This window comes from Rhea pennata, chromosome 5 (genome assembly GCF_028389875.1).
Source record: "Rhea pennata isolate bPtePen1 chromosome 5, bPtePen1.pri, whole genome shotgun sequence".
In the NCBI taxonomy this organism is placed as follows: Eukaryota; Metazoa; Chordata; class Aves; order Rheiformes; family Rheidae; genus Rhea; species Rhea pennata.
In genome coordinates, this window is record NC_084667.1 from 43,448,318 (window position 1) to 43,519,798 (window position 71,481).

Genomic DNA, 71,481 nt, shown 5'->3' on the forward strand with positions numbered 1-71,481 from the left:
TTACTGCATGGTGTTGCTGCCGACGTGGACTATGTGGGCAAAGGAAGTGACACAGGTGAGTGACTGTTGTTGTGGGACGGGAAAATCCTGCAAAGGAGCACTGCTGGCGGTGCTTAGATGACTCTGACCCTGCCGGTTCCATGCAGAGTGAGCCACCGAAGCAGCAGCTTGGGCCGTGTCTCCCCAGAGAAGCCCCCTCTGGGAAGCCCTGGCAGTTCCGGGAGTGCATATTCACTCTAATGCAGGGCCTTTGTCTTTCAGGAGCTGCTAGGGCTGTCCGCAGCAGAACTGGAGTCCCTGCGGTAAGAGGCAGTTCCACCGGTTCCGTGGAGCAGCGTCAACCGACCTCACGCTCTTTGCACTCACTTGCATAAGGGCCAGGGCTCACGTCTTCCCCTTGTGTCTTTGCCTTTTGCTAAACCTGGCAGTGCACGGAGGCACTTGCAAAGCGGGGAAAGAAAAGGGGGCCCAAGCCCACGTGTCTCTTCTCCTCCCTGAGCTTGCAGGCTCCCAGCAGGGGCTGGGCAGCTCTCTGACAGGATCTGCTTTCCCGTTTTCCACAGGAACTCGCTTGCTCTGCTGGGGGAGCAAGCCCAGGAGATGCAGCTTCTGACGGAGCAAGTGGCTCACCTGAGCGTGGAGATGGGCAATGTGAAGAAGGTGATCCTGCACTTGGTGGAAGAAGGCTTGGATGAGCAGGACCCCCGGAAGGCGCTTCCTGGGCTGGTTGATGGGGTTTTCTTGCTCACCCCAGGCACCCATTGCTTCCCAGGAGCATGCTGGTTAAGCATGTAAAGCCCCCTTCTCCAGGGCACCTTTAGCCAGGCCACTTTAGGCAATGGAGGACTCCTGACAGCCTTCTCTAGGCACGCCTGTGCCTCTGGTAGCTCTAGCCTGACCCCTGAAGCAGTGACGAGACACAGGAACACTCACGGGAGCAGCCGGCGCTGGCAGAGCCTCAGCCTGACCTAGAGAGCTGAGGGGTGGAGACGAGGGTGTGGGGAGTCCGACCCCATGTCTGCCCTACACCTGTGGGCAAGGATGCTGTTCACGAGTCCTTGCTTTTCACATCAGGAAGCACTGAGCCTTGCCACTCCTTGGACTAGGCTTCTCGTCCATTTTCTGGCACACACTCGCAGTACTAGGATGCAGTAGTCACGCTGAACTGCCCGCTGATGCGGTCATTTCTCGTGTTCGTTCATGTCTTTCCCAGGATGTTCAGCAAGCGAAGCAGGCGATGGCTCAGACAAGTTGGGAAGACCACATGCAGGTGTCTGACTGGGCTCTGAAAAGCTCAGGTAAGCACACAGGAAGTCGAGTCTCCTTGCCTTGTGCTTGTGTATAGACCCAAAAGGAGGCTGCTCAGCAAAGCGGAGGGAGATGAAACGACATCTTGGGGTTCAAAAGCAAGTTTGTGGCAGAGCGGCTCCCTTGGATTCACTCCCAGGCCTGGGATCAGGCCCCTCACTGGTACCTCTGGCGCTGCCCCTACAAACGTTTTGGTGCTCACAGAAGAGCTCTTTTCCTCTCCACTGAGTGTACATTAAGGTTATCTGGAGCCACAGAGCTTGAGTTGAGAGGCCCTTGTGCCTGTGGTGCCGGCAACAGGAGTGGTGAGGGCCTTCGGCGTCGGCCACTGGACTAGCTGCACTCAGCTGCTCTCTCCTCATTTCAGGTGCCGCTATCGACAGGCAGAGAACCTCCAAGAGCTATGAGTGGGAAGATAATTGGCCCTGCAGAGTGTTTTGGTTCCTTTCTGCAGCAAACCCTCCAGATACAATTTTGCAGGTATCGTAGCAGAAATCATCAGTTTGCTGGTTTCATTGCTTCCTGCCAGGTCGGGGACAAATACCAGGGCATCTCCCCTCTGTCCTTTGGTCTTGCTCAAGCCCACAGCATTGAGCCGGTACCTGAAACCTAAGGTCTAATATAGGGCTTGGGCTTGCTACGGAGCAGTGGTTCCCCTTAGGAGGGGCACTGTTCTGGAGTGAACAGAACTGAACTGAACGGTATCCTCCTGCCAGAAGCCCTGGTCACAGCTGGGTGAAGGAGTTTCTGCTTAGCGCCCTCATTTGCCCACCCCGTCCCTGATAGCCCTTTCCATTCTTCGATGGGGTGGGAGGCGTCGGGGAGCAGGCGTGGGGAGCCGCAGAGCTGCTGGGTGGAGCTGCATCTGTAGAACCCTGACTCAGACTCAGACGTGGGGTGGCAGATTTCATGCTTTCCCGGTCAAAAGTTTCCTCTTTTCAGGAATACCGAGAGTGCCCTTTATCAGGCAGGGAAGAAGGCTCGTGCTTCTGCCCATTTCCTCACACGCTATTCATTTGTCGGCTGGAATACAGCCCACAGACAAACAGGCGCCTGTGGTGCTGTCTACATGGGTAGTGGTGCTGGCTGTGCCACTCCCTCACTACTCTTTGCTGCTGCCTTTTGCTTGCAGCCGGACGTTTCCCCGGGACACTGCTGGCCTTTCCAAGGGTCTCAGGGCCAGGTGGTCATTAGGTTGCCTGCACGAATCCGACCAACTGCTGTCACCGTGCAGCACATCTTCAAGGCAGTCTCTCCATCCGGGAGCACCAGCAGCGCCCCCAGAGATTTCGCTGTGTCTGTAAGTCTTTGCCGGGCACTTCTGGCTTGGCTCTGGCCAGGGGAAAAGCCCTAATGTGGACCTGCTTGTCTTTGTGTATCCTTGGAGAGCTGTGCCTGGCCTCTGCTGAGCCCTGCAGTGGCCTAAGGGGCTATTTCCAGGGGCGGGGTGGCTTTATCCCCATTAAGACTTGTTTTGGCCAAGCATTTCAAGGCTCTTGACCAAAACTCAGGCAGCAGACTCTGCTTCACCAGAGCCCGCACCCAACCGCTGCCCGCACCGCACCAGGGGCTGGAGGCGTAACAGGTCGGCATGCGGCGTGCATGGCTCCTCTTTGCCAAGTCAAGTCTGACCTGCTCCCCTTGTGCTCTGTCTCTGAGGGAGTGGGTGCGGAAGGAGAAGAGGAAACTCTCCTGGGCACCTTCATGTATGACGTGGACAAAGAGGCCATCCAGACCTTCCCGCTGAAGGTACAGGAAGTGCAAGTGGGCAAGATGCCTGGGAGGAAAGGAGGTTTGCCCGCAAATCCGTGGCAGAAAGACTGTGGACGGTTTCTCCCTGGGCAGAGGGGCCAGTGGCAGCACCATCGGTCCCGGCAACAGGGCAGACAACACCCTCTCTTCCCAGGATGTCTTTCTCTGCCCGCACTCCCGCTCCTGCTGGCGAGGCAGCTGGAGCAGACAGTGGGCCTTTGGTGGGGTTGCGCACCGGGCTGCCCTGCGTGCAGGAGCACCTGCCTGGCCTCCCTGTTAGCATGGAGAAAGCAGAGGAAGGAAGGGGCTGAGGGAAGGGGGACGCGGGCCCAGCCAAGGCAGGCGGTGGCAGCGAGGACACCAGGTGCCTTCCCCCACAGCACGAGTTTCCCCATGTCCCCGGCCTTCCCGGCAGACCTGATAGCAGCGAGCCTCCGATGTCCACAGCTGCTCTCACCCCCTTTTGGGAGCTTGCTCCTTCCCAGAAGCAGTAGGGCTGGCACAGGCCGATACCTACTGGTCGTACTGTCGCTCTTTACGGTCCAGTGATGCTGCTGCTTTTTCTCTTATTTTCTTTACAGAACAAGCTTCCCGGGGCCTTTCAGTTTATAAAACTTCTCATACAGAGCAACTGGGGAAACCCAGAGTACACCTGCATTTATCGAGTGCAGGTTCATGGGAAGGCGGCAAACCAGAACTAACGCCGTTAGCCAGAGGACAGGGCGAGAGCTTCTCGGTCTAAGAACGAAAAAAAAGGAAGGCAAGAAGAGAAGAGATGCGGCAGTTCACTTTGGTGCGGATCAATGTCATTTCACAGATGCTCTCAAAACCAGCCCATTTCTTGCCTTCACGCAGTTCCTCAGCCTTCCCACTTTCCCTCCACTGCACAGATGTTTTCCTAATAAAGCAAAAGGAGACAATGCTTGCATAGCCGTTCTTTTTCTCTAATCCTGGAGCACGAGAGGCACCACCCACCTCAGCCCAGGAAGGAGTCAGAGCCTCGTAGAGGTTGGAGTGAGAGATCCGCACACCCCTGACCCCTTCCAAGCAGGAGTCACGGTGAGTCTGCTTTACACCTGCAGAAGCAACTGATTTGAAAGGACCCTGACAGGGCAATGTCAAGGGTCCTTTCTCTGTCAAGGGCAGAAGCAGGCTTGCTCACTCACTCATCTTGCAGCATCTCTGTGCCGTACGTCGCAGGGTTTTTTCAGGATCTCCTCCCCATTTCTGCTCCGACACGCCCTAGCTGCTCACTTTTACCTCAGATACCTCTTTACTTAATGTATGCACTCACACGTAATAGAAGCTTTTATAGAAATACGTGTATATGCGTATTTATATCAGTGTATAAAGAGGTAAAAACTTATTTTATATATTCAAACCTACACTACTATATGTATATTTAGATATGTGCCTATGCACAGCACAAATATACACATTTATAAGGATAAATAAATTAAGACTATGTATCCTCAAAAGCCTAGGTTTAAAATGGATAAAACACTCTTTAATAAGAGGTAATGGAATGAGTAATGAAAGTCTAAATGTGAATAGAAAGTAACGAAAAAAAAGTAGAAAGCAGCTTTGGGGCCTCCCACTTCTCAAGGCTGCAGAACAAGCCCTAACGCAGCTGGGGTGGGGGGGATCTGGCAGAAGGCGTAGGGCTGGCACCAAAAGGGTGAGGAGCACAGAGCAGTTGGAATGTGCATGGCTGCTACGGGCCCCTCTTTGGGTACCACCAAGGGGCCCCTTGTGCAAACCCTGTCAGACACAAAACAGAGACCAGTTCTGCGAGCTGAACCAAAAGGCCCCTGCATCCAAGCCCATCCCAACGGAGCAACCATGCAGTATTACTGCGGCAGACTTTGGGCTTTCCTCGGTGCTTTGAGGCACAGGCAACACTGTCTGCAGAAATGGAAAACCAGAACAAAATGCCAGCTTCAGAAGAACATCTGCATGGGACGACAAGAAAAAGCCCCGAAGAGATTCCCCCAAAAGACCGCGTGAACCAGAAGAGCCAGCCAAGGGGCTGTGAATTGCAAACTGTTATTTCAAGGTGAGTTTCACATGGAGAGGGCAGTTGGTCTTAGGAAGCTGCCTTTGCCCACCGGTGTGGGGGATCTTACAGCTCCCTGTAGGACCGTTACTGGGGTGCAGGCTGCTGCTATAGGTGTTTCCTTGTTCTTAGGCCAATGCTGCAAAGAAGAGGCAGGCCAAGCATGCCACGAAAACTGGCCTGTTAGAGCACAGAGGCAGAGCAGGAAGAACCATGGGGATGTGGCAGAGCACAAAGAGCATGACTATTATTCATTTCAGGGGAGTAGCAGGCAGGATGGAGGTGCTAAACGGGCTGATGACGGTGCCATGACAGAAGCTGTCAGAAGTCAGGAAGGTGGTCATACAAGTGACCACCTAACATGGGCAGACTCGACTACTCCAAACCAGTGCTCCTGCCTCAGCTGCAGGCTATTCTCCTACCAGCTGGAGTCACTCGCCCAGGTATTTGATGAACAGGAAAGTCCCTGTTTTTACCTGAGTTTATTATTAACACTTTCATCACGGATGCCAATAAGTTGATGCCAACATATGCCAACAAATGATTACGAGAGTATGGTCATGGCCTCCTGCTGTGGAAACTCCACCAGTCCTCATGTAACCTCTTTTTCCCTGGGATCCCCCCTTGCTTTTTGCAGTCTGTCACACTGCTGAGAAGGGAAATGGCTAACTCTTGAGGAATACTCATCTCAGTGAGGAATATCTGTTTCTGGCATTGGTTTGGAAACCTTTCTTGACATCAAAACCTGCACAGGTTTGGTGAGAGTGCTGAAAATGGGGGCTATTCTGAGTTTGTCTAGCCAAAGGAAAAGCACTGTGGGGTGGACAGAGGACCTCCACAACATCTGTAAATATTTCCGTAGAAAGGAAATCAGGCCTCAGTGCCTCTTCCATCTCCTACCTACTTCCATGTGCTTTCCAAGAATTTGACATTTTTCAATCACTGACGGATGCAAGCATGTTAAGTGAGCAAACTCATGGGCAATTTGTAGCCCTGAGTTTTCCTGAATGTTCTGACACTGATCTTGCGGGGAGCGGCAGGGACTATCAGATGGAGAGCAGTTTTGCAGAAAAGGACCTGGGGGTCCTGGTGGACACCTAGTCAAGCATAAACCAGCACTGTGCCCTTGTGCCAAAGAAGGCCACCAGCCTCCTGGGCTGCATTAGGAAAAGCGTTGTCAGCTCACGGACGGAGATGATCCTTCCCCTCTACTCAGTAGTGGGGAGGCCACATCTGGAGTGCTGAGGCCGCTTCCGGGCTCCCCAGTGCAGGAGGAACGTGGACATACCGGAGCGAGCCCAGCAAACGGCTTGTGGTACTTTGAGCAAATACTGCACCACTCTGTGCTGCTTCAGGTGCCTCCTGGACATAAGCTTTCTTTCACAACGGGTAGGCCTTTTGAAGAACACCCCTGCCCCCTACCTGACTCGTATCTACAGAAGCAAAATACTCATTGGTCTCTCTCTTTGCCCAGTCAAAAAATCTTGACACCTAGTTCCTCTTGAGTGACAAATGCTATGTTGGATCCCTTATTACTGGATTGCCAGAACACCACCTCACCACGGCATATTATCTATCTCCTTTTACACACTCAGCTGCAGCCCCTCTCTCCTGACGTGTAAAAGGTGAAATGTCCTCGCAACTGTCTTGACAGCTATAACAGCAGTTCAGAGCTCTGGTTCATGTTCAGAGACTTCCCTGAATATGGGGACAGCCGTGGTTCCATTTGGTTGCCTAAGCATAGGCCTCTTTAAGCAACCTGGGACATCATACTAGACCTGAGACACGCACGTAGGGCTGGCAGATGTGACTCCAAACACAGGTGGATTGCTAAAGCGTGCCTAGGGGTGAGCCGACTGCATGTGGGCAGCAGAACTGAGCACCCAGACGGTTTCAAGCTTCACCATCTAAAGCTCAAAGTGTGAGGGTGACTGAGCACTGGAACAGGGGTCCCAGAGCGGTTACGGCATCCCCATGCTTGGAGAGAGCCACAAGCTGCCTGGACACAGTCTTGGGCAGCCTGCTCTAGGTGACCCTGCCAGAGCAGGGCAGGGGCTGTACTAGATCATCTCCAGAGGTGCTTTCCAACCTCCACCCTTCTGTGATTCTGTGTTCCCCACACACCAGGCTCCTACGAGGCCCTGTCAGGTTGTGACTCCCCACCTATACCCACAGACACACACTGCACACACACCCCCCCCTCCAGAGTCCGGAGGGGCACTGGGCGGCTCTCTTCCACCATATCCAGATACCAGGGTCTCAGAGGATCCTCGCATGCTCTCCCCCACCCAGACCCACATACCAGGCTTCTGGGGTGCCCTCTGGGACTGTATCCCCTCCATACCCAGATGCCGGCGTGTCCTGGGGCCTACGTTCCTCCCTAGCCACGGGCCCAGGACCCCCGACACTGCTGGGCCGTAGCGGGGAAAGGGTGACTCCAGCGGCCAGGGCAAAGGGAAGGCGCGGGTGGCAGCTGAGGTATGAGCGGGGTAAGACTAGGTACACAGTGGCCACCAAAGTCACGCCTGGTGCCCTTGGGAGCGTCAAGCAAGAGCTGGCTGAGGGAGGGAGGCCTAGTGCCACCTGGAGCACTGCCCCCAAATACCACCCTGCCCCAAGGGTGTGAGGGCCCCACTGCCCCTCCTGCCTCTCCAGTGTGACTGGATGGCTGCAGCCCCGCGTGGACACAGCCCGGCTGGAGCCTGCACCAGCAGCCCTCGCATTGCCCTGCGCGCTCCCTGCGGCTGGCAGAGGTGGCCCTGCCCCGGGCAGGCAGGACACATGTGGCCGACATTCTGGAGGCCCTGCGCCCCCCAGGACACCTCGCTGGGACACCAGTCCACGCTGTGCTGCCCAGTGCCTGCAGTGTGTCTGGTGCCCCCGTGCAGGGACCCTCCAGGCCCCCAGGACACTAGAAAAGAAGGAACAAACGCACTCCTAGGCAATAATGTGCTGCCCGAGGGGAGCCTGCCGCGTGTCCCCAGGACCCCCCAAGCCCCAGTGTGACCTCACAGCCACCACCACACCCCAGGGCGGGGCCTGCTGTGAGGTCGAGGCTGGCCTCCTCTCGCAGCGGGAAGGAGCCTGTGGCGGCCTCGCAGCTCTCTGCTCCCGAGGGTTGGGTCGGTGCCTTGCCTTGTGCTGGCCAGACTCCTGGGCCTGAAGGGCACGAGCTGAGCTGAGAGCTTGGCCTTCCCCCAAAATGGCAAGGGGGAGAGCTCCCCGCAGAAGGAGGAGAGAGCCATCGACAGTCTCCTCCAGCAGCTGCGCTGCCAGCAACATGGCGGAGGACGCCGCGGGGCCCAGCTCGCGCCTGGAGAATCGGTATGAGGCCGGTTTCCTCTCCCTGGGTGTCTGGCTGCGTTGGCAGCGCAGATGCAGTTTTGGAGGGGGCGGAGGGGCAGCACAACACCTCGCGGATGTATCTGGGCAGCAGGCTCTGGCAGGGGAGCCATACAAGGCTCCTGCTCTTCCCGTTGTGTGGGAAAACACCCCCAGAAAAGATCCCTGGGCTCTCCAGGGAAAGCACCCCTCCTCCCTTAGCAAAAGAGAAAGTAAGCACACAAGAAAGACTGCCAGAAAGCTGTTTACCCTTGCAAGATCTGGGTTACTTCCCTGGATTACGCAAACTCCTTTTCCAAAGGTGCTCTTGGAGCACTTGCTTCCCGGAAGAGCTGTCTGCCATGTGGAATAGGGCTGGCAGAGACCGTGTGCCTTTTGGGAGTTGGTCTGTCAGCTTTCTGCCAGCAGCAGCCGACTTCCAAACTTGCTTCTCTGCAGCCTGTGCAGGAAAATCCACCTGGCAAGGGGTTTGCCCCCGACTTGGAGCATTCATAACAACGAGGCTCCCTCTTTTTCAGGCAAGAGATGGCCCTGCGCAAGAGGAGGCTCTTGAAAATCCTCCTCTTCTTGATCCCAGTCACTCTTGGTGAATTCTCATGAGCAGACCCCTGTCAGCAGTAGCACGGAGGGGCTGGATGCCAACTCTCAGGGTGAGGGAGAGGTACTAGGGTGCTTTCCAATTTCCCGTTTCAGGAGTTCAGGGTGCTGCCAAGATGCTCTTTGCCAGTGGAGCCCACCCTGCCTAAGAGTTGATATCAATGCACACAGCCTTAGGAAGTGGACCAAGCAGGATCCTCTTGGACAGAGGGAGGTCCCGCCTATTTTGCAGCTTGCCCTTTTGGGCGAGCTCTATGGAAACTCTCATGGCCCAAGTGCTTCCCGAGAATGTCCAAATCACAGGAAGACTGGTGGTCTCCCCGCCAGGCGGATGGAGAGAGAGACAGAGACAGAGGGAGAGGGAGAGGGAGAGGGAGAGAGAGAGAATGCTTTGTAATTGTGAGGGGGAGGCTAGAGAGAGCCCTTCTCTCTTCTGGAAATGAGTTGCAGGTGGCGAGCCCATCTCTTGGATGGGCACAGCTCTGCATTGCTCCTCACTCTGCTGCTCCAGTATCCCAACCCTGCTCAGAGGTGTGTTGTGCTGTGGGAAGCAGGGGCAAGGACAGGCAGCCAGGGTCAGGCTTAGGCATCACTCTGGAAGCAGAACCCAGCTGATCTGGGGCTTCTCAGAAGAGCAGTGCCGGTGGTGTGACGGAGAAGTAGCTCTCAGAGGGGCCTCGGAGCCTAGACGTTTTTTTGTGCTCACGGGAGCAGTAAGGGGAAATGGGGAGGAGCTCTGGGGACCAAGCATGCCTGGAAATGAGAGCTGTGTAGAGCTGTGAGGCCTGGGGTAAGGGCTCGCAGCTGGAGTAGCGTCCTCTCTCTGCACCAGGCCCCCCTGTCCTCAGCTAAGCTGTTGCCATCCCGGTCTGAGAGGAGACAATGGAGACAACGTGACCACAGGGATCTTTAGAAATGCTAGTAAAATAACTCTCTGTTGGTGATGTGAATTACAGCTGGTGTTTACTGCATGGTGTTGCTGCCGACGTGGACTATGTGGGCAAAGGAAGTGACACAGGTGAGTGACTGTTGTTGTGGGACGGGAAAATCCTGCAAAGGAGCACTGCTGGCAGTGCTTGGATGACTCTGACCCTGCCGGTTCCATGCAGAGTGAGCCACCGAAGCAGCAGCTTGGGCCGTGTCTCCCCAGAGAAGCCCCCTCTGGGAAGCCCTGGCAGTTCCGGGAGTGCATATTCACTCTAATGCAGGGCCTTTGTCTTTCAGGAGCTGCTAGGGCTGTCCGCAGCAGAACTGGAGTCCCTGCGGTAAGAGGCAGTTCCACCGGTTCCGTGGAGCAGCGTCAACCGACCTCACGCTCTTTGCACTCACTTGCATAAGGGCCAGGGCTCACGTCTTCCCCTTGTGTCTTTGCCTTTTGCTAAACCTGGCAGTGCACGGAGGCACTTGCAAAGCGGGGAAAGAAAAGGGGGCCCAAGCCCACGTGTCTCTTCTCCTCCCTGAGCTTGCAGGCTCCCAGCAGGGGCTGGGCAGCTCTCTGACAGGATCTGCTTTCCCGTTTTCCACAGGAACTCGCTTGCTCTGCTGGGGGAGCAAGCCCAGGAGATGCAGCTTCTGACGGAGCAAGTGGCTCACCTGAGCGTGGAGATGGGCAATGTGAAGAAGGTGATCCTGCACTTGGTGGAAGAAGGCTTGGATGAGCAGGACCCCCGGAAGGCGCTTCCTGGGCTGGTTGATGGGGTTTTCTTGCTCACCCCAGGCACCCATTGCTTCCCAGGAGCATGCTGGTTAAGCATGTAAAGCCCCCTTCTCCAGGGCACCTTTAGCCAGGCCGCTTTAGGCAATGGAGGACTCCTGACAGCCTTCTCTAGGCACGCCTGTGCCTCTGGTAGCTCTGGTAGCCCTGAAGCAGTGACGAGACACAGGAACACTCACGGGAGCAGCCGGCGCTGGCAGAGCCTCAGCCTGACCTGGAGAGCTGGGGGGTGGAGACGAGGAGTCCGACCCCATGTCTGCCCTACACCTGTGGGCAAGGATGCTGTTCACGAGTCCTTGCTTTTCACATCAGGAAGCACTGAGCCTTGCCGCTCCTTGGACTAGGCTTCTCGTCCATTTTCCGGCACACACTCGCAGTACTAGGATGCAGTAGTCACGCTGAACTGCCCGCTGATGCGGTCATTTCTCGTGTTCGTTCATGTCTTTCCAGGATGTTCAGCAAGCGAAGCAGGCGATGTCTCAGACAAGTTGGGAAGACCACATGCAGGTGTCTGACTGGGCTCTGAAAAGCTCAGGTAAGCACACAGGAAGTCGAGTCTCCTTGCCTTGTGCTTGTGTATAGACCCAAAAGGAGGCTGCTCAGCAAAGCGGAGGGAGATGAAACGACATCTTGGGGTTCAAAAGCAAGTCTGTGGCAGAGCGGCTCCCTTGGATTCACTCCCAGGCCTGGGATCAGGCCCCTCGCTGGTACCTCTGGCGCTGCCCCTACAAACGTTTTGGTGCTCACAGAAGAGGTCTTTTCCTCTCCACTGAGTGTACATTAAGGTTATCTGGAGCCACAGAGCTTGAGTTGAGAGGCCCTTGTGCCTGTGGTGCCGGCAACAGGAGTGGTGAGGGCCTTCGGCGTCGGCCACTGGACTAGCTGCACTCAGCTGCTCTCTCCTCATTTCAGGTGCCGCTATCGACAGGCAGAGAACCTCCAAGAGCTATGAGTGGGAAGATAATTGGCCCTGCAGAGTGTTTTGCTTCCTTTCTGCAGCAAACCCTCCAGATACAATTTTGCAGGTATCGTAGCAGAAATCATCAGTTTGCTGGTTTCATTGCTTCCTGCCAGGTCGGGGACAAATACCAGGGCATCTCCCCTCTGTCCTTTGGTCTTGCTCAAGCCCACAGCATTGAGCCGGTACCTGAAACCTAAGGTCTAATATAGGGCTTGGGCTTGCTACAGAGCAGTGGTTCCCCTTAGGAGGGGCACTGTTCTGGAGTGAACAGAACTGAACTGAACGGTATCCTCCTGCCAGAAGCCCTGGTCACAGCTGGGTGAAGGAGTTTCTGCTTAGCGCCCTCATTTGCCCACCCCGTCCCTGATAGCCCTTTCCATTCTTCGATGGGGTGGGAGGCGTCGGGGAGCAGGCGTGGGGAGCCGCAGAGCTGCTGGGTGGAGCTGCATCTGTAGAACCCTGACTCAGACTCAGACGTGGGGTGGCAGATTTCATGCTTTCCCGGTCAAAAGTTTCCTCTTTTCAGGAATACCGAGAGTGCCCTTTATCAGGCAGGGAAGAAGGCTCGTGCTTCTGCCCATTTCCTCACACGCTATTCATTTGTCGGCTGGAATACAGCCCACAGACAAACAGGCGCCTGTGGTGCTGTCTACATGGGTAGTGGTGCTGGCTGTGCCACTCCCTCACTACTCTTTGCTGCTGCCTTTTGCTTGCAGCCGGACGTTTCCCCGGGACACTGCTGGCCTTTCCAAGGGTCTCAGGGCCAGGTGGTCATTAGGTTGCCTGCACGAATCCGACCAACTGCTGTCACCGTGCAGCACATCTTCAAGGCAGTCTCTCCATCCGGGAGCACCAGCAGCGCCCCCAGAGATTTCGCTGTGTCTGTAAGTCTTTGCCGGGCACTTCTGGCTTGGCTCTGGCCAGGGGAAAAGCCCTAACGTGGACCTGCTTGTCTTTGTGTATCCTTGGAGAGCTGTGCCTGGCCTCTGCTGAGCCCTGCAGTGGCCTAAGGGGCTATTTCCAGGGGCGGGGTGGCTTTATCCCCATTAAGACTTGTTTTGGCCAAGCATTTCAAGGCTCTTGACCAAAACTCAGGCAGCAGACTCTGCTTCACCAGAGCCCGCACCCAACCACTGCCCGCACCGCACCAGGGGCTGGAGGCGTAACAGGTCGGCATGCGGCGTGCATGGCTCCTCTTTGCCAAGTCAAGTCTGACCTGCTCCCCTTGTGCTCTGTCTCTGAGGGAGTGGGTGCGGAAGGAGAAGAGGAAACTCTCCTGGGCACCTTCATGTATGACGTGGACAAAGAGGCCATCCAGACCTTCCCGCTGAAGGTACAGGAAGTGCAAGTGGGCAAGATGCCTGGGAGGAAAGGAGGTTTGCCCGCAAATCCGTGGCAGAAAGACTGTGGACGGTTTCTCCCTGGGCAGAGGGGCCAGTGGCAGCGCCATCGGTCCCGGCAACAGGGCAGACAACACCCTCTCTTCCCAGGATGTCTTTCTCTGCCCGCACTCCCGCTCCTGCTGGCGAGGCAGCTGGAGCAGACAGTGGGCCTTTGGTGGGGTTGCGCACCGGGCTGCCCTGCGTGCAGGAGCACCTGCCTGGCCTCCCTGTTAGCATGGAGAAAGCAGAGGAAGGAAGGGGCTGAGGGAAGGGGGACGCGGGCCCAGCCAAGGCAGGCGGTGGCAGCGAGGACACCAGGTGCCTTCCCCCACAGCACAAGTTTCCCCATGTCCCCGGCCTTCCCGGCAGACCTGATAGCAGCGAGCCTCCGATGTCCACAGCTGCTCTCACCCCCTTTTGGGAGCTTGCTCCTTCCCAGAAGCAGTAGGGCTGGCACAGGCCGATACCTACTGGTCGTACTGTCGCTCTTTACGGTCCAGTGATGCTGCTGCTTTTTCTCTTATTTTCTTTACAGAACAAGCTTCCCGGGGCCTTTCAGTTTATAAAACTTCTCATACAGAGCAACTGGGGAAACCCAGAGTACACCTGCATTTATCGAGTGCAGGTTCATGGGAAGGCGGCAAACCAGAACTAACGCCGTTAGCCAGAGGACAGGGCGAGAGCTTCTCGGTCTAAGAACGAAAAAAAAGGAAGGCAAGAAGAGAAGAGATGCGGCAGTTCACTTTGGTGCGGATCAATGTCATTTCACAGATGCTCTCAAAACCAGCCCATTTCTTGCCTTCACGCAGTTCCTCAGCCTTCCCACTTTCCCTCCACTGCACAGATGTTTTCCTAATAAAGCAAAAGGAGACAATGCTTGCATAGCCGTTCTTTTTCTCTAATCCTGGAGCACGAGAGGCACCACCCACCTCAGCCCAGGAAGGAGTCAGAGCCTCGTAGAGGTTGGGGTGAGAGATCCGCACACCCCTGACCCCTTCCAAGCAGGAGTCACGGTGAGTCTGCTTTACACCTGCAGAAGCAACTGATTTGAAAGGACCCTGACAGGGCAATGTCAAGGGTCCTTTCTCTGTCAAGGGCAGAAGCAGGCTTGCTCACTCACTCATCTTGCAGCATCTCTGTGCCGTACGTCGCAGGGTTTTTTCAGGATCTCCTCCCCATTTCTGCTCCGACACGCCCTAGCTGCTCACTTTTACCTCAGATACCTCTTTACTTAATGTATGCACTCACACGTAATAGAAGCTTTTATAGAAATACGTGTATATGCGTATTTATATCAGTGTATAAAGAGGTAAAAACTTATTTTATATATTCAAACCTACACTACTATATGTATATTTAGATATGTGCCTATGCACAGCACAAATATACACATTTATAAGGATAAATAAATTAAGACTATGTATCCTCAAAAGCCTAGGTTTAAAATGGATAAAACACTCTTTAATAAGAGGTAATGGAATGAGTAATGAAAGTCTAAATGTGAATAGAAAGTAACGAAAAAAAAGTAGAAAGCAGCTTTGGGGCCTCCCACTTCTCAAGGCTGCAGAACAAGCCCTAATGCAGCTGGGGTGGGGGGGATCTGGCAGAAGGCATAGGGCTGGCACCAAAAGGGTGAGGAGCACAGAGCAGTTGGAATGTGCATGGCTGCTACGGGCCCCTCTTTGGGTACCACCAAGGGGCCCCTTGTGCAAACCCTGTCAGACACAAAACAGAGACCAGTTCTGCGAGCTGAACCAAAAGGCCCCTGCATCCAAGCCCATCCCAACGGAGCAACCATGCAGTATTACTGCGGCAGACTTTGGGCTTTCCTCGGTGCTTTGAGGCACAGGCAACACTGTCTGCAGAAATGGAAAACCAGAACAAAATGCCAGCTTCAGAAGAACATCTGCATGGGACGACAAGAAAAAGCCCCGAAGAGATTCCCCCAAAAGACCGCGTGAACCAGAAGAGCCAGCCAAGGGGCTGTGAATTGCAAACTGTTATTTCAAGGTGAGTTTCACATGGAGAGGGCAGTTGGTCTTAGGAAGCTGCCTTTGCCCACCGGTGTGGGGGATCTTACAGCTCCCTGTAGGACCGTTACTGGGGTGCAGGCTGCTGCTATAGGTGTTTGCTTGTTCTTAGGCCAATGCTGCAAAGAAGAGGCAGGCCAAGCATGCCACAAAAACTGGCCTGTTAGACCACAGAGGCAGAGCAGGAAGAACCATGGGGATGTGGCAGAACTGGAAAATGGGAATATGAGTGCTGGCTCTGGTGATGATGCTGTTCCTGTTTTTCATAGGATAGTGAAGCAAAGCTGAGTTTCAAAGATGGCCGTTAGTTAATAAAACTAAGCCAGCTTTTCAGGGGTTGCAACAGCGAGTAAATTGTTTTAACACTCATAGACTATGATGGTTATTTTTTGTTTGGTGTAACTCCAAGGGCACTGCTTGGAAAAGAGTTCATTGTTCTTTTGCTTCTGGGACCTTGGCTATAGGTTAGTGAAAGAGAAAAAAGAAAACTTTTTCAATGAATTCTGCTAATTAGGAAAGCTAAACAAACTTTATGTCTGCAAACTGCAAACATCTTTTTTGCAAGAGATTATGGGGATCACAAAGACACTAAGCACAAACTGCTTTTCTGAATCAGATGGGCCAGTGAACATTTCTCCAAGCAGGGTGTGAGACGACCCTCTGGAAACAGTTTCCAGGTAACTGCAGCTCCCTGCAAAACAAGAGGCTTTTGTACATAATATGGATGTCTCCCAGTGTTGGCCAACAACTGCACTGCCAAGTCCTGAGGGGGGCTTTTGAAAGGCCAACTTTATCTGCCAATCCTCCCCTAAAAATGCAACAGAGATAGTGGAGGAGGCAGCAGACCATCTTGTGGCTTCCATGAAGCAGGTAAGGCAGTGGGAATGGCCAATCCAGAGACTCAGGGCTAGGCAATATGGAGAAGAATACCAATATGTAAATTTAGATCAATTTTCACTACATGAAGCTTATGTAACATTTGTTTGGGACATAGAGCAAGTTTTTGACCATTTACACAGGCTGCTTGAACCTAGTGATTATGCCCAGCTCCCTTCTGAAGCTGCCGGTATGCATGACTCTCTATATTCTCCCACTATTACTTTAAGCAATATGAATGCTGAGAAAGTTTTAGGATGGCTCAATACTCTCCAGCAAAGTCAGTGAGTGCTGTCTTGATCAGACTTTCTGCCTGGCTATCATTATTGTAAAAACTGTTGGGACTGGGGTACGCAGATCTATCCCCCATTCCAAAACTACGTCCAAAAGACAAAAATCAGCCCTATTTAACTGATCTAAATACTAGTGACAACTGTCTCTGTTTTGCTTGGAGTCTCATAGCACTTACACCAGTGATCTAACAGATGCAGAATTGCTAAGCTGAGCAGAAGAGCTGCATGACAAACTGGGGTCCTCTGTGCACAAGGAGGTCACACTGAGTGACATCTCCTTATCTGAGGATATGCTACATGTTAATATATGCATCATTCTCCTATCCAAGGGGAATGTAGGTTGGGGAATTTTTAAGCTGAACGATAGATTTAATTATCCCAAGACCTGTTTCCTTCCTTTACGAAATGAACAGTACTATAGTATTAAGGATGTCAGGAAGGATATTCAGGGTGAGAAGCTTTTGTGAGCTTTGTCATACATTCTATAACCATGGCCATAACTGTAAATATTATTGCCAGCTCTGCTTGTCTTATGACTATACAGCTAACAAGGACAGACAGCAGACAAGGATAAGGTGCCCTAGCTGCAGGGAGCTGTGCAGGTCTGGGGAATGTTTACAGAGGAACAATGCCCTATTAAAAAACAAATTGATTGTTTGGCTATGATGAAACCAAGTATCCAAAGCAGTACGTATAATGGCTGCTAGTGGACAGTGAATTAATTTTTTGATGTTTTGAATGTGCTTAGATTTTTTTAGGATATTAATTGGTTGAAGGCTGGCACTTCTTGGTCCTTTCGTGAAGCTATTCTACCTCCTGAAGCCACCTGTAAGCTGGAGAGCATCATGCTCTTTCTTTTGATAAGTAGGACATAGACTCAGTAAATTAGCTGTAGACAGCCTTTCAAACAATCTCTGGAACAAATTGTCTCACTACAAGGACATCGGGTCCACACTGACTAAAATACCTTTAATTGTTTCAGGTAAAATAAGACAGGTAAAGAAGGGTGAACTAAGCAACGCTGAAAGATTGGCCTCCTTTGGAAAGGAAAGGTGCAAGAATCTCCCTCACCACTTTTCTTAGGTGTCTGCAGACTGACTTGTCTTGGGTACTAGCTCTAGAAAGAGATTTTTGTCTATGATTCTGGAGAAGACATAGGTGATTAAATCTCTTGGAGAATTCTTTTAATTTCCAGATATGAACTGAGATAAATGTTGCAACATACTACTGTGTAGTAGAAAAAACAAAACAACATATGTAACACTCAGAAGATGGGCTTTTTCTTGTGGAAAATATGTGAGAAGAGCAATCTCCTTCATTCCTCTGTTCTTTCATTCCTCCCTGCCCTGCCCTCCAAATAAATTGAATTATGAAATATGAAGCAAGAATCTCTCACTACATTTCCACAAGTAGCAGTGATTCCTACTGAGACTTCAATCTAACAGGGGCATGTCAAAGCTTGGCAGTAACAGTTGTGCTTATTAACAACGTTTTGATTGCTTGCTTATAATCATAGAGAATGAAGCAAACATGACAACTCCTGGAATAAGCTCTGAGTAATATCACACATCTTTTTCCCTTTGACATGAAGACTACATTTGGCTAGGCTATAAAGGAAAAAAGATTAGAGCAGGACACATTCTGTAATTGTTGTTCATTTTGATTATCGCTGAAGCAAAGTAAAGAAATTTGTCAACATCTGTTACTAGGCTTTTAACATGGAAATTAATACAAGAAACATTCAGTTCTCTTAGTGGTACACTAATTCATAAAAATATAGGAGAACTAAGATTTGAAATGTATTTACATCTGCATGAATTCAATGTGATTACTTCAGGTAGCTACTCAGTCTGAAATATCTGTTCGCCTTGATTGATACAACTTTCCTGAAACTTCAGTTGGTCTGCATTATTTTTGTTGCACTAGAGACAAAGGAATTAGGTACTCAGATTATGCTAAGAGAATTTTATGTATTAAATTAGGTGAGTCAAATTCTAAGGTGACACTAACCAACGCAGTTCCTTTGAAGACCACCTCCAGAGGTCAGTTCATCCCATCCTAACATAGGCAGACTCGACTACTCCAAACCAGTGCTCATGCCTCAGCTGCAGGCTATTCTCCTACTAGCTAGAGTCACTCATCCAGTTATCTGATAAACATGTAAGTCCCTATTTTTACTTGAGTTTATTGTATTATTAACGTTTTTATAGAAAAGTAAAAATGTTCATTGCAGTCTCTACACTCTGAGACAGACACAGAAACAAGCATGCATTGTTTATAAATAAAAAGCCCCTGGAGTTCAAACAGTCAAAGCAAAACAGATCCAGTTTTTACATAGAGATTCAGTTTTCCCTTCTTCAACTTTTTGTTAGTAATTAAACGTCCAGATGTGGTAATGGAGGAATAACCCCAATAAGAAGAGACTGAGGAAGAGATTGAGGAAGAAGCATATGGGGATGTGAAGCTCAGAGCGAATCCTTATCAACACAGTCATTCCAAGCTTTCCCACTAGAGTGAGAATGCAGATCACCTTAAAGAGGGGGGTCTGAAGCTCTGGGTAATCTGAGAATGCTAGGAAAATGAAATCTAGCACTATGGTACTGATTTTCTTTGCCATTTGTTACAGTTTGTTTTGCCTCCTATGAGAGTAGAGGGGAAAAAAAGGGGGAGGGAGTAGTCCCATTGCCATTAATTCAGAGACAAAAAATACTGAGGGTCAATATCTCACCGAATTTCTGTCTTCTGGTACAAATAGGGACTTACTGAGGAGCAGCTTAAGGTGGCTCCAGGAATATACTTGCTTTCATGTTAGACTATCCAGTAGAATTCTTCCACTTTCTCGTTTTCAGTCTACACTATAATATTGAAATTGTAATAAAGTAGAGACAGGGATATAATGAGAAAATGGTTGCTAATACTGGAGCATGAGGACATAAAGAAGTTCTGAAACAGCATGTCCATGCAAATAAACAGTTAGATGTATACATGATGAGTGTAGACATAAAAAAATATGCTAATAGTACATTAAGTTACAAAATAGGACTAGATTAAGTATAATTGCAATGCATAAGGCAAGATGAGATCATGTTGGGATTATAGAAACAGGTCTTTCAAATAACTTCTTCTATTCCATGTATTTACATGTATGTGATAGAGCACTGCTACAAATTTTTTGTTTTAATCTTTCCTTCTGCTACTTACAAATAAATTTTGGCTAAATCCCTACTTCAAAGTCAGGTTCTAACTGCTATAAAAATTATCAGATTTGCTTACAGTCAATGGAGTTTTACAACCATGCATTATCTGGGAATTTGACCCTTAAATCTCTCACATTGTAACTGCATTTTTCTCCCTTTTTTTTAGACTTCCTTGTTCCAAAACCAACACAGCCATACTGCTTAATTTGGAGAATAATAGAAATTACTCTGGCTGAGCTTCATGTCCAATTTCTTTGCAATTATCTGTGAGATCATATGCGAACAAATGTGACCTGGAAATAGGTCAAAATACATGCCCATTCTGTTTCTCATTTAGTCAGAGGCATAACGCTGGCAGCCTAGGGACATGTGTAACAGATCACACATTAATTCATGTAATTAACCATGTTAGAGTGTTTAATTTATCCCTTCTCAGTGCACTCTCTCTCATGTTAGGTAGGAAAAGCACACTAGGTCTCCCCTGACCATGGAAGTAAGCCAGACATGCTTATGGTCAAAGCAACAATGTGTTTGTTGTCCTGCTCCAAGATGCATTGATCAGGTATAGGGCTGTTTGATAGGTACCCCTGTAAAGCACTAATAACATTATTCCTTTTTTTCCCTCCCTAGGTTTTCCCTTTTACCACACTCATCCTCTCCCAGATAAACAGCCCACCTTTGTTCACCCTTTCCCTATTGACCTTAATTTCCTAACTTTATACCTTTGTTTGGTATCTGTGATTACCCTGGTAATTTTTGACTTGGTCAGCAACTTCTATTATGCCAGTAGGCTGTTTTTGTTCTTTTTAAAGTTTCACCTATCTGTGGTTTCTCATGCTGCTATTTAGTTATCATAACCACAAAACACAATTAGCCACCTGTATATACATTGTTTCTGTTTTGTTATCTACAACAGCTTATAAATTCTGATGTTGTTACCCTGTAAGTGTAACTACATTATAGTTGGCTACCTATATATGTACCCCAACAAATATTTAGGCTGCATCAGGTAATAGTGTATACTTAATTGAGGGCACAGCCAATACAGATTCATTAGGAAGCCAGAAGTTTAAATCGTCTTGTGGAACGGCCAACTTCCAATCTATCTGCACATATTATCAAAGCCCTTATAAATGGTCAGTCTTTTTTTCTGTTCTTCATGTTCTACTGAGAGCTCATTTTCGGGGACATACCAACCTATCTGCAGCCTGTAGCCAAGGAAAATGGTCAGTGGAAACACACCAACTTCTACTAGGTGGAATCTTGGTCACAGTATGCTTCAATCAATTTGAATCATCTTGAATTTTCTGGTCTAGTTCAGGCAAATCATCTAGGCACTAGTAGAAGAAGAGCTGAGCATCTGCAGAAAGTAATTATACTCTCTGAGACATCAGTTTTGGGGTTCTCAACATTATCCCAGAGACATACCTATTTGTTTCCTCTCACTAAAAGCCTAATGACCTTAGCTTTAAACATCTCTCTTCTTGGTGAATCTTGTTTTTCATTAGAAATTATTTGAGACTATTCCTACAGCCCAAGGTCTCCTGTAGGTCTGCCCTTTAGACAAATTACTGCAAAGCTGTATGCAGAATGTTGTTCTACTGCACCATGGTAAAGAAAGATTGTGAAGGACTTTCAAAGACTGATTTTGGAGCTAGAAATTCCTGTTCTTTTCCTTCTAGGTCCACTGGATATCATGATCTAATGATGTCAGTTATCATGACGTTGTCTCAGAAATTGAGAGTCCTCTGGTTTATATGTCCAGTTGAGTTGTTGATATTCTCTTTTGCTCACTGAAAAGACGTAGGTACTTTGACAATGGGAGTCAGCACACGTGTTTTAGATTCTGCTTTGAGCTGAGCTGTTGAAAAGAACAGCAACTATCATGAACTCAGGTAGCTCTAGGAGATATATTGTTCCTCCTACTCCATTAGGCTCTATAATGTCAACCATTGCACTGGTTAAGAAACGAACTGGGACACTGCCCTTCTCAAGGCATCCTTCACCTCTTTATTCCTGAGGCTGCAGACCAAGGGGTTCAGAATTGGGGTCAGGAGTGTATAAAACACTGAAACAATTTTTTCCTGTTGAAATGAGTACCTGGAACTGGGCTGCATGTAAATAAAGCTTAGGGATCCATAAAGCAAAGTGACAGTTATCAGGTGAGAAACACAGGTGGAGAAGGCTTTGTGCTTGCCTTTACTGGTCTGAATCTGCAAGATGGTGGAAAAAATATATAAATAGGAGATGAGGATTGTGAGGATGGTGACCCCAGCAATAGTTCCAGAAAAAGTGAACAATAAGACCTCAGCGGTTTGGGTATCAGAGCAGGCAAGCTTCAGAAGTGGGGGGAAGTCACAGAAATAGTGGTGGATAATATTGGGCCCGCAGAAAGACAAGCTCACCAAAGAGCTTGTGTGCACCAGGGAATTCACAAAACCCCCTATAAATGACCCAGCAGACAGGAAGATGCAAACCTTCCTGGACATGGCCACCATATACAGCAGAGGCTTGCAGATGGCCACAAACCAGTCATAGGCCATGACAGCCAGCAGGAGGCATTCTGATCCTACAAAAGCAGCAAAGAATGAAAACTGGGCAAAGCACTGAGCATGGGACACTGCTTTACTCTTGGACAGGAAGCTCACCAAAGTCTTTGGAGTAATAGATGATGAGTAGCACAAATCTATGAGGGACAGATTGCTGAGGAAGAAGTACATGGGTGTGTGCAGTTGGGTATTGATTTTGATTATCAGGATCAACCCAATATTGCCCAGCAGTGTGAGAATATAGATTCCCAGGAACACTACAAAGAAGGCCATCTGCCACTCCAGATGATCTGTCAGCCCCAGAAGGATGAACTCGGTCACCACTGTGTGATTGTTCCCATTCATTTATTTCAACTTTGAAGTACTTCTTTCCTGCCAAGATAAGAGCGACAAGACACACAATATTAACATTTTAAATGGTTGGACAGCACGAATTCAACTGACTAGGGGGAAAAGTACCAAATAAACACAGTCAGTAGTATTTCACATTCCTTAACTTCCAGTAAGGAGCATGGATGTCTCTTTTGGAAGCCTAGGCTTCTAGAGGTGAGTCCCTCTAGAGGGCATTTACAGTAATTAAGTGAAGAGAATTTGACATTTAATACTCTGAATCTGCACCATCACTGGAGGAACTACCTCTTTCTGTTCAGTAGATACAGAGCCTAGGCGCTAAGAAAAGGCCCTCATGTCTCCAGTTATTGAATGTCTTTGTTCCTCAGACTGATAAAACTTCTTATGTGTAGCCCATAACTGGATCTCTGCATGAGCAGTATTCACTACTAGTAAGGTTTAAATCCAAACTTAAGAAGAAGCAAAAATTTTCAATATATTTTAAAAATTCCTATGTAACCTTATCCCATAGATTTGTGAAACACATTGATGTTTGCCTTCTCTTCTTATTTGGGATTTACTCCTAGCTTTGCTGTCTTAATGTTAGACATCTAGACTAGTAGCCAGAAGATTGGGTTGCTTGCCTGGGCAGAGGAGAGAGACAAGAACCTCAGAAGTAAAACTCATTTTACTGCAAGACTGGATTCTGAAAGAGCAGGGATGAAAAGTTCATTTCTATAGAGAGATCTGGAGAACAAACTTAGATTACACTTCTCATGAAGTGAATGAAATTAGGGGAGAAGATTCCTTCTCTGGACTTTTTGATATTTTCAATCTGAAATTGGCAATCTTTGTTAAGAAGACGAAAAAGATATTCATTTGAAAATGAAGAAGAATTTTCTTAGGGGGATCTAAAGTGATCAGTAACAAAAAAAAAATCTATAATCCCATTAATCTGCCCAATTGAAAAGAAACATTTTAAGGCACTCCACTGGCCAATTAAAAACATTGATGTTCATAACAAATGAAGACAAAAAAACAAACCAATATCAAACAACAAATCAAATAAACAAAAAACAACAAAAAACAACACACACACATACACAAAAAAAAAACTCAGAGTGCCATAACCTGTCAGTATGAGCTATATAACACTGAAATGCACTTTCATTTCAGCACAGGAACTGTCCCAAGGTTTTTCAAGTCACCAGTTTCCCATGGCCTTTTCAACACGTATTCAGCATCACATCCAAGAATGAAATAAGAAAAAAAATGACAAAAGTAATAAAGAGTCAAGACTCGTGAAAAGACCTGTCTTATTTACAGTCGAAACTCTACTAAAATACTTTATACTCACCTGAAATATGAAGTACAGCTTTCCCAATCACATACATACTACAGAGCCCATCTCAGCTCTGTTTATCCTGGAAGGGACTGTACATGAGCTTGAGAAAGTGTGGATTCCAGATGGAGAGACGGAGAAATGAGACTTCTCATTTCCATACAGGAACTACTGTGTCAACTGAAATTTTCAGACACTGCAGAAAAGAGAGAGAGAGAGAAAAAAAAAAAAACGCAGTGTATTTCATTCTTGACTTCCAAAGCCCCACAGGATCAGTCTGGGTAAATAATGAGAGACTATTTCCATGCTTGGTATAAAGTTTTCAAACAGCTAAAAGCAATACAGAAGTGGTTGGGCAATTGGCCTTTTGAGACACTGATCATTAATATTACAAGTTTTTTTTGTGACTATGGGGAAGACTGCACTGTTGTAATTAAGCTAATTCATTGGTTTTCACTTTTGCTTTATACTTACATAGCTCCATGGAGATCACATACCCTAGAAGTCACAGAGAATTAAGCCTAGTGTACATAAAGGCTGGATAAATGCTTCTTGTTTTCTGTATTGTTTCCTTGTTCTTTTTTTTTTCCACCTTAGTTCACTGAACATCTGGAAGGATCTCTAAATGAGGACACATAGTCTTCAGACTGTAAGGATGGAACCATAGTTTGTTTATTTCAGTGGGATCTTTGCAAGTGCCTCTGGCCCTGACCTTGAAGGGCACTTTCAGGATTTAGTCATCTCATTTGCTTTCGTCATGGACAAAGCCTGAAGCACTGAGGTCTGTACCACAGCCTTCAGTGGAAGATACATGCCAAAAACAACCAAAAGCACAGATTGTTCCATATTGAATAAACATTTGACTGTGGCATCAGAACTGAGAGAAAGGATCCTCTAAGGTTTTTTTTTTTTTAAGTGCTCTAACTGCTCTGCAGTGGTGTCCCAGTTGAAAATATTGACGCAGACATTGGTAGAACAATATGGAAAAAGTTGAGTTAGGATATTGAAAAGCTGGAGGTAGAAATATTTCCATTTTTGCCTTCTCTTTAATTTGTTGCATGGCAGCAACTGGCAGCATCAGAGACAACAAGAAAGAAATCAACTAGATCTTCTCTGAGACCCTACAGCTTAGAAAGCCTGAATCCCCAACAGTACATAAGGAGAAGCAGGCAGAGTCTGTGCCTATCAGACTGGGAAGTGAGGGCTCCCATGGTGGCAAAGGCTGGAAATTTGTGACTTTTGGCACCAAGATGATGCTCCTACTCCACCTGTAAATTTGCAACTACAGAATAACTTCAGTGCCCTCATAGCAGACAAAGGTTTGGCAGCCCTGTCAGATGAAGCTTCTGTGCAAGCTGAGCCTACGCCACACAGGAGCAGCAGGAGAAAGAGGGGTTAGTAGTGGGATACTCTCTGCTGCAGGAAGTTCCCATCTGCTAACCTGACCTGTTATAAAGGGAAGTTTTGTGCTTGCTCAGATTTGTGATAAAGTTGAAAGACCATGCAGGCACCAAAAATACTGTGAGGGAAACCTGGAAAGTATCAAGCATGACTACATGGTTGGGGGCAGTGGTGAAGGGCCTGAGGGCTAGGTGGTATTCTTGATCCTGCCAGTGAGGAGCAAGGGCTTGAAGAGGATTGGATGGGTTATGCAGGTCAAAAATTGTTTGTGCAACAAGGTTTCTATGACCATGAGACCTTCTTTGAGGACTAATGACTACTTGCAAGAGAGGAGATCCACCTGACAAAGTGAGGCAAAAGCTTCTTTGCCAACAGGCTGTCCAACCTGTAAGGAGGTAACTCCAACTGGTAAGAAGGGCTTTAAATTAGGAATGACAGGAGAGGGAGAGAATGACCAGCAATCAAGAACAGCAATATGGGAAAAGCTCTCGTACTCTTTCTGGGAAATCAGCATGCTGAGGTGCCTATTTAAAGAACATGAAGATTAATGTACACAGCATAGGGAGCAAACAAATGAAGTTAGAAGTCTATGTGCAATTACAGGGCTATGATCTCAATGGGATGACAGAGGTGTGGTGGGACAGTTCATACGACTGGAATGCTGACACAGATGAATACAGGCTTTTCAGGAAGGAGAGGCTAGGAGTGTGAGGAGGGGGAGTTTCCCTTTGTGTGAGAGACCAATGGGAATGCATGGAGCTCTGCCTGCAGATGGGTGAAGGGCCAGCTGAGAGCTTATGGGTCAGGAATAATGGATAGACCAACATGAATGGCGCTGTTGTGGGTGTCTGCTACAGACTGCCTGATCAGGAAAAAAGAAGTAGAGGTAGCCTTCTTCAGAGAACTGGAAGTAGCTCCATGTTCACAGGCTCTCCTTCTCATGGGAGACTTTACCCACAGTAATATCTGCGGCAGGGACTATGTAGTAGTGCACAAGTAATCCATGAGGCTTCTGTACTATTTTGATGGCAAATTCCTAACACAGGTGATTAAGGAGCTGATGAGTGGAGGTACTGCGCTGGACCTCAGATTAAAAAACAATGAAAGACTGGCCAAGGATGTGAAGGTTAGGGCAGCCTTAGCAGCAGTGAGCATGAGATGGTGGAGATCAGGATCCTAAGAGGAGGGAATGAGACAAAAAGCAAGATCACAACCCCAGATTTCAGTAAAACAGACTTTAGCCTGTTCAGGGACCTTCTTGGACGAATTACGTGTGGTATAACCATGAAGAGAGGAGAGATCCAGGAAAGCTGGTTGATTTTCAAGGATCATCTTGTCTCTTGTACACATCCAGTCATGATACTCCTACTGAAGAACATCTCCTTATAGTTTATAGACAGTTCCAATAATTTGAGGCGCTTCTTTTCTGGAAGACCACAGAGACACTTTATTTACAAAGCTCCGTAGAAAGTGAAGAGGATAGACAGACTGCTCAGCTGAGAATTCATAAAGACAATGAAAAAATGTATGTCCGTGGAAAAGTGAGTTATTTCCCATATCTGATTGTGGATTTTGGTGGGTTTTTTATTATTTACTAAGAAATAGTGATTAGTAAAGCTGAAAGAATTTACAGAATTTTATATGTAGCTAGTGCTAGTCCAATATCATCTTGGCCTCCTTTCTGTGACCTAAGCCACATCAGATATAGCCATATCATTAAAAAACAGTAACAACAATAAAAAACACGTAATGCAAGAGCTATCACTGGCAATGCTGCAAGTATGCATTTGAATTTGTAAGCTCTGTCTCTTGAAATAAAGAGTTAAAATATTTTCCTATAACCTCACCCCAAAAACATAGACGTGTTATGGGAGCCAAACACTAGCAGACAAATTTCATTTTCTCCTCGAGGAAATTCAAAATATGTCAGAGAGTTGCAGGAATATAGTAAAAACTAAAGAGTAAAGTTGAGAGGGTTTTTTTATTATTTTCCTTATGTCTATTTAGCTTTAATGTCCAAAATTAAGTGAAATGTTTAAGTTACATTTCATTACATGCCATTTTAGGTCTTCATGTTCCTTCAAGATACTAAAAATTATCTGTAAAAGTTTCTCTAATTTTTCATTTACATTTGATTCTTATGCACATATTATTAGTAAAAGTCAAAACATTGGTACAGAACTGATATTTCCCTCTCCTTTCAGCTTTTCTAGGGAATTGATTGTTCTGAAATACAAGTCAGTAAACAGCCTTTTTTCCTTTCCATCACCCTTCTAAGTGCATTTTTCACCTCCTTGTTCCTGAGACTGTAGATCAGTGGATTTAGCATGGGAATGATCAGTGTGTAGCATACTGAAGAGATTTTCTCTTGTTCCAGTGAGTATCTCGAACTGGGCTGTATGTGGCTTAAACTCACAGGCCCATAGAATAGGGTTACAGCTGTCAGATGTGAGGCACAGGTGGAGAAGGCTTTGTGCCTGCCTGTGGAGCTCATTCTCAGGACTGAGAAGATGATGTAGAGATAGGAAATTATGACAATTAGAAGTGTGGAAATAGCTATGATCCCAGAGAGGGTTACAAGCATAATCTCATTGATATAGTCATCAGAGCAAGTAAGTTTCAACAGTGGGTTTGTATCACAGAAGTAATGGTTGATGATATTAGGTCCACAGAATGACAACTTCAGTAAGCCACAAGTATGTATCAATGAATTAAAGAGTCCCCCTAAATATGATCCAGCTACCAGCCAAATGCACACTTTCTTGGGCATAAGTGTGGTGTAAAGTAGTGGGTTGCAAATAGCTACATAACGGTCATAGGCCATGACAGCTAGCAGGAATCCCTCTGTGGTCACAAACACAACAAATGAAAAGTGCTGAACAATACATGCAGAATAAGAAATAGTCTTATTCTTCACTAAGAAGTTTACCAGCATCCTTGGAGCAAAAACTGAAGAATAACAGAGATCCACAATTGACAAGTTAAAGAGGAAGAAGTACATAGGTGTGTGAAGTTGGAGGTCAGTTCTGATCAATCCAATCATTCCAAGATTACCCACAAGAGTGATGACATAGATTAGTAGGATCATTAGAAAAAGTGGGAACTGTAGTTCTAGTTGAGCTGTCAGTCCCAAGAGGATGAAATGGGTCACTGTTGTGTGATTGTTTACTGCCATGCATACATCTGTAACAGTCTACATGCTAAGATGAGATGTGTGATGACTGTATAGATAAGAAAGGAAGACAAGGTTGTTTATGAGTATATTTCATGGAGTAATCCACCATCAAGTAGGGAAAATGCTGGGATTAAGTACCAGGACCTTGTGTTCATTTTGTGGGGCTCAGATTTTTCAAAGCTTCCTCAGATTATATTTTTAACAATTAGACCAGCCTCATGTAGAGATTCTCTGTGCTAGCTGTGAACAAGTCAGCCCCAGAAACAGACAGCTACAGAGCAAGGCCTGAGAGCAGAGCTCGTTGATTATCTTTGGGTACTGCGGTGCACATCTGAGATGATACAGCAACTGAGGCCCAACTGAAAAACTCAGCACTTTGCTTTATTCTGCAACACAAACATTCTAGCTGAATTGGAGTTAGTATGTGGATATTTTTAGGTGATGCTAAGTCTAACATGCAGTTAACACTGTTGGCTTTGGAAACAGTCTAAACAGTGAGCAAGTTCTCTAACTTCTTTCATCTTTTAAGCTAGGTATTTTACTTTATTTACTTGCTGAGGAAAGAATTAACATCACCAGAGTTTATTCATCCAAAGTAGAGGTTTTTCATCTAAACTCATCGACTTCTCTCTCTCTTTAGACTAAGAAAATGCCTGTTTCTACTCAGTTACTAGTAGAGGGAGCCTGAATGGCTCATGTAGTGCTGGGTCTGCAGCTCAGGCAGGATGTGGCGCTCTTCAAAAAGCACTCACATGGCACTCCCTTTTGAAAGGAATGAGTAGCTTAGAAGCCTCTTCCTGAGAAGTCCTGTCTCTTTCAATTAACCATAAAGGCAGCTGAGATGTTTAACTCACTAAATAAGCAATTAATGGAGAAATCTAAAGTTCAAGGCAATCTAACCCACAGAGGATGTACCACATTTGGTCTAATCGTTAGAGTGATCTGACCACCTTGCTAATGCTACAATTCACTATGTGATTTCACACAAAGCAAACAAAAATAGCAGCCAAACTTTTTTGAGCTCCCCAGGTGTAAAGTGAAGACAGTAATATTGCTTTTCCCATTCTGTTCTTTCCTGTCTATTCAGACCCTGAATTATTTAAAACAGTCTATAGGTATGTGCCTATGGTGAACATGGGCACCATCAATACCAAACTGACAGTTCAGTGCTAATATCGTCAAGGACATACCTGGATTTTACAGCTCAGCCGCACTTCACTCTCCAGTCCTTAGCCTCCAAATGCTCTGACACCACAGAAGCCTGGATTTCAGTCTCATTGACAAAGATGCCATCACAACCCCCTCAGTACAGCGATACAAAAATGGCCTTCTTATCTAATGTTCAGCTGGGTCTTTCAGTCTCTTTCATTGATCTTATCTAACTCATGTCTGTGATCTGTAATTTCTCTTTAGTGAAAATATGCGAACAAGTGAAATATATGTAGTTGCTCATCATATTGACATGATAATGAGACGTTTCTGAAGACATCTGAGAAGAGATAAAATAATCCTCTTCCCTCCATAGAAAAGAAGAAATATTGTTTCATGCTTATGGGTAGCACAGAACAACGGCTCATCCCTCAAACTTGAGAGATCATGTCAAGACCTCCTACTAGACCCTTTTGCTAATTCAGCCATTAGGAACTAAAACCTCACTAGCAGCTGAGTCTTCAGCTAATATTTTTCGGATCAAACACAAAGGACATCATTAAAGTGTCCTCATGGGAGCCTTTAAACAGGCAAACAGAAGTTTGGTCTCCCTTAGCAACAAGCTCAAAATGAGTATGTTTACAATTCCTCAGTTACCCAGTTTACAGCAAAATCCTCTTTGCTCACCTCTCTGATTAATTATTTTTCAGACAGAAGTTGACTAATGTTTGGATGACTGAGAGAAATGTATGACTGTTTAACAGCTAGTGATGCAGCTCAACTAATCTTAAGTCCTAGGTCTTAAATTAAATTAAGGTCTTCAACTGATGGAGAATATATTATGATTGCAGGTGAATATTGTACTTGATTGGTTATATGTACTGTTAATGAAAAAACAAACAATAATAAAAATAACAAATACCCTGTTTTCTTGTCTGATCAAATAAAAGAAAAGATGTCCTCCAAATAGAAGATTTAGAATGCTTTGATAATGATTTTTTAATCTAACTGAAAGTCACTTAACCTCTTACATTTAACATATGCATATTTATACCATGGTTAGGACCCTGTAGACAACAGTAGGAAAAAGAGAGAATGTATATTTGTGAAATAAAACATGAGTCTCATACAGGATCATGCTCTTGTTGAGAAGATAGGATGCAAAGTTTAACTGATGGTTTGAGTTATTTTCACATTGTTTCACTGTTTCAAGTTTTGTTGCCTCTATAAAGATCCAGAGCCAGAGGCTCAGTAAAGCGGTTGCAAATATAGACATGTTCAAAGAGTTCTGCAGGACCTTTATTCATATCTAGCACAGAGATCTGTATCACCAGTATTCCCAAGTCCCAAGAAACAATCTTATTGGGAAAAAAGTTATTGTATGAAAGACCAAGAAAAAGCAATGATGTGCTAAAGGCTGAGATAATATTTGCACTGAACGTGGCAAGTGCCCAAGAAAGAGCAAGCTATAACACCAAGAAATAATAATAAAAAAAAAACATTGAAATTGCACGTAAAATCAGTTCAGTAATTTAATTTCTATTTTTTCTTAACCTCTTTTCAGTGATCTGCAGGAGCAAACACTTTCTTCTGCTTGACTATGCATGCAGTTACTAGGCAGAATGTATGAGTAAAAGAGAGAGTGTTTCTAAGAAACTTCAAGTATGGAAATATCCTTTAATATCCGCAGTTCTAAAGGTGGAGAAGCAAACAGCGGCACACACTGTCACGTGTCTGCAAGAGACTCTGATGGATGTGTGCTGAAAACTCAGACTTAAAAGGTACCTAGAAGGGCCATAATGGGGCATACTTGAATGTAAACTTTGTTTTGTTAGAAGACATTGCAGGCAAGAGACAGACATATTTCTCATACCATTTAAAGCTCTCATCAGTTGATAGCATGATACCTACAGTAACATACGCAACAGCTTTAATCCAGTGTCTGTGAATTGAACTTTTTAAGACTCAGTCTGTGATGCTTCCATGAGCCAAAGCATGTTTAATTTTCTCACTGAAGCTCCGAAGTATATTTGAGGAAGAAATCATAACCATGGTCATCAAAGCATGCACACTGAGCAAAATGCTGCTCCATTGTACACACAGGCTTCTGGAGAAGTTCCTCTGGCATTACTATCTATGTCATGTGTTTACAGCAAGGCAAACAACATGCAGTTTTCCCTCTTTTTTATTTTCTTTCCTTGACAACAGCAAAGTCACCTTTCAGCTTGCCTGGTTGCTATATTTCCAGAGCATATGGAAACACTTTGAATGGTACAAGTATGGAGCACGACAAATGGTACTGTCAATATTAACTCTTGCTTTGCCTAGTCCTAGGGCTACAGGTGCTGGTGATAACTCTAATTACAAGGAATCTTTAAAGCCTTGAGGAGAGATTTAAATGCATAAATTTGGGAAGATGGAAGTTCATTTTTTTGTCTAAGCTGGTCTTTCTATAGTCAATAGAAAAAATAGGCAGCTTCAGTGGGAAATTTCACCTAGTCTGTCTTAAACACCTTTCTTGGGAAGGACTACTAAAATTTTGGGGTGTCTATGTCTCGTCATTGGCTAGAGAAAAGGAGTAAGTTTGAGCTAGATATACAACTTTTAAATATTTAAATTAGGCAGATTGTTCCAATATTTGGTGTCCAAAGACTTCAAAGAACGCCTAGGTGATTTAAGATTTCTGTGGTGGAAAGCATTGACTAGGCATTTGCTGAAATAAGGCATTAGTAACAGGACTAATTGTCATATGTTTGCATATTGCACATCCTTTAACTAACAGTCTTCATGACACGTATCTTCAATAAGGTTATGTGAAGGATCTAGTATTTGATAACCCATATCAAAGAGAACAGAGTTATATAGTTATATAAACTATCCACACTTTCCCTGTAGTTACCCACACGCAGTTCTGGAAGGCTTTCAGCATGTAAAGACCTCCTTCTTCAACAGTTTCCTTGCAACATATTTAGTGTCATTGTTTCTCAAGCTGTAGATGAAGGGGTTCAGCATAGGAATGATCAATGTGTAGAAAACAGAAACTATTTTATCAGTGCTCAGTGAATAGCTGGAACTGGAGCAGAAATACATGAATCGAATTGTGCCACGAAATGTGAATACAGCCATGAGGTGGGAGGCACAGGTGGAGAAATATTTTTGCCTGCCCTTGGCAGAGTGGATCTTCCACACAGTGACAATAACGAAAAGGTAAGAACTGATGACAACTGTAGAAGTGATTGTCTCAAATATAGTGCCAAAAATGAAAACAAGGATATTGTTGAGATAGATATCACCACAGGGGAGTTTTAGGAGAGGAGGGAGATCACAGAAAAAGTGATTGATGACATTGGAGCTGCAAAAAGACAATCTCAACAAGCCATGGGTATGAATTAACAAATGTACAATATCTCCCAGATATGACACAGCTATTAACAGTATGCAGATCTTTTTGGTCATAATAACAGTGTACAGCAATAGGTCACAAATGGCCACATAGTGGTCATATGCAATTGAAGCCAGGGGAAACATCTCAGTGGTGGCAAAAACTACAAAGAAGCCATACTGTGTAATGCACCCATTGTATGACACTCCCGTAACATTCTCAAAAAATTGAGCAACATGTTGGGAGTGACAGTGGAAGAGTAGCAGACATCCAAGAAGGACAGATTGCTGAGGAGAAAGTACACAGTGCAGCTGTGGGCCAAACCTAATGACTAAGATCAACCCTGGATTGCCCAGCAAGGTCATTCCATAAATCAGGAAAAAGTCAACAAAGAGTAGAAGCTGCAGGTCTGGTCTATCAGTTAATCCTGTGAAAATTAAACTAGTCACAGTGGTATAATTGTCTTCAGCCATCAGTTTCACTTAATTGCTGCCTATGAGAGAAGAGCTCCGTATCAGTGTAGGAGATGGATCGTTAGCATTCCCCACCACAATCTTAATAATCTTTGATCAGTTCCAGTCCTAGCTTTTTCATCTAAAGAAGATATTTCACTTCTACCTTCCTTTCACTGGTCTCCTTTCTTTTCTTTTCTCTTCCGTAGTCACCTTTCTGTGACACAAGATGAAGTAACCTGTAGTTTTCACAAAGAATTAGAGAGTAAACCCATCAGAGTCCATGGACAGTGTAAATTTCCTTGGACGTGAAGGCACATCAAGAAAACCTCTAGCCTCCTGTCCAGCTCCATGGCAGAGTTCCATTACACCAGTGATATGGAGACTTCACAGCCTCTTTAAGCATGTTTTTTCCCATAACGCAAATGTGAGTTAGTCTTTCAAAACATAATGATTAATGCTTTCTGAACTGACTGGTGCTTTGAGATAACTTTTCTTGGGCATCTTTACCATTTAGGCTTCCCCTGTAAAAAAGGAGTTGACCCTCTGCAGAGGTTGATTCGTTCCTCCTCCTTGATTGAGATTCTAAGATCTTCATCTTAGAGTGAGATTGCTTGTCTGAGGAATATTCTAGCATTGCAAGAGCAGTGTAATTATAGCAGAAACAAATTAATATGACATTTATGTGGTTCTGTTATCTTTCTTTGATTGTTTTTCTCTGTATCTCCAGCATGTGATCTCTGTTTCTCATCTCCATTTATGTATTAGCTGTGTTTATAGTGGTTTACAGCACATCTCTTCTTTGCAGGGCTGTACCGAGAAAAAATTGTTTACAGTCTTGATATCTTCTAATTCTCTTCCTACCAGGGACAAACGGCAGAGGCGAATTCAGTCTGTATTGCATTAAACAGGAAAGTGACTCATCAACAAGAATATCTCCACCAAGACTCACACTGGACAAAGCAGTGACCTGGTAATAGAGAAGTCATACATGATACTCTAATAGAGAGGAGGATGCATACTCTTCTACCTGCTTAAGAATACAGACAACTTGAAATTTTACAATGGAAAGAATGCCTTGAATTGTGTCTAGACACAAGTATGTTGTGATGCTGAAGAATATTCATTTCACTAACTTTGCTGTTTGATCTTCAAGGCAGCCTTAAATAAGACTCTGGTATTAATCTAGTTTGGAGGTAACTAGATGGTCAAAACTGATACAGGGATATGGAATAGCTTAAGTAAGAATTATTGTCAGAGGCCAAAGCTCTAAGAAAGTATTTTCAATTTGTTTCTCCTGAGTGTAAAGCTTTGGCTTATACATGGCTCAGGGCATCCTTTCTTCTTTTAAGAAGAAACAGATTTATGTTATATTTCATGAGAAGAGAAAAAGGTTTGAAATGCTTCTAGAGTCCTGTGGGTTAGAATCAACCCAAATGAGACTACTGGCATGATTTTCACTGATGGTGCTTGTCCTGTGCTTGTTCATAGTAGCTGCATATGAAAAGCAACCAAACAGTTCAACCTAGCAGTTAAGAAAGCACAGAAAGTTCACAATTATACAAGAAAAACCATGTAAAAAGCAGAATCAGACAAATCCCTTTTCTTCTCCTCTATGTTATTTTATCCTCCTTAATGCAGACATCCCTTTTTAACTCATGCTTAATTCAGACACCAGTATAATTTTGCTGAATCAAATAATCAACATGCAACATTCAGTGAATATTTTCTTTTTTTAGCAAAGTAAGTGTAAATCTAGTGTCTACCAGAACAAATAAAACAAGTTATCCTTCTTACTTAAATCTCAACTGTCTCCCTTCATTTTTTATTCTTAATTCCAAAATATATACATTTAGATGGACCTGTGTGTTAATACACAAAAGAAAATCTGAAGCAATTACATATTTAACAGCCCATACACAAAAGAAAAGGCAATTATACTGTGCTTCACATCTTCTGAGGGACAGGAGCTAATCACATCCTGTCATCTTGAAAAGATATGCGATGTCTGTGATGCCTTATGTTGCCTGCTTGAGATGTTTTGTTGGCGTAATGGGTGTCACAAATGATTGCTACCTGTGGAAACAGGATTAGATTAAATGAAGATAACCTGTTGGAGCATTTTCAGTCTTAATCACTTAAACCAATTAGAAAATGTCATCTTTGAAAAAGCAAGGCATAACCACAAAGGTCTGTATACCCAAGCCTCTCTTTGGTTCCTATTTTAAGATGGAATGAAATTAGTCTTTGCAACAACTTCTTAGGTGGGCTCAAAATTGGTCTTCTATGTTTAAGTTGAGTGAGATCTACACCCTATGCCACTGCAAATCCTATTGGTTTCAAAAGTCACTAATTTCAGTGAGATTCAGGCACGTCTGTAGAAATAACCTACATAAATATTTGAGGGAGTTTGAATTCAGCCTTCTTTTCCTCTCAGTTCTGTATTCATAGAAGAGAGGTAGTAGCATTGCGCTGTCCAGGTCCTATAAATCTGGGACATATGAAATCAGTAGTCAGTAGCCAACATGTAATTCAGAATATTTAAATAACTGAGACAAGCAACATATATAGTAATCTGCCACTCCTCCTTCAGTCTGCACAAATCTGTGTGAAGTTATTGTCCTTTGCCTGGGACATTTCACCATCAAGAAACACATTCTTTTCAGTCATTTATCAAGGTCTCTGCATGAGAACAAGAAATAGCATAGAGCCTCTGCTTCAAATTCAAAGATTTGGTCCCACTGAAATGGTCCCACTGAAATGAGGAATAGACTTAAACTTTACATAAGCAGGGCCAGGATTTCCACTATGATCTCTCCTCCTTTGAGGCAAGAGAGACATACATATGTAGAGAGAAAAAGAGACAGGCAGAGCCTCAGAAGTAATTTGTGTGGTTTATTTAGGATCTGACCCTTCCTGTTCTGTAAATATGTAGAGGGAGAAATGCCTCCAGAGAATGCTTGAGAATACCCAAATCTTCTCACTACCCAAATCACACTTGGATGCGCTTTTCCATTGGTGTACAAGAATCTTGGATGCCAGCTTCCCACTGACTAGCCAGACAGTATAGACTAGTCATTCAAGTCACCTCACTGACAATGACCATTTTTATAGATGATTCATCTAAAGTTTCTCAAAAACCTGTAACTCTGCACTGACTGTAGAGAGACTATGACACTTTTTCAGAGTGGCTACCTAATTCTAAATGTCTTGAGTAGGGTTTGTTTTGCTATAGGTCTACAATGTACACATCTGCATTTGAATTAGTGATCCCTACCTTGACTTTCTATACAATGGAGAGAAAAATAGGCACTTCTAAAATGTGATTTGTTTAGTGTATTACATGTCCATATAAGTTACAAATCAATCATGCCCCTAAAAATATTTAGTTTTTCTCGCTTGACTCTAAGGGGACTCCTGGGAGATAAGCTAAGGTGTAGAAGTTTGCTTTTTAGATTTCATACTTGCCAGTGAAAACTTTCTATTAAATTTAAGTGAGACAAATTTCAAAGTGATAACAAAAGTTAGGTAGCATCACTGTCATGGTTACAGACTTTGTTTTAATGTATGTCTCCTTTCATCATCTTCACTTCCTTGGTACAGAGGCTGGTGTTGATCCCATTTGTAGAACAGGGCAAGATGCCTCAACTATCCAGTCGTTGACTTTGAAGCCTGATAGAGTCCTAAGTACCTCTGTTGATTCCTTTGAGAACTTGCAAGTAATGATAGTGAACAACCATCTTTTCAACGTGAAGTGTTTTCATTTAGCATTAACATAAACCAGAGATAAAACACCTTAAATGCCAGAGACCTTGAAATTCTAAGTTTTATCTCATTCTTCATCGCAAGCTAAGAGAAACATGCTTGACACTTCAAAAAGCAGAGGAAAAAAATAATGGCATTCACGCCATCAAAGAAGGAAGTTAAATGCCCTGAAAGTTTGTCTTCTCTTTACTCAGAAGTTAGACATGTGTAATCAAAAATATACACAGATCTTCTCCAGAAGACCTTCAAAGTGGGTTAGCCTCAAGTCCCATAATAGGATCCTTCCCATCAACTGTCATCACCACTTGTTGAAGGGTTAATTCCTACATACATCCATTACAGTGTGTAATCAATAATGTAGCATAATCAAATAAAAAGGGGGATCTCACTTAAGCTTCTGAATCAGTGTTATGAAATAACTCTGAAAATATATGACAGAGCTGTCTGTTAAATCAACTGAATATTTCTCCAGTATACAAGGTTTAATTGTTTTTAAAAAAATACAATGCACTCTTATACAGTAGACATATAAATAGGACTCTTTAGAAGACATTGGTTGAGCACAATCTCACTAAAGGTAAGCATCAAAAATGTAGATGTCTATATCTGGAATAGATTCATTTTGTAGGCATGCAGAGAAATATGTTATTTCAGGATACAGTTCATCTGACTTATTTCAGGTTTCTGCTTTAGGCTGAGATAAATAATCCCCTAAACTGTTTTTTCCCCCCACTAACTACAATGCGAACCTAGGGAAATTTGTTTAGATGGAAACATGAGTAACAGATACCTGCATTTAGTGAGATGGAGCTTTGCATGTGTTTTTGTGGCATGCTGCATCACAGCTACCCTATAGTCTCTTCATTCTCCTTTTTCCTGCTAAGTAAATGACTGAGAAAACACTTTTCTCTCTGTTGACCTTCTTAGGGCTTCCCTTACTTCGTTGTTCCTCAGGCTGTAGATGAGAGGGTTCAGCATTGGAAATACAACAGTGTAAAATACAGCAATCACTTTGTCTGTGTCTGGCGAGTAGCTGGAGTGGGGCCGTAAATATGTGAAGAGGAGGGAGCCATAGAATAACCCAACAGCCATCAGGTGGGAAGTACAGGTGGAGAAGGCTTTGTGTCTGCTCTCCACTGCATGGATTTGGAGGATGGTGCAAAGGACACAGATGTAGGAGGCAATGATGATCAGCAAGGTGCTGGTTTGTATGAAGCCACATAGGGCAAAGAGAAGGACCTCGTTCACATGTGTGTTGGAGCAGGAGAGCTTCAACACTGGGAGAATGTCACAGAAGAAATGATCAATGGTGTTGGGTCCACAGAATGACAGCGTGAATGTGAAATACACATGTATCAGTGAGGTCAGACTCCCACTGAGATAAGCCCCAGCTACCATGAAGGCACAGGCCCTGCGAGACATGACGATTGCATAGAGAAGAGGATGGCATATGGCCACATAGCGGTCATAGGCCATCACAGCCAAAAGGAGACACTCAGCATCAGCAAAGGCAGCAAAGAGAAACATCTGTGTTGCACAGCCAGTTAAAGAAATGGTCTTCTGCTGTGCTAATAGATTCACCAGCATCTTCGGGCAAATAGTAGATGAATAGCTAAGGTCCAAGAAAGATAAATTGCTCAGGAAATAGTACATGGGGGTATGAAAGCAGGCATTGAACTTAATGAGCACAATGATGCCAATGTTCCCCACCAAAGTGGTAACATAGACGAATAGAAAGAGCACAAACAAAGGTAACTCCAGCTCCAGGTGGTTGATGAAACCCAGGAGAATGAACTCAGTCACTGCAGTACGATTTTCTTCAGACATTTCCTCGCTTCATTTTTACCCTTTAGGTAGGCGGTGCTGGAGGGATCAGTCAGTCTTAATAATTAAGCAATGAATAAACATACTTCGTCCTTCCCTGCTCAAGAGAATTAATGATAGCATGATTATATGAAATAATATCCAGAGGGGAAAGCAGTGACTTAGAGTGTAACCATCCATATAACTTTAGGTGGACATTCAAAGAGAGATTAGTAAAGAGAATTCCGTATGAGGAATTATTCCTTATAAAGCAGATACATTCAACGATGTGCATATGAAATAGGTTCTTAAGTGATATTTTCATTTCAAAGCACAGAATATAACATGGTTGCCTGAGAGTGTTTTATATGATGCATAACTCAGGGAAAACATATTACTTAACAAATAATAACTGCTAGATATTCACCTGACTGAAGCATAAGGTATGAAGGTCAGGCAGAACTTGGAGTTAGAATGGCTTTTTTGATTTACTATTACATATTGCTCCTCATTCTTTTTCTCTTTTAGTTTTTAATTCTTTCCAAAATATTGGGAGAGGGGAAGTTCTTTTCTGAGATAGATCAGTTTTTAAGTTGCAAATTAGTTATGAAAACAGTAAGAATTATTTTGAATACTGGAACGATTTTTTTAAAAAAAATCCTCACATATTTCTTTTGATTGAACCTATAAATTAAATTTAAATTGTATTTTCTAATACATTCCCAAGAATACATTCCCCTAAATACCTTCCCCAGAAAGTCAGTTTTGAATGCTAGATATTTTTGAATGCTGTATTCCCAGATTATGCAGCTGGAAGGATTTGTTCCTACATTTAGCTGCCTAATGTCTGAGTTGTCTCAAGTCCATTTGTAATCGTTAAAGAGCGATAGGCAGGATACATCATTTCCTGGATGTGCCTCTTCCTTCACCATCTAGGCACCTAGATTGACTAAGCTCATGACTTATATCCCTAATTTATGTTTTTTATACTAGATAACAAGCAGCCATTCCTGGAATTTTAGTTAAAGTTAAGCGAGCTGAATGACATGGAGACAAAGTAACACTGCAATTTATTTTCAAACTATGACTGAGCTTAGATAATTCTAGAAAATACTGGTAGAAGAGAAAAAGGCTGTTTCTGCCATAAAAGAAATATCTTGTGGTTACTTAGACCATATTATTTCTTTCTATTTGCAGTTTGTTGACCACCCTCACACAAGAAGGCAAGGGAACCTTAACACCTTCTAACAGTCTTCTGATATACAACTGGAACAGATTTATATCTCCAGATCAATATTTTAGGCACCTTTAAAAATTAAGCTCCACTTTCATTTTCAAAGACATTTCCATATTTTTTCTTTTGTTTTACCCTGAAGAATAAAACTTTTTCTTCAGTGCACCTAAAATTAAGCCTTCTAACAAGGCAATTGATTTGAAACTGTTGTTACATGACTGAGGTAAAATGTGAGGGAATTGAATTCATCATAAAACTCACCTACCAGGGAAAGAAATATTTTTTTTTTCCAAGATTTGTAAAATACTGCTGCTGGGAGCTGCCAGATATTTTATGCTTATGCTGTGGACACAGGAGACCCTGATGTTCTCAAGGGAAAGAGAGTAGAATAAACAGCTGAAATGCTACCATCGTCTCAGTGTGCAACCGTCTTAACGAATGACACAATTTGCTGTATAGGTATTTTACACACTGCTAGAAATGTTTCTAATATTCCTTTCAACTGCAAACTGATTAATGCTATTTCTGAAGGCCATTAGTATAGTGCTAAATCCTACTTGCAACATGAATAGGCTTCCCAATATGGGCAATAACATTATCAGGATTCAACTGTAAGCTCATTTCTCCCACAACTTTAATATTTGCTAAAGTCCTGACTGCCAAATCTGTCTGCATAAGATCACAATGATTTGTCTCCACCTAATGGTTAAACTGCATAACATGGGTAAAGAGTTATCTATTAGCTCCCTAGCTTAGTCATGTTTTTGTGAACTTTTGTTTAAAATCAAAATTCTAATTAAAATATACATAGACTCTCCTGTTCTTCTGGCTGGAAGGGATTAATTTCACTGAATTTGAACCATATAAAAATTAGGCATCTAGTCTAAGCTAGTTATCAATCTACACTCAATAGAGGGAAAGGGTATTCTTAGAGAATGATTGATTTCAAGCAATGGTAGGTGCATTTTTTCTGATGTGTTTGGAAGCCAGTAAAATTGTGTCTGTGCATAAGACACATCACATTACTGTTCCATAAATCCAAAAGCTGTATCTCTGAGCAACCCTAAACTTCTCTTATAGCAGAGTACTTGTGCCAAGACCGGACAGGGGAAATCCAGGGTGGAATTCAGCTCATCCGACTATTAAGGCAAGATTTAGAGACTCAGATATCTCAATATAGGCATGCAAATATAAGCTTCTACAGAAGAGCAAAGTGTATAGCTCTCATTAAAATCAACAGAGATGTAATTAATGTAAGAAGTGTAGTTGAGGGGGCAATTCAGTAGGCACTCACTGCCTACTTTGGAGTGAACTGATTTACTTTTGAGGCTTCATATATTGTAATGGCTTTCTCTCTGCTAACCTGGGCAGTCATCTTACACAGCCTCTTATACCAGTACATCATAGAATCACAAAATCAGTAAGGTTAGAAGGAACCTCTGGAGATCACCTAATTCAACCTCCCTGCTCAAGAAGAGTCACCTAAAGCATATTAGACAGGGTTGCAGCCAGGCGGGTTTTGAATATCTCCAGAGAAGGAGACTCCACAACCTCTCTGGGCAACCTCTTCCAGTGCTCTGTCACTCTCACAAGAAAGAAATTCCTTCTCACATTCAGGCGGAACTTCCTGCGGTTCAGTTTGTGCCTGTTGCCTCTTGCCCTTTTACATGGGACAACTGAAAAGAGTTTAGCCCCATCCACTTGACACTCCCCCTTAAGGTACTTATACACATTGGTAAGATCCCCCCCTTCAGTCTTCTCTTCTCCAGGCTAAACAGGCCCAGCTCTTGCAGCCATTCCTCGTAGGGCAGATGCTCCAGTCCTCTGATCATTTTCATAGCCCTGTGCTGGACTCTCTCCAGTAGCTCCATGCCTCTCCTGTACTGGGGAGCCCAGAACTGGATGCAGGACTCCAGATGAGGCCTCACCAGGACTGAGTAGAGGTGCAGGATCACCTCCCTCGACCTGCTGGCAACACTAATGCACCCCACAATACCATTGGCCTTCTTGGCCACAAGGGCACATTGCTGGCTCATGGTCAGCTTGTCATCCACCAGCACTCCCAGGTCCTTCTCTGCAGAGCTGCTTTCCAGCAGGTCAGCCCCCACCCTCTACTGGTGCATGGAGTTATTCCTCCCTAGGTTCAGGACCCTGCACTTGGCCTTTTTGAACTTCATGAAATTCCTCTCCACCCAATTCTCCAGCCTGTTGTTCTAGTTAGATTCCCAGGGCCAAACATCCGGTTTGGCCAGCCAGCACAAACTCACACACACACACATGCACAAACACTCTTCAGTAGCAAGCAGTTTATTCGTAGATACTTACAAACAGACCGACCCGATGGTAATCTTGAGAAGGACCACCTCAATGCTTGTCCCGATCATCTGCATGGCGAGAGGGAGAGTCGGCGGGCACAATCTTTTCGGGCGTCCCCAAGGAGGCGACGTGGTCCTCTGCTGTGTAGCAGCCTCCCCCTCCTTCGGAAAACTCCGGCTTTTATGATTACTTGCGGTAGGCGGGAGTCCCGGCACCTGGGGCCAGCAAGTGCGGGGAATCTAGCCCAACTCCACCCCGGTTGCATAACCGGGCTATGATACTGCGCACGCATGCAGACTTATTTCGGGGGCCACATTGGATGGAGTCAAACTCTTTTTCAGTGGTACCGACAGAACACAAGAGAACGGGCACAAACTGAATCACAGGAACTTCTGCCTGAACATGAGGAAGAACTTTTTTCTTGTGAGAGTGACAGAGCACTGGAAGAGGCTGCTCAGAGAGCTTGTGGAGTCTGCTTCTCTGGAGATATTCAAAACCTGCCTGGCTGCAACCCTGTCTAACATGCTCTAGGTGACCTTTCTTGAGCAGGGGAATTGGAATCAATGATCTCCCAAGGTCCTTCCAACCTCAACCATTCTGTGATTCTGTGTGATTGAAAAGCTAGACCAAATACAGCAAGATCTTACATAGCTTAACATCATAACATTGAACATCATGTAAAGTCTCTGTGAACCTCTCACAAGTAATAATAGTCTGTGTCTTTGACCACAGCCTTGTGAGTCAAGATAAGAAAACAGCTCTAACAGATAAAAGGGGCCCTTATGATACACAAAGTGAGTCCTGCCTATATCTGACCCATCCGTCCAGCAGCTTCCCCTCACATGCCTTGAGTGTCTTTCTATGCTGGTATCCAATTCTCCCTTTCCTACCTTGAAGTCACACAGGGGATTCATCATCTTGCCTCTTCAAGAAACCCATCAAGGGGCTCAACCTGATAAGACTGGAACCTTCACCAGCACAGCCATCTGCATGTCTCCTTCATGTTGAGACACAGAGGGTCTCCAGGCTACATTCTCTTAAACTCAAGTGATATTTTGTATCCTTTATAAGCATTATTTTCGATAAGAGATACTCCAAAGTAAATACTCACACAGGAACTAGACGACTAACCAACATTTTGCTTTACTATCAGCCTCCAAAATGGCTTACTTTCTTAGCACAATAAGCAAAGCTAACAATTATTTCCTTATCTTTGCAAGAGGAGAGGATGATATTCATTTTAGTAACATTTCTCTACCAACTGTGCGTGTGTTCTCATCAGTTATAAAAATATTACTCTAACTTACTTTTATTATTTAATTTTATTTTAAATTATTTTCCTCCTTTTTTATACTTGATCACTTTAATTAGGACACTTTTAATACCAAGCATGTCATTTTAAAACAAAAGTTATAGTTATTTCCAGAATTTCCAAGCAAAACTTGTATTTAATAAATGTCAAAGTGTTTTCATAATTTTTCAGCTGAAATTATTCACCCAATATAGCCTGCATATGACTTTCAGTACACTGTCATACAGGTTTCTTTGCAACTGGGAGTTCTATAATGGCAGTAGGAAAATGCTTTCCTGGTCACCAATTTTCTTCATTAATATATTGCATTTATTGCATTCTCTGAACCGCTCTTTTCATGGCAACCTTTACCTCACTCTTCCTCAGGTTGTAGATAAAGGGATTTAGCATAGGAATCATGACTGTGTAAAACAGAATGGCCACTTTGTCCTTGGCCAAAGCATAGGTGGAGCTGGGGCAGAGGTACATGAACAAAATTGCCCCGTAAAACATGGTGACAACTAATAGATGGGGGGCACAGATGGAGAAGGCTTTTCTCTGGCCCTCTGGAGATCAGATCCTCAGAATACTGGGAAAGATATAATTATAGAAGACAAAGATAATTTTAAATGTGCTGAGACAATTGATGCTGACAAAAGCAAATATGATGACCTCATAGGTGTCAGAGCAGGAAAGAACTAAGAGTGGGGGGATATCACAGAAGTAATGATTGATAATATTCGCTCAACAGAAAGATGAAAGTGGCATGTGTCACTGGATGCCAATTGCTGATAGGAACCAACTACCGGCCGTGCACATGTCTTCCCACAAATAATGACATGGCTTACAGATGGCCACATACCTGTCATATGGCATGATAGCCAGCAAAAGGCACTCAGTGATCGCAAAGATAACAGCAAAGCACAGCTGAGCTGCACACCCTGAGAAACCAGTGTTTTTCTCCTTTTCCAAGATATATACTAGCATTTGGGGGATGATGACAGAGGAATAGTAAATGTCAACAAAAGCCAAGTGGCTGAGGAAATAGTACATGGGAGCGTGAAGATGAAGATCCACACTGATTAATATAATCATTCTAAAGTGTGACAGTGTACATTACCAGGAAAAGTAAGAAAAGAAGGACCTGCAGATCCATCAACCCTGAGAGAATGAACTCTGTCACTTCAGTGTAATTTGCAGGGATTGTTTTCTGTAGCACATTAAATCTGCAGTGAATAGATAAAATGACAGAAAAAGCAGGGTTGGAAAAGGAGTGGAGGAAACTGAGCTTTACAATCCTGCAGCTTCAGTCATCTGATTTTGGCACTTCAGTAGCCAACTTCCTCTATATTACTGAAGAGAGACAAAGTACTTCCTATGCATAGGACGTAAAATGTCAGTTAGACTCTGAGTCATTCTTGGTAGGCCTCTGTCTGATGACTTTAAAAGGAAACTAAAGCCAAAACCTAGTTGTCAAACTAAACAGTGAGAATACCCACCCGGGTTTAATTCAGCATTTCATGTCTTACATAGCTTTCTATCTGTGCATTCCTGGCAACATTTAGCACTGGTAAAAAGTCAATACACTGGGCATTTTTAAGTGATAACTTTTTTTTTCAGTTAAAATACTTAATATATGCTGGTTTTTCCTTGGTAAATCACAGGTACATTTTGAAAAGAATTAAGGGGAAAAAAACATTTTTGAAAAATAAAACAATGAGAAATATTTTGACTTGTAGAAATACTTTTCTTGTTGATTTTCATTTCCCCTATGCAAATCAAAGCAAAATAAAAGTGTGTGTGTTTTTATTTTTAAGCTGACATGAAAATACAGTTTTCAGTATACACTGTTTTGACTACTCTGTAGAAAAAGAAGTCACGGCAGTACAGTAATGACTGGGGAACTAACTTGAACTTGGCATTGCCAAAGCCATAAAAAAATACTTGTGAAGAGCAGAGCAGGGCAGACAAAGAAGATAATACAGCCTATGCTGTACATACTGTGCACAGCAAACTAGCTTAATGTGGCTCCTGTTGCCTTGGCCACCACAATCATCCCTCACTATTGCAATGGGAGCTGCAAAGAGATTTAACGTCTACACTCTCCCTGTTTTATGTCATCTGTAATTTCAAGCAGCAGAGTCCTCTCCTTGTGTTAGATTCCTTCTGTCGTTCTCAACCTCATTGCTATAAATGAGATATCTTAAACCTCTGGTCCTTTCTTCCAACTATCTTAATGCCTTCAAGTTCTTAAGAAAAAAAAAAAAACAAAAGACATGTTTATCTTAGCTACGTGATGCCCTTTCACATCCCATCTGTTCAAACTGAGAAGGCTGAGGACTGACCAGAATACAAAATAACTTCTCATCTTGGATGTGACTTCTTCCATAAAACTCACACATTCAGGGTCTACAGCCAGCATAGACAGGTCAGCGTAGCACTTTTAGGAATTGCGATACTTTTGGCTGTTCCTCCAGAGCGTATGACCACAGCTAAAATTCACCTTTAAACAAATATCAGGAGTGTTTTTTAGTATTTGTTCCTTTAATGAAGTACTGAGGATGATTTGTTCCTGTAGCTTCCAGACCACAGACAAGACCTCTCTTTAGTTTTATTATTCATGTTGTGTTTATATTAATTGCTATGACCTTGGAGTTATTTCAGTCTATGGAGAATAGAAGCTTGAATCAAGCAAAGTCCACCTGGGATACAAATTTCTTAATCTATAGCCTCATAAATGAGGTCTAGGAACAATTTGTTATGAATGTCTGGGTTTAAGTAGATATCCTCCCCCATCTCCAGTGGACAAAATATGAGCATTTACAAATGACTCAGCAAAAGCAAACCCAACCTTTTTTACACTGTCATCCCTTGTTATTATCTAACTTTCTAGAGTATCTTTTTTAGTGTCACAAGTAAAATAGCTATTAGCAATGGAAAAATTTTTCTTTCAGCCTCACGTCACTCCACTCAGTACTCGCAGAAAACAACATGACACAGCAGGCAGAGCTCCGAGCCCAGAGCACCTGGAATCAAATTCGAAGTTGAAAGAAATCTTCTCAGCTGACCTTTAGCACATCACTGCATCTCACCATGCCTCAATTTTCACATGTGAAAATAAGGATTACAGCACAGACCTTTGTTACAATTGATTATGAAAGCTCTGTCAATATCTGCTTATAAATATAAAATGGATAAAAGAAGCACTTTAGAAACATTACTGTGATCATTTGAAGTCCTGTTTCCCCCCCATTTTCCCCTATGGAAAATAGAAATTGTAAATAAACCCTCTGAGGATACAGAGAAACTACTTTTTCTATGAAGTTGTCCCTGTTTTTCCACTAACCACAGAATCACAGAATTACAGAATGGTTGAGGCTGGAAAGGACCCCTGGAGATCCTCTAGTCCAACCTCCCTGCTCAAGAAGGGAGCTTGTTAGGCAGGGTTGCATCCAGGCAGGTTTTGAGTATCTCCAGAGAAGGAGAATCCATAACCTCTCTGGGCAACCTCTTCCAGTGCTCTGTCACTCTCACAAGAAAGAAATTCCTTCTCACATTCAGGCGGAACTTCCTGCGGTTCAGTTTGTGCCTGTTGCCTCTTGCCCTTTTACATGGGACAACTGAAAAGAGTTTAGCCCCATCCACTTGACACTCCCCCTTAAGGTACTTATACACATTGGTAAGATCCCCCCTTCAGTCTTCTCTTCTCCAGGCTAAACAGGCCCAGCTCTTGCAGCCATTCCTCGTAGGGCAGATGCTCCAGTCCTCTGATCATCTTCGTAGCCCTCTCTCCAGTAGCTCCATGCCTCTCTTGTAGTGGGGAGCCCAGGACTGGACGCAGTACTCCAGATGAGGCCTCCCCAGGGCTGAGTAGAGGTGCAGGATCACCTCCCTTGACCTACTGGCAACGCTAATGCACCCCACAATACCATTGGCCTTCCTGGCCACAAGAGCACACTGCTGGCTCGTGGTCAACTTGTCATCCACCAGCACTCCCAGGTCCTTCTCCCTTCTCTGCAGAGCTGCTCTCCAGCAGGTCAGCCCCCACCCTCTACTGGTGCATGGAGTTATTCCTCCCTAGGTTCAGGACCCTGCACTTGCCCTTATTGAACCTCAGGATGTTTCTTTCCACCCAGTTCTCTAGCCTGTCCAGGTCTCTCTGAATGGCAGAACAGCCCTCAGGTGTATCAGCTACTCCTCCCAGCTTGGTATCATCAGCAAACTTGCTGAGGAGGCACTCTGTGCCTTCATCCATGTCATTGATGAGTAAGTGGACCAGGATGGGACCAAGTACAGAGCCCTGGGGAACTCCACTAGCCATAGGCCTCCAACTAAACTCTGTGCCACTGAACACAACCCTCCAAGCTCTGCAAGCATCCTGTGTTATAGCTCAAAACTAACAGGCTGTCACTTAGAAACTTGGATATCTAAAATTGGACAAATTGATTGGAAAATATTGCTCTGATGTACATCTGTCTTAATGTAGAAGATGATTAAATATGATGTCATGCACACTCTCCCTGCATCCAGGACTTTGCCACTTGGCTGTGAACAGCAGCCATATATGTTTCTTTGTATTTTCCTTCAATGTAATACTTCAGTGCAACCTTTCCATACTAGCAACACTCACCTAATAAATCCATGAAAAATATATAAAGATGCAAGAGCGTATCCTCAGCTTCTAAGAATCAGCATAAACCTCATTGCTTTGGTTGTCAGTTCATATAGCTTCACCAATGCTCATCAGATGTGCATTATTTTCTACCTTATCATGACCTCCAGAAATACAGACATCAAATCCCCTTTTCTCAAGTGTTCCTGTGAAAAGTAACAGCGATGCTGTTGTGATCACGATGATCCAATGATAAAAGCAAACTTTGGAGGCTGTTTCTCCAGTAACACCTCCAGCAATTTTTTTCAGTCTAGTCTGCTTATTCTGGGCTCTTATTATTCAAATATGAACTAATGTTCATTCTTCACTTACATAATATATCTGTATCATCTCTGCTGGAGAAAATGGCCGATTTCTGATCATTAATATCCAAATTGCAGAGATATTCTAAGCAGTGATCCTCTTAATAGGTAACTAGTTCTCTAGATTCCTTTTGCACTCAGTTGAGATCAAGAGTAAATTTTGAAATGAATTTATACTACCCATTATAAACATTTATATTAGGCTAAGAAGAATCAAATCTTAAAGTGCCCATTCCTTTCCATCAGTGATCAAGAGATTCTAGACAGATAGCTCAGATGTGGTGCTCTATTGCACACATCTGAGATGGGTTGCCTGAATCCTACATGCATACATTTTCTGCAGATATCTTCCAGGAGAAATCGAATTTGCAGAATTTGACTGTTATTTTATCTTTTATTCTGATCATTCTGAACGCTCAGATTGCCTGGCTTAAATTTCCCCGTCCTCCTCTCTGTACTTTTCTTTGCTATCCAATGACTAAGGTCAGGAGTAAAGATGCAGGAGACCTGGGTTCTCCCAGAAGGTATTTGCTGTTTTGTTGCAGAGAAGTTAATTCACTTCAACATGCCTCACATGCACAGGATAAAAATAACGTTCCTCACTTCTCATTTATGCAGTAAAATGGATACAACTGAATTGCAGTAAATCATTAATGATTATTCTTAATGATGTCTGAGATTGTATATCAGCCTCATCTCTAACAACAGCTTTTTGTCTGCTGCCAAAAATACAGAGTATAATGTCATTCTGTGAAGAAACTTGGTACTGTCACTGCTTGTTAAGGAAGCTCTGTTCATGCCAACAAAACACAGTTACCCAGGCAATGTAGGCAACTCTCCATCTAATTTCTGGAACCTAGCTTTACTTAGGCAAGAATTTGGCTGGTCAAATATCTATGGGCACAGGCAGAAGCAAAATTATACACATAGAAGTGTATTTCCAATTAAGAAGGAACCATTCTATATAGTAAAGAAGGCATCTCTGGGGGATGATACAGATTCAAATAGGTGCTCAAAAAATGTCTGTTCTCATGACTAACTATGAGAAAAACGTACCATGATTAGGTATTTTAGGAAAGTAACCTAAGTAACCTAATAAAATATGAGAGCCTTCACTGTCTAGTTCTTAAATTCTGTTTCTTCTTCTTCTCTGTTTCCTCAGGGAGGAGGGGTTAGATTTTTGGTTTTTTGTTTTGGTTTGGTTTTGAGGGATTTTTTAGTAGTATCTAGAAAGGATTCACAAGGGATTCACAATTTTGGCTAATTAATAGTAGGCTTTTTTCAGGTTTAAATATATCTTGCATATCCTGTGCTGACATCAACATATGTCTCAGAAGAAAAACACATCCCAGAGGGGTCCAGAGTTTTTTATATATATATATATATATGCATATATGTGTATGTATGTATGAGGAAAACAGCAGACTCATGAAAGAAAGAACAGGGAAAGCTGTTGAAAAGGTAGGTTAGACCAGGGTAGTTGTATTTTTAAATTTTAATATTCCTATGATTTTAGGAGGAGACACAGCTTGGTCTTGTATATAAGCATGGATGTTAGACGTTTAAATGTTACTTCTTTTCTTCTTTCTGTTGTACAGAAGACATCGATTTCCTGTTGTCAGACCTCGTTTTACCTACCTATGTGTCCCACCTTCAGTCCTCCGACTGCCTGTCTCTAGTTCTCATAACAGGTGGATTCAAGCTGTTCATTGCCAGCTGTTTAAACCTTGAATTTATTTTATATTATCTTTATTTTTTCTTTTATTTGTATTAGGAAGCCCTATTCATGCATGTAGAAACTCAGTACAAGGAATAGAATTCTCTATTGGGATTCATCTTACTTCCAGAAAAGAGACTCAGGTATTATTTTAGATGCCCTAGGAAATCTGCATAGGCCTGACAGACGGGATCTGTAGAGAGCTGTAGAGATCATGTTCTACCATAGAGACAGCAAGAAGAGGTACTCTAGATGGGGCTGAACTGGTGCTAGAGACCTGTATTTATGCACCTACTTTCCTTCTGGGAATCTATAACACAACTGTTCATGGAGATTCAGCGTAATTCTTAGTAGGGTCTTGAGAATTATTCAGCCATCAACAGATAGATGTCCACTTTATTTACTGGAATTAGCACTTTAAGCTCCACTTCTAATGGGGGTAAATCCCCATTACAAAGCACTTCTGAAATGCAAGAGAGATTTTTTTTGTTCACTGCAATCACTGAAGACCTTATTATCTATTTTGCTTGGGTCACTTACTTCATCCAAATAATTTTAGAATTAATACAAATTGTTAAAAATATGAAGACCATGAAGTTTTCCAAATGAGTTTAGTTTTAAGCAGACAAACAATTTAATAAAGTCCTCAGAGTAATACTAGGCTTCAGATTTTTTTTGTACTGCTTTTTCTTTTTTTTACAATTTACCTTTTTTCCCCCCTTGGCTAGCATGTGAAATATATCATCATCAGGTTCAGCTCAGCAATTTCTGAAGATGAAGGAAGTTCTGTGAGATGCAGTCCAAGCGTGGATATTAGGTGCCATTATTATCTCTTCCTACTAATACAGGTAGTGAGAATCTGGCAGTGTTGTGTATCCACTGGTTCAAATCACTCACTGTTATATTGAATTCAAATAGTCGATGATAAGTCCATCTGAAGATTGTCTGGATAAATTCTATAGAAGCCCAAACCCTGAAATGTTTGGATGTGATATTATAATGCAGGAAAGTTCTGTTTAATACCTTCAATATATATTTAGATGGTACATGTACATAAAAAAGGGAACTTTTGCACTGAATATTAAAATCCTGTCACTATTTTGTATTTTCTGTAGCTGGAGAGGGGAAAAAGACTGAAAATAGTTTTGAAAATATTTGTCATTCTAGAATGCACAGAAGAGCTTCCTCCCTACCATTTAAAAATATGATCTGAAATATCATCTACCTGGTGGAATATTATGGCATTCCTTCATTTTCATAGCAACTGCATTCCTCCTGCATCACTTAGTTTTCATTTCCAATAGCCTAAAGATGACTTTTTGATCTCATATATACTGCTCAGGAGAAAATGTGAGAATGACCACGAAAGGTCATTGAATTAACTGAGATTGCAGAATATTTGCAGATACAGGGAGAGAAATTTCTTTGATCTTAAAGATCAAATAAAGATCAAATTTCTATTTTCCATCAACAACGTTATGTCTAAGGAGTGCTTTCCATTTTCTTATCCACATCTTTTTTAAAGACAGATAAATGACAGATAGGAATCAAACCACAGTGACAGAATTCATTCTTATTGGGTTCACCAGTCATCCATATCTTCAGATTCCTCTCTTTATGATGTTCCTGCTAATCTACATTGTCACCCTGCTGGGGAATTTGGGGATGATTGTACTCATCAGGATTGACTCCCAGCTTCATACTCCAATGTATTTCTTCCTCAGCCACTTGGCCTTTGTAGACTTCTGTTACTCTTCAACCATCACACCCAAAATGCTGGCAAACTTCTTATCAGACAGAAAAGCAATTTCTTTCCATGCCTGTGCTGCACAGCTGTGTTGTTTCCTCACATGCACTGTTACAGAGTGTTTCTTTCTGGCTGGGATGGCATACGATCGCTATGTGGCCATCTGTAATCCTCTCCGCTATAGGGCCATCATGTCCCGGCGTGTCTGTATCCAGCTGGTGGCTGGCCCTTACCTGTACAGTTTCTGTGTAGCCTTATTCCACACTATAATAACATTTTGTTTGAATTTCTGTGCTTCTAATATAATCAACCATTTCTACTGTGATGACCTCCCCTTATTAGCACTCTCCTGTTCCAACACCTACACCAAAGAAATGTTAATATTTGCATTTGGCAGCTTTAATATTATTTCCTCACTTCTGATTGTGCTTGTCTCCTACCTCTGCATCTTCTCTACCATTTTTAAGATCCAGTCTACTCACGGCAGGCAGAAAGCTTTCAGCACCTGTGTCTCCCACCTGACAGCTGTCACCACCTTCTACGGAACCCTAATTTTTATGTACTTACAGCCCAGCTCTAACCATTCACTGGACAGAGACAAGGTGGCCTCACTTTTCTACATAGTGGTAATCCCCATGCTGAACCCCCTTATCTACAGCCTGAGGAATCAGGAGGTGAAGGCTGCCCTAAGGAAAGTTGTGTATAAAATATTAGTGTTTTAAATAATGTTGTAGAAAGGAAACTGTCCCCCTCCCCCCTTTTTTCAACTTTTGACTTTTCTCATTACATTCATTAGATCTTTTCTGAACAAAAAAGTAGATACTTTAGGAAGCCTGGCGTTTCTGTGACATACAGGAAAAAAAAGGGGGGGGACTTTCCTACTGTGAACTGTCATTTATGTGTTATGGTGGATGTAATTTCAAAACAGTTCACACTAAGGAGGGCTCAGAACACAGATTCCCTATTTCTGGGCAACCTGTGAGCTACTGTGGGAAAGTTAGGCATAAAACAAATGCAGCTTCAGGTTGTAATACCTTGTGTTGCGATGAAAGGATCTTGACATCTGCTTATTGTAAAATAAAATTCTACAGCTTCAATTGTTTTCTCCCAAGGTCTGAGAAATGAAGAGAAATGAAGCTTCTTTATTCTGGTGAATACTTGCTGGGAATCATTAGCTCTCTTGGGAGACAAGGACTCTCTGAAAATAAAAATGAGATCTATGAAAAGCCCTCAGTTGAAAATGCATCTGTGAATCCACAGGGTCTGCTCATTCTTAAATACAATGCATATGAAATCTCACCAAATAGAAATTCAAAATATCTTAGGCAATGTAAATGAATGTGGGTTTGGTAAGATGGTGATTTTCCTCCCATCAAGTCTTTTTTATCTTTCTTTTCTTTTGCTATTTACAGTGCAAAGAAAAAAGTAATGAAAAATATCTAAATTCAAAGCAATTCTAGAATTGTATTCTTACCTAAAAGAAATATTTTTCACTGAGACTTGTCTACACAGTCCAAATGCCATGCAAAATATTATCTACAGGACTGTAGATTTGATTTATGGAATCATGAGGTGCTCTCCTTGAATTTCGTTTTCAAGGGGTTTAGTTGTTTACAGACTCAACAGTCTTTCCTCGTTGCTATTTGCTTGAATAGGTTGCAACTACTTTCAGAACTTCAAAAAGCTATGATTAAGAGATCTTTTATTACTTGTTGCCATTATTAATGGGAATAAGATTGTATGCAAACGTGTATTCATTTTTACAGTAAGAATTAAGAAGTGCTATAAATTCCCTGAGATAATGTTTGCCTGGTGATAATCTCAATCTCCCTAGCCCAAATCCAAAATAGCATCTGACACTTCAAGTCCAACTGGAAATAAGGACATCCCCCTGTGTATAGTGGCCTGGAGATTACAGCATTTAGCTGGAGGATAGCAAAACTGAGTTCTAAGTCTTCAGCCTGGGCAGGTATGAACCTGGAGATCTTGCCTTTCATCAATATTGATCACTACATGCACCCTATCCTCTGTGATCTGTCACTATCTGTAGCCCCATGCCTATGATGAACAGCTTCATCTGTTAAAAAAAGCAATATAAAAAGAAAAGTTCAAGTTACTGTCAAAATATTAGGATAGCATTTTCCACAGAAACAGGTCCTATACTAACTTCTGTGCTGAACTTTTTCTTCCATTTTATTTTTTCTGAATGAGATTTGAGACCAAAAGCCTCCATAGACACTTGCGACCATGGCAACATTCTTTCAACGGAGGACTTAAGAACATGAAAATCTTGTAATTTCCTCTTCTGACTGTAGTATACAGTCTGTCTTTCATTACCTGGTAATGAACTAAAGGCCTACTTGATCCTTATCTAAATTCCTTCATGTTTCCAGCTTTTCAACAGAATTTGTGTCTAGGAAAATGGAAGCAACATTTTCTAACAGATTTCTAAGATAGTTTGAAAGGCAGGAAAAATATTTACAGCTTGAAATATTATGACATCTGACTACTTGTGTCTGCATTACTATTTGTATTCTCTATCCTCATTCTGTCCATTAAATCTTAGTCATTTAGGGAATACACAAAAATGCAATCTGTGCTCAAGTGTACTACATTGCCAAAAATCCTCTAATAAATTTAATAGAAAAGTATGCTAAAATCAAAATCTACCCCCCCTCCCCCCAAAAAAATGAGAATCTGCACGGTTTCTTTCCCTAACATATCTGGTGGCTTTGGGACTCTTGCTCCCAAAAGTTTGGACTTGGAATGAGAAACGACATCCAAACAAGCACACAACAACAGAATAGTTTGTCCTTACCTGGAGTAGATCTTTGACAGCTCTTCTGCATGGGTTAAAAGCAGCTGTGAATTGATTCAAAATATTCTTATAAACTATGCATAATCTTATACCACCAACATTTATAAAATTTCAATATTAACTTGATGAGCACTGGATTGCTCCAAGTAAAATTTTAAAAGTGGTAAGACATGAGATGAATCATTCAGCAGCACGAGCATGTGATGCATACCATAGTGCCAGTTGCCACAAATAGTCCCATTGATTCACATGGAATTTCTCATCATACAAAATTATGAATGCATGTCAGCAGCAAGCAGGCTCTGGGCTTTTGCTGGTTGCTACCAGGTAGCTGAGTCACTGTAACTGATAAAAGTGTACTCTGCAGTTATTCTGAACACAGTATAAGTAACAGGAGCTTAAGCAACTCTTAAATTATTTAAATATTTTGCCAAGTAAAATTCAGGCCTTTATTTATTATATCTATGGAAATCTAGAAAGAAATATCAAAATAAGATTGGAATCATAAAATGGCAGCTATTTTTTTCTTTAAATTATCATTTTCAAAGAAATGAAAAGCTAGTTGTTGGTTTATAGTGCTTTTCTTTCTTTTCTATCTCATCCACAACTACTACAGTGCTTTTATTTAACATACTTGTCACCTTGTCACTGAGTTTGAGCATACGATTTAGCTGGCTAAATGCTGTCACCTACAAGTATAAACTTCTACATCTGACCTATCCATTCTACACTTTATTACCAGGCTCTACAGGAAGCAGTTCACTTTGCTCCAAAATAAACATCCTGCATAGCTCATATAAGTAGTGATTTAAGATTCCTACTTCTCTTCATCTTAGAGTGACTATTAACTATTCCATTGTATTATAACAGCAGAGCCAGAGCAAATAACCAAAGTCATCCTTTTAGGCTGTCCAAAACTAGTGAACAAAGATGAGTTTTTCAAAATGCCCCCAGATTCAATGATAAATAGCTCTAAAAATGAGATCAGAAGGTTTTTGATGTTTCCTGGGACAATCTCAACATTGAAGAGAAAGTAAACCCTCTCTGGAAGTATCATTAGAGAAATAGTATATACGTCAGAACAGCAGAGTTCTCAGAAACACTTGAACTCAAGCAAGCAGCTCTCATATACCTACAGGGAGTTTGGGTGCTATTAAAATGAGAGTATCTAATTTTTTTCCTTATCTCTGTGAAATCCAAAATATTCCCAGTGTCACTATGAATTATCTTTTCATCTCATGGTCATAACTGATTTGTGTTCTTTGTCTTTTGTCCCACTCAGAGAGGCCGACATTCATTACGGGAATGGTCAAAAGAAATAGGACCACAGCTGAAGAGTTTATTCTTTCAAGAATCACAGATATTCAGGAGCTGCAGGTCCTTCTTTTTGTACTGTTCCCTCTGATCTATGTCACCGCCTTGGTGGAGTATCTCAATATGATTATGTTAGTCAGGCTTGACTCTTGACTCTGCCCTCACGTACTTCTTCCTCTGCCACCTTTCTGTGCTAGACGTAGGCAATTCCTCAGCAGTTGCTCCCAAAATGCTGCTGAGCTTCTTTGCTGTGACCAAAACACGCACATCAGCTCAGAGTTTAATTTACACTTCTGTGGCCCTAATGTTGTCCATCACTTTTTCTACAATGTTCTTCCACTACAGAAGCCTTCCAGTACTCCCCAGAAAGGTATAGTTCTGTCTAGAAAATAGCTTACACTTTAAAACTTTGGCATATCCAAAGAGAGGTGGAGTGAATCCCCTCTAAAATGTAGGAACCGAATGTGATTGCACTGAAGGGATTGTCACTTCCCTTGAGGCCCTCAAAAGTTTGAGTGAATCTTGAGCACAGGTCTGACACTTGACAAAAAAATTGTCATTGCTGCAAACCCAGTTACTAAGCCCGAACTGTTTCAACTAAAACGTCTGAAGCTCAAAATTACATAAGACACAGAAATGAAAGACCTCCTTGCCTTCATCACAACATTGACCTCTGCTACCTTTTCCAAGAACAGTGCTGGAAAATTCAGGTATATTAAAAAGCACAAAAATACGTTCACATAACACACAAAGCCAAGAGGGTGCTGAAATTCTTTTTCAAGGATACAAAGACTAATTAAGGAGATCTCTATAGGATGTGCAACTGCATATTTACACAAGGAACAGCAAAGCTTTTTTCTATGCAAAGAATATGCTGAACAGCTGAAATAAACACTTGAGGGATCAGGTCCTTAAGGAACTGCACAACAAGCCAGTGGATGAATACCCCAGGCACCCACAACTGGCAGTATTTGTTGTGGCAAGAGTATATCTGCTTTCTGTGCCTTGTCCTATAAGATAGTGCAGTGATTTTACAGGGGAAGCATCATTGTTCTTTCTTCTGATGACCTCTAATCTTTTGGTTCCTGTCAGTGTTGTGCAGGACAACACCATGAATAAGAGGGATAATTGGGACAGTAAAGAGAATATACTATGGATAGGTTGATAGGACCATTACGTATTCTTATTCCTGTATAACAATTACGTGTTTATTTTCCATTTGTTTATCTTGAGGGCTCAGATGTGCTAAAACTTGTCATTACTAGTGCCAGTTCTTCCTGCATCCTCGTGGCAAGGTAAAAGAATCTGATCTTTTAAGTGAAATTCTAGTGCTTCCAATCTTTTGTCTTTTTTTTTTAAGTGGATATTCAGGAAGATATGTCTTAAAGGGGACTAATTTTCCTCTTTCCTTTTCTCCTATTCTTTCTTCTTCTTCGTCACTGTGCTATCCAAGCGGAAACATTAGAATCATCATATTAGGCCAGATGAAAATTAAATCATCAAACCTATCACACCACGTTCAACATACAGATAGCACCAGGAACATCTGAAGGAGGTGCTCAGAAAACTGGAGCAAGCTTAGGGAAAGTTATGATGAAGTAGCAAGACATAGCTCACCCTGTAGTCTCTAAAGATGGGATTCATCTCAGCTGTTGCTAGATATGAATGCTTTACTTCAGACTTCTAAAAAAGCTTTCTAGGCTTTAAGTTGGTTCTCCAGGTGCCCTCGCTAGTCCACTAGAAACACTAAGTACTAAGATAAGTGAGATATCAGAGGGATGTGGCAGATTGCTTAGGGACATGAGGCATACCAGCCAGCTGGTTTGCCAGATATGATTTTGGAAAGGATGTCCCATTGTTTTCTCAGAAATTCACCTGCTGGACAAAAGCAGTGCTCAATAAAACTGAGAAAAATCTCTCTGAATTCTACAGTTTAAAAAACAAACAAACAAACCACCAAACCCGTACTTCTGTCAAGATTAAAATTTACTAGGTTGTTTAAAGTGTGAATCAAAAACTAAGAATATAGTCCTCCATCTTAACAACATCATAGTGTTCAAAGGGGACAAATAAAGAAAACATGTTTGAAAGACTGTAATGTATGAATAATGCTGCCATGGGCATTTTTTGTATTCTTGTGTATCTGTCCAGGCAGGATAGCTCAATTTAGACACCTATTTTAAGGTATGGTGAGTGTATTCATCTCCTTCAAATGCAGACGAATAAGATTAATTAAGTCTAAGTTACTTGCCTCTCTAATCAATAGGGATGTGTCTCTATTAATTTTTTTGTTCAGATGAAGAGCACAGTTTTAAACAGGTTCTTCCAGTTTTCTCTACTTACATTTTCTAGTTTGCATTGCAGAGTAGGGTAGGGTCAGTCTTAACTGGGGTCTTTTAGATGAAATTAAAATGAAGATGTACTTTAGGAATGCATCTAATATAATACGACTTCCAATAGCTGTTCAAACCCTTGGACCAGAGTAAGTTTAGTCCAAAGGAAACTGTCCTGAAATGTATATATCATAGACATCATCTCCTTCACACCTGCTATTTTGCTATACAGATCTGCTCCTATTACTCCATTCATCCCACCTGCCTTAATTATCCATTTTAGAATGGGATGAAATGTCCTCTATTCTCATTAACTCAGATTTGGACAATGAATTTTTAGATGTCCAGGGTCAGGTGAGACTAATTCACCAGTCCAAAAGTCTTAATAGGAGGAAATATAGATTTATGAACACCCATCAGATGCAGAGGATATGAAGTGTATTTCAATTTGTTTTACAGTCTAAGAATGAAAAGAAAAACAAAACAAAACAAAAAATGAAGTTCTATACCAGGCCCATTAACACTGAGAAACTCAAAGTCTGTGGTGTTCTTGAAGAAATCTGGAGAAGTCCAACAAGCTTCCCTGGTTCCTTCTCTCAGGACCCCAAGGGTATCCACAGGCACAGTAACCTCTTTATGAGGCCCAATACAGTGTCAGAGTCCAGGTTGAGCCTGCCGCTTGGCTAGTCCTTTCCTGTTCATGGTAAGGGTAAGTATTTCTGGTTTCCATTGCCTGGGGTAACTGATAGTTAATGATATCCATGATACAGATTCAATGACCAGCTACCATTTTCTCCACACTTCTGTTGGTAGATAGGTTGTTGAAATAACCTCTGCCTGCCTATCATTGTGATCCAACTCAAGCAGAATCACGAACCATCAAGCTCACTAAAAACACTTTTTACTCTCTCTGCTAGTGCTAAGCTTATGGAATGAAACAAAACTATCCCCATCCTTGGGTTTCTAGGCAAATCCTCATCCTTCAAAGGCAGATCACATGTCAAATTGCTGCCCTCGCTGCCATATGCAAAGATGGTCAAGTGAAAAATCTGAGTATGATAGCCAGCACAGAATAAGTACTGACCTTGCTGAAGTAGGTCCTACCTTCTGTTTGAGGAAAGAGATATTTTTTGCAGTCTTGATAGAGATACACTATGATGGCAGGTGCTCCTACTTCTCACCAGGATACTTTCCTAACCCAATCAAGATAATCCAGCCAGCCACTGCAGCAGCCCGCATCAGTAAGCCTTGACTAATGTCAGTCGAGCAAGTCTAGGTATATTAAGTCTGGATTTAGTGACTTGCTGGGCATACTCGTATATATCACAGACTCCTTGGGAGTAACTGAAGCAAATGAAGCTTTTACTAGATAAAGACAAATGCAACATATATACTCCCTTGTACTTAGTGCAGGGTAAATCAGAAAAAAAGGGAGTATATTCAGGAGCAAATACTAGACTAACCCTAACTTTCAAAAAACTTAAAAGGCATTTGAACTATTTTTTTATTTTCTTTCCATTAATGAAAAGCAGGCAAGAACAAACTGTCTGATCAGTGAGAACTAGCAAGAGCTTGTTAACTGTTTATGTCATTAGAACAGGGATGCCTTTATTCTCTAATGAGATTGAATGAACAGGCTTGTACCAGTGTGAACAGTGGTAATAGTTGTAGCTGGACCTACAGAAAGCCTTTCAGCTGGCCTAAATGCAAAGCTCTCATCATTTAGGAGGTTAAATCTACTGCCATCACAAATGGCACTACCCTTCCTCCCCAAGCAAGAAATGCACTTCAGGGACTAGCCACCTTTCCAGGAGGCAACAGCTTAACAAGCCCTTCTGGGTTTCATGAAGAAATTATCCTACTGCTCCTGAAACCTTCCTAGTAAGCTTGTAGTCAATTTACTCATTGTTCTTAATAAATCATGAGGGATTAATTAGCAGAAACCAACAAGAAAGAAACTTTCTTCTTTGTTAATGGCAATGAACATTTCTAAAGTAGGTTTGTCACAGATAGACTGGGCCCTGAAGTCAGTGATCACAGAGTAGAAGGGTCAGTGTGCTAACATATGAATAATTTAAGGGACTAGTTTTTAAGGAGCCTCAGACTCACTCTTTCATACCTCCAGTCTTCCACTCTTATCATAGGAGCTACTGCTCTGTTGGTACAGAATTTGTTGTAAGAGTCTGAAGGAAAACAAAGCTGTATATCTCCTACCATCAGCCAATCAAGCATCTGACAGCAAGGCATACTGGGCAGGGACCACACCAGCAACAGGACAGTCCCAGAGGGCCCAAAGAAGAAGAGTAGAGCTGGCTCAGTAATAGTTACTAGGGTCACCCAGGAAATCAGATCCAGACCAGCAGGATACCTCACCAGGCATAACTGCAATATTGCTTGCTTGTGGACCAGAGCAAGTAGAGCTTAAATGCAGCTCTCAAGCAAAGAAAAGGAGGAGACAAACAGACACACATGAACATACACACACACACACACACACACACACACACACACACCCCACCACCACAGTCACCATATCAGAGCTGGCCTTGTGCACCATCAAAGCCCTGGTGAGGAGAAGAGGTTGCAGAACCAGCACTTAGGACCCTGACAGGTATCTGCTGTGCCTCCCTCAATCTATATGAGGATGCTGGTGATCCTCTCTACCCCTGTTGATATTGGAGGGACTGCCTTTTCTAGAAGCTATTTGGACAGCTCTCTATCGGGGCAGGACAGCACCTGAGCATGGGGTGATGCCTCAACAATCACTGCAGAGGAGTGTAGGAGATATGATTGCATGCTGATGTCTTCTGCTGTGTTGCAAGTGGCACATCATAATCGAAAAGCAATGCTACTAACACTTCTGTTCTTCTCATTTCCCTACATATTCTGCTTCACGTCACCTCCAGCACACAACCACCAGACCTTGCCTTGTGTGACAGCATGATTAATTATTATGAATTTTTATATAATTTAATTTAATTTAATTTTAATTAATTGATTGTTTTAATTATTATTTTGATATTAATAATTATTAAATACTGGTATTAGTTATTGGTTTCAGAAGTTAGAATTTTAAGAAAAACTCTAAGTATCACAAAATAATAAAGAATAAAGACCACCATTTCCTGATCCAGCAAGTGTTTGTAGGCCATAAAAAAAAGAATGCAGCGTTTCTATAGAAGACAGAGACCACAGTTAGATGGGAAGCACAGGTGGGAAAGAATTGTCATAAACAGTGAGGCTGCCACTTGCATAAGAAATTGACTGGTCAAGAAAAATGCTGTGTGCAAAATGGGATTCATTGCAAGCAATCACCCAAAATTGCTTTTGAAAATCAATGATGTCAATTATATTTAAGAATAAGCCTTAAAGCTCATTCATTAGAAATAAGCAGGATATTAACAAATTGGGAAATACATAGCAATATATTAGTTCTATTTTTTATTTTAAAAATTAATCTTGATTCATTGACACTTACAAATGTTCAGTTATGCACAAATAAGGTAATTATCTAGGCTTCCTTTATAAGCAGATGAAAGAAACTGTCATCTCATCTTACCTGTATTGTAATCCCACCTGGAAACACCTTCTGGAAGGGTTTTTTTTTTTTTCTCTCTTCATATTCTATACAGGAAGCTAGGACTATTTTTGTACACCTAATTAAAATTAGATTATGTGCATTCCACTCTCTGTGCCTTCCAGAAGACCTATTTTAAAGGTAAATCCATTTTCTGTACTCCAATTGTTTTTAGACATTTTTGAAAAAAAAAGCTTCCCCATCAGGAGTGTCCTCTGCTTGTCCTTCATACTCATGGTCCTCAGGCTGTAAAGGAGAGGATTCTGCATTCAAATCACCACCATGTAGAAAACAGAGACCACCATTTCCTGATCCAGCAAGTGTTTGTAGGCCATAAAAAAAGGAATGCAACGTTTCCATAGAAGACAGTGACTGCAGTTAGATGGGAAGCACAGGTGGGAAAGGCTTGGTACTTGTCCTGCTTAAAGTGAATTTTCAGGAGAGTAATCAGAGCATAAGCATAGGACGTGAAATAGTCAAGCTCATGGTGATCACATTGAATCCAACAAACACAAGCATGTCTATGTCACTGACATTAGAATCAGAGGAGAACTTTCATACTGGAGAACCTTCACAGTAGAAATGATTGATGATATTTGGACCACAAAAAGACAGATGAAAGGTGTTGGCATTATGTACCATGGAGTTCAAAGTCCCAGCCAAATATGAGCCAATACAAGCAGAACAGAAACCCTTTGGTGATTTTATAGTTCAGCAGGCTACAGATGGCTAGGTAACAGTCACACACCATCATGGCCAGGACATGGCACTTAACCTTCACCATCCATAAATTAAGCATTAGCTCGGAACAGTTGTAGTGGCAAAGGCTGCATCAAAATAAAACTAACACATTCAACAGAAGAAATGACTTTTGTCTCTGACTATAGCTCTGACAGCATTCTGGGGGTAATGCAGGAGGAACAGCAGATTTCTAAGAGGGGTAGGTTACTCAGGAAAAAGTACATGGTGGGTGTGAAATCTGAGACTGATTTTTGATGGGAGTAATCATCCCAAAATTTCCCAACAGGAGGATGATATAGATCACAAGGAAAAGAGAAATATGAGTACCTGAAAATCTCGACAGTCTGTCAGTCCCATTAAAATGAACTCAATGATCAGACTCAATGATTTCCTTGAATCCAAGGAATTCCAATAACTGTGAAGATAAAGATACAGCTGGAAACAAATCATCAAGATTCTCTCCATTTTGTCCTTTTTTGGTGATTAGGAATAGATAAAACAAACTGGAAATCAATATTTTCTAATGTTAGAAAAAGAGGTCTCAGAGAAAATTGTTTTGATAAGAAATACTCTGTGAGAAAGCTTGAAAGGGATTCCCATCTTCCAGCTAACCATCTAAAACCAGAATATCCATGTTCTGTTACAAGTAACCTAAAGAGAAAGACAATATTGGAGGCTGAGTCATCTCATCATCGTATGGTTATCTAAGAAATATGAGATGAATCATCCACAAGAAATATCCACTTCTCTGTCTCTATTGACTTGAAAAGAAGCCTCAGCAACTATTCCAAGCTAATGCCTAACTTATGGATGGCTGAGGTTAAGTGACATGAACACACCACAAACCACAATATGCATAAAAGAGGAGGTGACACCAGCAAAAAGGAAATCAGAGAAACAATAATATAGTTTTCAAAATGATTACGTAGTTCAAAGTAAGCAAAAATAAAATCCTGATCAGGTGCTTTCTCATTCTTGTTCTGCAGGAGTAAATATGATCTTTGCTAAGCATAACACACATCACCTCTATGATGCTGTTTATGTTGTCTATGGAAATGAAGAAAACTATCAAGAATATGAATCAGTCTCTCATGGGTTTCTCCTGAGTGTCTTCAAATAACTCACTTAAATGTATTTTATTAAAAGATAAACATGAGAAGGAAATAATTCTCCTCATAATTAAATCTTCTGTAACAATTTAGAGTGGAAGGTTCTTGAACTTATCTGACATCTTGTGATCAAAGGCACTTCTGCTTCTTCTGAGAGACAAAGACAATACATACAATGGGTTCAAGTACAAACTCCGACCAAATGATTCATAGAAATGTCTTCTGTTTTGCCTGCACATAAAATCAGTGGAGAGCCATGAAAACTATTCTTTTCTGAAGAACTCAGTGATTTCCCTTAAGTAAGAGGAAGAATTTCCAGGATCTGTATGCAAAGACCCCAAGTTTGTTCTCTTTTATTTTTCAAAATTCCTGTGTGGGCAAATGCATAGCAGAAACACACACAAAGTGATTTCAGTGACTTTGATGTGTATAGAGTCAGGGAAGGAGAGGTGAGGAAAAAAAATAAATATTTGAGCAGCTTTTGCATTTATAGACTTTTTCTCTAGTTTGTTTTAATATCTCAGTGAATATTAAGCACTTTGATCCACAAGAGGTAACTATCAGTGACCTTGACTGATGAGGCTGTAGTCTCAATCCTGATCACTTCATAAGTCATATCACAACTTCTTCTAAGTGGATATGATTTTCCATCTCCGTTGCTGTTTTTGTTGTATTAAACAATACATCAGAATGTTCTTTGTTCCAAAAACAAATACATATCTCATCAAGTAGATTGACTTATACTGTGAACTGCTATACAAGCTCATCTGAACACTCCATTAAGCCATCCAGACAAGATTATGGCCAGAGTCATACTCCAGGTCTGAGATAAACCATGTTATCTGAAACATTGCTAGATTACTAATGTTTGTGGTAACATACTGGCTGGAAATATCACATTTTAGAGTTAAAAAGCACAATATAAAAATTAGGAAGAAGCTGAGAACATGAAACTGCAGAGAGAGCTGCCTTTGAGGTGAAGGTGTATATATTTAAGCATCTAAGGAACTTTCAGGCTAAGAAAAAAGGAACCTGCTTGGCCCCTGGAGTCAGGGATTTCTTGAGGGAGGGGAAGACTTTCCTGACCAAAGTCCCAATTTATATGCATAAAATTGCATTATGTATCTACAAATGCACATACTGTAATTTATAACAATTTAAAACTAGGTCAGATGAACCAAGAATCAAAATAGTAACCCATCAAAACCCTAAATAAACATACATGATGTATATACATACACACATAAGCATATTATATTGTCTATTTTATATATAAATGTGTATGTGCAGGCATATATTTATACACATGCATTCATATATATTCAAGTTGGAGTTGAATATGTTCTCTCTTTCACCCTACATTCATCTGACCTGCCTTTAACGAAAAGATAGTGCCTAATATAACAACATAAGCAATACATATTCCCCCTATACTCTATGGAATCATAGAATCAGTAAGGCTGGAAGGGACCTCTGGAGATCATCTAGCCCAACCTCCCTGCTCAGCAGGGTCACCCAGAGCATGTTAGACAGAGTTGCAGCCAGGCGGGCCTTGAATATCTCCAGAGAAGGAGACTCCACAACCTCTCTGGGCAACCTGTGCCAGCGCTCTGTCACTCTCACAGGGAAGAAATTCCCCCTCACGTTCAGGCAGAACTTCCTGTGTTTCAGTTTCTGCCCTTTGCCTCTTGTCCTTTTGCATGGGACAACTAAAAAGAGTTTGGCTCCATCCCCTTGACACTCCCCCTTTAGTCTTCTTACACACATTGATAAGATTCGCCCTTCAGTCTTCTCTTCTCCAGGCTACATAGGCCCAGCTCTCACAGCTGTTCCCCTCAGCACAGGGGAGATGCTCCAGCCCTCTGATCATCTTCGTAGCTCTGTTGGAATCTCTCCCAGCAGCTCCATGCCTCTCTTGTAGTGGGGAGCCCAGAACTGGACACAGGACTCAAGATGAGGCCTCCCCAGGGCTGAGTAGAGGGGCAGGATCACCTCCCTCGACCTGCTGGCAACACTCTTCCTAATGCACTCCGCAATACCATTGGCCTTCCTGGCCACAAGGGCACACTGCTGGCTCATGGTCAGCTTGTCATCCACCAACACTCCCAGATCCTTCTCTGCAGAGCTGCTCTCCAGAAGGTCAGCCCTCAGCCTGTACTGGTGCATGGGGTTATTCCTCCCTAGGTTCAGGACTCTGCACTTGCCCTTGTTGAAGGAGGTAGGCACTTCAGAAGGCAATGAATATCTCATGAGTTCAATCAGCTCTAGATATCTTTTTCCCTAATGATTAGAAAGAGAACCTAGGAGGCACTTTACTTTTAGATGGTCAAATCTGGGTCTAAGCAACTTGCTTCATGTCACACAAGGAGTCTGTGACATTTCTGGGAACTGAACTGTGATCTTCTGGTTAGATTATCAAGTTTCATGGTCAATGAGCTGTAAACACTTTGATGTGTTCACTTGAAATTTGCCCATTTTTGATATGAAAGGAGCTCTGATAATCATTTTCACACTGAAAGCAATAGCTATTATTCATTGTCATTATCTGAGATAACAGTGCTAATGTATTCTCAAATCACAAGTGGTCCAAAGGGCTGAATTCCTGAAATTACTAATATAAAACTGTAAATACAAAGGAAAGAATGATAAATGCATGCCTTACTAAGAAAGGTCATTAAACGATTTAATCCAAGAGCAGTTAATGATCAAATGTTTAGAAACAAGGCAGCAATTTCCCAATATGCATGTCCAGTTGCTCACCACTTGCTCACAGGAGAACTCTGTTTCTTTTAATATCATAGCAGTATAGATATAGAAAAGTATAAATCTTTCTAAAGAGACCTCTCAGTTCTTCTGAAGCATCAGGAAAAATCATCTTTCAGATGAATATTTCCTATCTATCACTCTCCCAAGGGCATCTTTCACCTCCTTGTTCCTCAGGCTATAGATGAGGGGGTTCAGCATGGGGGTCATCACAGTGTAAAACACAGAGGACACTTTGTCAAGATGTTGGGAGTGCCTGGAGCTAGGCCGGGAGTACATAGACGCAGCAGATCCATAGAAAAGAGTCACAGCTGTCAGGTGGGAAGCACAAGTGGAGAAGGTTTTGTACCTGCCCACAGCTGAGTGCATTCTCAGGATGGTGGCCAGGATGTAAGTATAGGAGAGAAGAATGATCAGGCTGGTTATCAACAAATTGAAGCCAACCACAACAAACATCATAATCTCATTGATGGTTGGGTCCACGCAAGAAATGGCATAAAGTGGGGGCCCCTCACAGTAAAAGTGATTGATGACATTGGGACCACAAAAAGACAGTCGAAATGCAAAACCTGTATGGATGGTGGCATTCACGATCCCAGCAATATATGAGCCAGCTACCAGCAAGGCACAAACTCTGCTGGACATAGAGATCGCGTAGAGCAATGGGCTACAGGTGGCAATGTAGCGATCATATGCCATAACAGCCAGGAGGTAGCATTCAGTGGTGGCGAAGGTAGCATAGAAATAAAATTGTGTAAGGCATGCAGAGTAAGAAATGACTTTCCTCTTTGCTACAAGATCTTTGAGCAATCTGGGGGTGATTGAGGAAGAATAACAGATGTCTAAGAAGGATAAGCTACTTAGGAAGAAGTACATTGGGGTGTGAAGATGAGAATCTATTTGGATTAATACAATCATCCCTAGATTCCCTAATAGAGTAAACACATAGAACACTAAAAACATGATAAAGAGAATGGCCTGAACATTCAGATGCTCTGAGAATCCTGAGAGAACAAATTCAGCAATGAGGGTGTGATTTCCTTTGTCCATCATCATAACACAGTTGCTTTATGAAAGCAGAGACATAGAGAAACACAAAGTCAGCATATTCCTTCCTTCCCATATAAATAGTAGACAAATACATCTCTTTTTTATTAGGAAGCAAAAAGCTCAGAGGCAGGAGCTATGGGACAACATATTGAAGATTTGTCTCAAAACACATTTCAGGGGGAAAAAAGTGCATGATAGAATGTATTTCTAAAAGTAGTATTCTCTTCCAGTCACTACTAATTTGGTCTGAAAATATTACTTCTCAATAGAAGACTTGTTCCATCTCCTGAAGAAGCTGTAAGTTTGTTACTTATCAGATCCAAAGAAACGACCACAGCAATTTCTTCTGGCTCTAGAAAACTAAGTCTGTATTTTTTAAAAAGGTGTCTAAGAAGGCAGAAAGAGGGAAAACACTGGTGAGAGAGAGATTTTTTTTAGGGAGCTAACTTTAGGAAAATTAGCATAAAATTCTCATTTCTTCTCTTCCTTCCAATGAAAAAGGTGGGAGCAACATTGAAATTAAGTTTGAACTAGATTAGATTTGAACTAGGAGTGGAAGTGTAATGTCCTTTTAAAAATGGTTATATTTGTATCATTCTTGTGATGCCACTAAATTGAGAAAAACAATGAAAATTGCAAAAGATCAGCACCAGTGGACACCCCAGTAATGCTACAGTCCTGTTACTAAACAGAGGAAGTAAGATATTGATAATACCATTTAGAAAAATAACAATAAAAGCCTATGTCCTTTTAAAACCGAAGTTAGAATGAGTTACAGAAAGCCTTCAATGAAGGTCTGTGAATTGTGTTACACAAGATATTGAATTATGTCATTTTAAAGGTCCATTCTGCATGCAATAATCTATGGAAAATATAATACATATATCCTTATTTGACTTGCATGTAAGTCTCCCTTAAATCTGGATTTTGTGAAAGTGGGACTTCACAAATTTTCATTCCAGGATTCAAACCAGTTATAGAAACTTTCACACCGGTCTAAAATAATTTGAAGTTTGCCAAATAGCCCCCCATGAAGGTTTCCATGCAGTGATATTCAAAGTATATCAAGCAGCAGAAACAATGCCAGTCCTCTTATGCTTCATGTGAAAAGTGTGAGATAAAAAATGCTCAAGAGCAAGATAGCATGCTTTTTCCAACATAGTAAAAAGGCACTCAGTGAGAAACAATTACGTCACACACTTTCTATTTAGTTTCTTATGTACTCTCTTGTCATATTAATCTGCTTCACAAATAGCAACAACGTGAGATAGATAACAATGATCATACAGGTAATTCTTAACAGAGAGCATGTAAAAGCAGTGTGAAGTTCCTGGTCATTAAGTGTTTGGTAAGTAGCTGCTGACTATTTAACTGTCTCAGACCACCAGTGCTTGTTGAGCCATTTCATCACCTTGTCCAAACTAGCTGACCTCACCAATCACTAGAAATTAATTTTGAATGCCAGTAATCTTAATTAAAATAATCAGCTAAGTTTCTGGAGATAATAACCTCTGCCTATGTACGTCAGTTGACTTTAAATAGAGTCTAGCATCTATCTGAGACTTGGATAAACATCTTTTAAATACCTGGCTTTGGCAAGACATATCCTAACCTTGAGTGACTATTTCACATGCAAACAGGTTCCTGTCTGAAGTATGCCCTTGATAACAGACCAACTCTTCATGGCATGATTTAGGCTGGAATTGAGAGGTGCTCCCCAACTCACCTGTTTACTTACATTTCAGGGGCTTTTTCAGCTCATTGGAGACATGCAGGTGATGCTTGATATCTCCTAGACCAAAATTTGATGTGGGAAATAAGACCCTTCTTCTCCAAGTGTTTTTGTTAAAAGCAAGAATAATTTGCCAGTCATGAAGGGCCTTCCTGACCAAGAAAATCACCGTTTAAGTGATTCTTTTATTAATATACCAAGGGTTTTATCGGTAACTTCTTAATTGTGTCATGCAGAAATTTCTCCTGGGAGTTCATGAGTTTGAAAATAGCTCCTTAAGGAGGAGACATGTACTAATACTAAGTAAACATAATTACTTTCATCAAGGAAGGTGTAAACTGAGGTGTTTTTCCTACTTCTTTTTTGTACAATTTATCTCTTAGAACCATAGAGAATTAAAAAGAATTGATTCAAGAAAGAAAGATTCAAGGATTAGGAAATAGATTTAGGATTTTGAGGACTTTTGCATATGCTACTTGAGGAGGAAGAGAAGAAGGGGAAGGAAAACCATTCATGAACTCTTCTACTACAGTTTGTCCTGATATTAAATAAGATATTCTGTTAATAAAAAAATAGAGAGTTGTATCTAGGTCTTCTGTGAGAGTCAAAGCTGGGCTCATAAAGACAAAATTCCATTTTATTGCTTTAAAGGGGAAAAAAACAATTCTGGCATTTGCAGTTAGATTTTTCTAGGGAAACCAACCATATAAAATATCAGCCTTTCTTCAAGAAGTTTGTGTCTTAGTGACCTTTATATCAAAGAAAAAGCATAGCTCAGACACTGCCTTCATCCATTTTGCATTCCTGTTCATTTCAGAAACTTTCTTGCATGCAGAAAGCATCTGTGCTCATCTGAATTATAGATAATAATTTAATAGCTAGTTTCACATTCTCACTTTTATTTGTACATGATTTTTGAAGGTCTCCAAAACATCTAACAAACCCAGTTCTTCCGTATCCTTCATGCTTGTAAGCTTCTACTTTTGTATTTTTTCCTCCTCATCTGTCTTCTATTTCTTATTCATGAGATTGTCAGATTTGCTCCTACATAAATTGTGCTGTCACGTCCTTTGGATCACTTTGCCCTAATGGGTGTTGGTGCAGCATCACCTGTGTGAACCTGGCTTCTAAAGATGAAGCAGAAGTTCATTCACGTCATCTCTTCATTACCTGCTACTGACCTAAAGATGCTTATTTGGATCACCAAAAGAAGCTTCCTCCAAAGACAGTGCCTGTAGCTCATCAGCACCCAAAATAACTCTTGCAATTTGTTAATCAGCACCCTCCCTTTGAAGCCACAGTCCCGTCTGTGCCAACTTTGAGAGCGTTTCTGAAAACTGTGTGCAGACACATCTCTGCTCTCCTGCATGGGCCAGAAGACACAGTTCCTGATTTGTCATTTTGGCTGTGCTTCACTCCAGGACCCCTGAAAACAGCCCAGAGGTGGGGTGACTTGTGTTGGCTCTCTTCATGTGCATCAGTATTGAGCCCCATTGTGTTCTCAGAAGTGTCCAAAGTACACTTGTACCTTGCAAGCAGAAGACCGTGGGATTGATACTAATTCCATAAGCTGTCAAAGCAAGCCATTAAAAGCATTCATCCTGACCCTAAACTGCCTACTATGTACCTACACCCTTTCCTGAGGTGTGTGGGGTCTGTCTCTTTCCCTCCCAGTAACCATAATTTCAAGAAGTCCTGAGACAAGACAGCTTGGTATGGGTGCACTTTTAGTTACCCTGTAACACAGCACAGCTGTCTGTTGCAGAAGAGAGGAAAGGGGGAGAGACCAGGGACGGTAAACAGACAGAAGGCAAGCACAGATCAGCTGCATGCAGATCTACTCTTCAAAGGATGAAGCTTTCTCTTCACCTTAATAGGCCCTATGCTCACCAGATGTAAACACCAAAAT

The 71,481-nt window shown here is 42.6% G+C and overlaps 6 protein-coding genes and 1 pseudogene across 7 annotated transcripts; 1 reads left to right on the plus strand and 6 right to left on the minus strand.

Moving 5' to 3' along the window:
- Positions 1–21,469: 21,469 nt before the first annotated feature.
- LOC134141683 (olfactory receptor 5J3-like) lies at positions 21,470–22,402 on the minus strand. The gene has a single exon (XM_062578060.1). The coding sequence runs from the start codon at positions 22,400–22,402 to the stop codon at positions 21,470–21,472; it is 933 nt and encodes a 310-aa protein (XP_062434044.1).
- Positions 22,403–26,513: 4,111 nt separating this feature from the next.
- Positions 26,514–28,305, minus strand: LOC134141423 (olfactory receptor 5J3-like). The gene is made up of 2 exons (XM_062577659.1): positions 27,397–28,305; positions 26,514–26,600 (listed from the first exon to the last, which is right to left on the minus strand). The coding sequence occupies exons 1-2, from the start codon at positions 28,303–28,305 to the stop codon at positions 26,514–26,516; spliced, it is 996 nt and encodes a 331-aa protein (XP_062433643.1).
- Positions 28,306–32,376: 4,071 nt separating this feature from the next.
- LOC134141424 (olfactory receptor 5J3-like) lies at positions 32,377–33,309 on the minus strand. Its single transcript, XM_062577660.1, is given in 3 exon segments — positions 32,377–33,059; positions 33,062–33,141; positions 33,143–33,309. Coding segments are annotated over 3 exon segments (930 nt in total).
- Positions 33,310–37,932: 4,623 nt separating this feature from the next.
- Positions 37,933–38,880, minus strand: LOC134141680 (olfactory receptor 5AS1-like). The gene has a single exon (XM_062578052.1). It carries the CDS (start codon positions 38,878–38,880, stop codon positions 37,933–37,935), a length of 948 nt encoding a protein of 315 aa, XP_062434036.1.
- Positions 38,881–44,027: 5,147 nt separating this feature from the next.
- Positions 44,028–48,470, minus strand: LOC134141425 (olfactory receptor 5AR1-like; annotated as a pseudogene).
- A 2,500-nt stretch (positions 48,471–50,970) lies between these two features.
- On the plus strand, positions 50,971–52,857 carry LOC134141715 (olfactory receptor 8U3-like). Of its 2 annotated transcripts, XM_062578115.1 has the most exons (2): positions 50,971–50,984; positions 51,933–52,857. In XM_062578115.1, exons 1-2 carry the CDS (start codon positions 50,971–50,973, stop codon positions 52,855–52,857), a joined length of 939 nt encoding a protein of 312 aa, XP_062434099.1. The 2 variants fall into 2 exon arrangements, with proteins under 2 accessions (XP_062434099.1, XP_062434100.1); XM_062578116.1 differs by lacking the exon at positions 50,971–50,984 and having other exon boundaries at positions 51,922–52,857.
- A 14,041-nt stretch (positions 52,858–66,898) lies between these two features.
- On the minus strand, positions 66,899–67,897 carry LOC134140540 (olfactory receptor 5AR1-like). The gene has a single exon (XM_062575865.1). It carries the CDS (start codon positions 67,844–67,846, stop codon positions 66,899–66,901), a length of 948 nt encoding a protein of 315 aa, XP_062431849.1. The 5' UTR covers positions 67,847–67,897.
- Positions 67,898–71,481: the final 3,584 nt, after the last annotated feature.

Bases quoted from the DNA above. Each gene is read 5' to 3' on its own strand.
- LOC134141680 (XM_062578052.1), bottom strand. From the start codon at position 38,880: ATGTCTGAAGAAAATCGTACTGCAGTGACTGAGTTCATTCTCCTGGGT.
- LOC134141423 (XM_062577659.1), bottom strand. From the start codon at position 28,305: ATGGCAGTAAACAATCACACAACAGTGACCCATTTCATCCTCTTGGGA. The intron at 26,601-27,396 runs ATGGAAAGGAAA...TATCCTCTTCAC, and splicing joins AAAATGCACTTAGAAGGGTG to TTTCTACGGAGCTTTGTAAA.
- LOC134141683 (XM_062578060.1), bottom strand. From the start codon at position 22,402: ATGAATGGGAACAATCACACAGTGGTGACCGAGTTCATCCTTCTGGGG.
- LOC134140540 (XM_062575865.1), bottom strand. From the start codon at position 67,846: ATGATGATGGACAAAGGAAATCACACCCTCATTGCTGAATTTGTTCTC.